This window comes from Mixophyes fleayi, chromosome 8 (genome assembly GCF_038048845.1).
Source record: "Mixophyes fleayi isolate aMixFle1 chromosome 8, aMixFle1.hap1, whole genome shotgun sequence".
Lineage (NCBI taxonomy): Eukaryota > Metazoa > Chordata > Amphibia > Anura > Limnodynastidae > Mixophyes > Mixophyes fleayi.
Window position 1 is genome coordinate 97,046,182 of NC_134409.1, and position 72,089 is coordinate 97,118,270.

Below are 72,089 nucleotides of genomic sequence, written 5' to 3' on the forward strand. Positions count from 1 at the left end.
GCATAAACTTACATATAAGCAACAATTAGAGTAAACTAAAACAGACAATAACACTAGTTTCATTGCATGTGACTGATTTGAAAAATACACAGTCTGTTATGTTTACCCATACAGCTAAGAACCTTTGATACCGGAAAAAAAAATCCATAATTATAACTGCGGTATAATATTACACAAAAAAAATACTATCTGCAGTCATATTTGTAGAGTTTTTATACAATAGTACTTTTTTTTATGGATGATATGTAACACAGTGATTTGAAACTAAGCATATTTACAGATGGTATATTTTAAATCCATTCAGTTCAGGTTGTGTTCTGTTATTTCTAATGAAAATAAAATAGGCCCCACAACATGTGAAACTCATTCAGAAAGTCTTCAAAGGAACAAATACAGGGATATAGTTTGTTTGCATATAGCAACATTTAAGTGTATAACCTTAATATCCTATATTTTAAAGTGGGCATATCCTCCACAAATACCTTTTCATACATTTCCAAAGCTATAGCCTTATTCCACTACACGACTGCAACAAACGTGTACTTTCTCTGTCTGCCTCCTCCTTGTCATATGAATAAATGGGTGAAACAGAATGTAGAACACCATTTTAATGTACGGTATTTATACAATAATTACTTTGACAAAACAAATCAATTGAATGTTGGTATTTATGTAATAATTTCTTTGACAAAACAAATCAATTGAATCTTGTGTTATTTTACTCATAATGTATTTGATAACAAATAGGGAACACATATGGGTACGTACTTCGTTTCAATCCAAGTACATCATGGCCAAGCTACTCTGATATTATATCAGGTTTCCTGTGGACCTCCATCGGTTGTGGACTACAAATCCCAGCATGACCCGTCAGACTTGTAGTGCACAGCAGGTGGCATACCACAAATCGTCTATACCGTCTTTAGTCATATTTTATTGTGTATATATACACACACACATGCTATAAAGTGGTACCGTAATACAATCTTGTTTCCGGTACTTATTAATCTATGCATTAGTTGCAGGCCTGTGTGTTAGTTCCTGTGTGTGTAACACTGTCTCAGTGTAAACTTCCTATTTCACTTTTTTCTTTTCCCTCATTGGCCAGATCCCTCACCCCTCCTCTATGCTTCCCCCCTCCCCAGCTGGTACCTCCTTCCTAGCTGGGTTAGTTTTTCCTGTCCCCTCCCAGGAAGTTTGTAAAAAAAAAAAAAATTAGAAAAAATGATATAGGAAACAGAGATAAAAAGGTTACAAAAAGAAAAGTAGAAGTTGGGAACTTTTGAGTGAACCCAGAGGAAAGGACAGGGAGGGGGGCGCCTGGTCTGGGACAGGGGTGTGATCTGCAACCCACACAAAACACGAGGCCAGATCATCTGTGACTGGAGGGCTAGGCACAGACATGACGGTGAGATTGACAGAGTGCTCAGCACTCTACCTGTGTGTCTTTTATCTGTATGTTTTGTAGATGGAGCCATGTTGTATATTCAGTCCGACTGTGCTTTTCATACGATCACCCGAGGAGTCCTCTAAACGTTATTTGTGCATTATATAGGGATAATATACATGTTCACAGAAGTGTCAGGTACATGCAGTCTAGTGTATATGGGCGTGTTTATGAAACGGCTTTACTGTATTTATTAAATACAAATGACCTGTCATTGTGTCAGTAATTTCACTGGTTATAAATATCACTATTTCAGCTCAAAACAAATCTATGCATTCAGTTACACTTCTTTATTCTGCCTAAGACTGCATACATATAAACTGTTGAGAGGACTTATTTGATTTGACTTAATCTGTTTGACCACAGTGGATGTTTTCTGCTTGTTTTCGCTGGAGAATGAGACATTTTAGTTTCTGTACCAAAACATTCTACAGATACTTTGGTCATAGTATAAGCATTGTGGGATATTTTGTACAGTGCCAAGAGGCACAGAAATCCCACATTCGTTTGAACTAAGAATTCCTGGTTATTGCCTAGATTATTGTAAGTTGAGTTTTAATTTCATTTTGCTTTGTAGTGAATCCAAAGTCTGATATTGAGTGCAGCATTGTTTTTGTGTGTTTCAGTGTTATTGAACCAAAAATTATAGGATGGGTTTAAATGTGTAATCAAAACGTTTATAGTCATTATTCATATGCAGTGGATAGTTGGAAGATATATAATTATCCACCATCCATGATGTTAGTGAAATTTAAAATTATAAAACCTTTTTTTTGTATTTATTGGGGTCATTTAACCAATGTATGCTTTGTGGCATAGTTTGTTTACTGCATTTCTGTTATTTCCTATGCTCTATGTAGCATTAGCATGTCAACACCCTTCTGATGCATCAGATGCACATGCATTAGTCAGTGATATAATATAAACCTGTCAGCTACTTCTTCATAGTTCCATTCTCTCTGTTTTTGTATGTTTTCACCCCAAATCATTCCTCATTGGAGTCTGTTTACCTTTCTTTTACTCTGATCTTTTTTTCTCTCTCTCTACAGATGGTCTTTTTGTGTTGCCTTTATACTATACCATTTTTGTTATGCATTTTTTTTGTTTAATTTTGCTGTATGCTGAGGTCATGAGACACATGTCTCTCTTTCAAATAGTTGTTATCAGTAACCCTGTCTTATGTCTTAACTCTATATGTGTTTCTTTCATTGACCAGCTGCATGTTGATGTAACTCCTCTTGCTGTCTCTTTATTGAGTGAGTGTCTTTTGTATCCATCTGTGGTGTTGGATGTCTGAAGCCCTAGGTCATGCTCTGTATGAAGCAGTCTCACTTTTCGGTAGTCTCTCGTGTGGTATTCAAAGGGTGAAACAGAATCTGCCTAATATCTCCGATGTCTCTCTGCCCCCCTTTGCCCTCCAACCAGAGGGATTCTGGCCAAGGGGTGGGAGTCACTTGCGTCCTTTCTCTTAGAGACGGCCACTCTGTAATTGGAGAAGAAAAGGGCTGAAGAGAGGGAGAGAACCAAATGTCAGATTAGACAGTGCTGGTCCTGGGGCTAAAATGTTATAGCAAATTATTAATTTAAATAGTTACAGCATAATGCATCCTTCATGTAGCTAGAATATACAGTTAGAAACTATCACAGAGTTACTGAGATGAAAGAGAAGTAGCAGGAGACAAATATATATTCAGAGACCACTGTTAGTGAAAGTGAGAGAACAGTATCCTTACGAGTTAGGTAAACCGCCCGAGAGCCATTTGACCTGTCTATACCATGACGGAGTCCTCTTACTTCAAAGGAAACTGGGAAGAGGGACAGTCGAGCATGAGAATATAAATAACCGAGACATATGTAGAAAATAAGGAGGTGAGACGTCCACATGTTGCCCAGGAAAGTGCCTTCTGCTTCCACAGAAAGAGGTGCCAGCACAGACCTGGAGGTATGAAGTGTCTGTCAGGCATGGAGACACCTGGTTAACCCAATATATACATACCTCTGTATCTCTTGTTTATGTGGTCTCTGTCATGCTCTTGTTTGTTCCTCCTGCCTCATTCCATTCTTCCTGCATTCACCTGTCCCACTCTTTGTATACAGCTGAATGTTCAGTTGCAGTCGATGTGTGTTTCCTCCTTACAGCCAGATCTGTTGAACTTCAAGAAGGGCTGGATGTCCCTGCTCGATGGCAATGGAGAGGTGAGAACCTACCTTGGTTGTTATAACACTTCTTTGTTAACTTAGCCACTGTAGTTTACATTGTGCCATAGGGATGGAGTGGGCCATAAAGGACATTAAAACACTCACTTGTATCCAGTCATTTGTTCTATATGTATCAGGTTAATGGCAAGTATTACTTTTAAGTTACATAAAAATTACATATAATTGCATTGTATTCTCAAAAGCTATATTAAGTAATAATCGAATCATCCTGGGTTAGGTTGAAATGAAGAACTTGGTAGTTAGAATTATCGTTTTTATTACCTCCAAACCAAAAGTTACTACCTGGCTACTTGATTGAGTGTACATTGTGTATATAATAGTGCTTCATTCTGGTTACTCTATAACCAAAGCCATAGTTCTCCCAAATTGGTTTACATATGATATTCTAGATACTTATCCCTGGAATAATTATTCTGTGTTAGATTAAGAAAGCTCAAACTAAGATGAACACTTTTGGAATAACCACAGCTCCAGCAGTGTAATGTGTCCGCTTTATAACTTACACTTATAACAAGTGCCTGTGATAGATGACAGCTGTAATGCAGCAGTGCTACATAAATATCAGCTGGCATGTGTAGTCCGTGTAGACGGAAGAGCAGTGTTCTTTTGCAGTTGGAAAGCCAGTTCATGAGACAGTTATTTTGGAAAATGTGTCGTGCTTGAATAAATGCTGAAGCTGATTGTGTACACCATAACATTTATGTATTCTCTCTTAGTGGAAGAAACACTGGTTTGTTCTGACAGATTCCAGCCTACGATATTATAGAGACTCCAATGCTGAAGAGGTAAGAAAACGGGTTTGTGAGCAGATATTCTGGGGGCTGTTTAGATACTTTGAATATTAAATAGTGATAGCATTGCAAACTGCTTTCTTCCTAACTTTGTACACTAGTCATATTCACTGTCTATGATGCATGAGTTTGAGCAGTCTGTCATTGACTTGTTTGTGTATAACAGTATTTAGCAAAAGTTAGCCTTAAAGAATACTTGTAGCTTTCTGAGCTTTTCACCTGTGGCCCCCAGCTTCTTCCTGCTTTATTGTCTGATTTCTTTGTTGTAGCTGGTAACACTTGTTTAAAATGCACAGATCTGTTATTACAGATAGGTGTCTTTATTTTATTAAATGTATTATTAAAACGTCTTGCTTCGATTAAGGATTAGAGGTTGTGGTGCATCAGGTTGCCTATCACTGATGTATAAGGTTGGTTATGATGAGGATGCAGAATATGTTGTCAGTGCTATTACATTTGTGGTGATATGTTGACCTGAATTAATTAATGGGGCATTTTATGGACTTGCCATGGAACTAGTGCTTAGAATTTAACCGTGCATGTATTAATATTAACTAAGATCAAGTGCTTTATATGGTTGTATAATTCTCTGGTGCTGTCTATATTTAATATCTAGCCACTCATATAAATATGGTTAAAGAGAACAAAACTGCTGTTTGGCACATCTATAATATCGCCCATTTGCAGCAGGTTGTTATGTTAGTAGGGTGGTGAATCTTTATCTAATTGAACAGATTGTAAGTGGTATTCCTGTAGATTGGTGAGTTCAGGCACAAGGGCAGGAGATGTCACCGCAGCTTATATGAGTGGAATTAATTTTTTTTTCTTTTTTGGATCCATGTCAGAAATCCTAAAGACTTCTTTGTAAAGTTTGATGTGACTTTTCCTGTTTTTTAAAGGAGGGAGACTGTAATATTCTATTAAACATTATTTTTTAATAGTTGCTTTTTCAGAGTTACCATATTCAATGTATTTTTACCTTTATACTTCATATGATATTTTTAGTTTTGGGGTTTTAAGATGACCAAGTCCGAGTGCCAGATATACAATTATCTGCTTTAAGAAAACATCTTTTTACAGATGCTGCAAAATTCTAGTGACAATAGACTGGGTTTTTTGAAAATGACAGCAGATTAGGTGAACTTTTTTTAGGTGAACTTGTATACATACTTTACTGTGGAGATAACTGATTTTAGGTGTTAATGACATTGATTTAAGATTAATGGTATTTGCTTCACTGCTGTATCATAACATGTTCCTCTCCATTACTGCAAACTCCGCTTTAATTGGCAAAGAAACAAAAAACATGCAGTCTTCTTTGTGAACAAACCTAAAACATACATTTGATTTATTAAGGGTTGATTAGCACTAGAAACACGACTTGCCAATAATTTTGCTATGCAGACATGCAGAATTTGGGATATTCTCTTTGCTGGCCTTGGCACACGGTGCATCAATAATTATATTTGAGTCATAATGTCATTGGAGAAATATATTAACATTTCATTGCATTAGCATGTTTTGAGAAGGGTATTATTAACATTTAGCATCAATCCTGAATTATGTTGGTATTTATTCCTATTAACCATCGTGGCCTTGTACCGTACTCTTTTATATATTTGAGATTTATAAATATAACGTGAATTGGGTCACTAATTTTCCTGCCTTGGTAGAACACTCGGAATTTAAAAAGCAAACAAACTGGTATACCCACGTGATATGAAGTTTGCTTGGGCCCCAAAACCATACTTGCTTACTTGTCCAGAATGTCTGGGAGACTCCCAAATTTCTGAAAGGGAGGTAAAAAATGTAGGCAACTATGTAGAAAAGCCTTTACTTCATTTTGAATGCTAAAGTAAACCTGTTATTAGCCTTACCCGACACTTCTCCTGTTTATTCAGGTGTATTAAAAGCCTGAATTATGGGAAAGTAAAGTGTAACGCCCCCTTTGGAGGGACTGCGCAAAGCCACCCACTTGGCAGCAGGTGAGCATCACAGCCAGGAGTGTGGCTAGTAGAGTGTTCAACACTGAGCCTGTCCCTGAAAAACCAGAAGTGTAGTATGATACATCGGGGGTGTAGCTAGCGGTAAGGCACAAAACTTTGTAGATATTTAGTAGTGACATGGGATCCAAGTCCTTATAAGGATTGCTAATTCCTGCCATTAAAGGTGTGAGCTAAGAGCATTTTTCAGGGTTCTTGAGGGGGTCTGGCAGCTGCATGACTACTATGAGAGTTGACTAAAGATATGCACACAAAAGTGACAGTGTCCACCCCAGAAGAGAGAGTAGGGCATTCGTTGACTTACAGCCGTTTAAAGAGAGCAACGTCTGATGGAAAAGAGACCACATGAGAGTGACAGGCAAGTGGGAGAAACAACAGGAGTTAAGCTGCAGAGTGCCTGAGAGGCAAATATCTGTGAGACTCATATTTTAAATAAGTTAACACTTCATTGTAACTGAGCTGTGCTTCAAGATATGTGCTGGAAAGAAATACGTTTGAACCCTTTATTCCAATGCAACTTATGAGCTGTGTTGCAGTGGGTAAGGATATAATTAAAGTTAATGCATTCTAAGGACGTGGTGTGGCACCCATTCATTGTCGACTGTAACTGTATTGTGCGACCTTGCTCACCGCATCGGCTCCACATTCAACTTTAAGTTGTTACTAAACCTACATGTGCAGGGGCGCCTGTATTTTTAACTACACACTGTATCCTGGGACATGCACCTATTATACCACCCCACAGACTTACAATGGGCTATATAAATTAAACTATCTTATTGAAAAAAGGGGAATGTCCTGGGGAAACTATTACATAAAGGAGCCCTAAACATATATACAGTCTTATACTTCATAAAGCAGAATAAGGATTACTTTGCCCATATTGTCACCATGTGAGTATATTTATATCTTTCTGCTTGTGGTTATGTATAAGGTGTGTGAGCGCACACTTCTTTGGCTTTTGACTAATATCAATTCTAGTACTGTCTTAAGTTAGAGTGGCAACTGGCAACCCTCAGAGTAAGACAGTCTACCTTGGTCATCTATGGCACTATATATTTTATTCATTACATTTCCACATGTTCATCTTTTTTATTTTTGTTTTCTTTCTCTGAAATGGCATTTGTGGTTCAGCCTTATGAGCTCTATGCCTTAGACCTAGTGCAATTAGTGTTGTCCTGGAGCTCCCACCTCTCTGCCCCTCTGGAGCCTCCCATTTTGAGGCGATAAAGGGGGAATTCAATTACTAGTGAAGTCTCGATGGCGCCTCGTGTGATGAGACTGCAGAATGCTACTGCACTAAAACATTGCTGATTTTTGTTTGTGTCATGTAGAGGTATGAGGAAAAATCTGCTATGCTTTTACTTACTGGTAATACCAAGAAGAGCTCCTGAGGCTCCGACAGGACTTTGCATTGAATTGAATTGCCCCCAAAAGATTTAATTAATTTTAATAAAATCCCAGCAAATGGAGGGGTTCTGAATTAATTTTTCATGGCCTAAGCTTTCTAGGACAAAAGGGCCTTTCTATGGACTGAATATGTGTATATTCAAAATATGGTGCCTCATTTAGCACTGCGTGCATATCCTGCTAGAAGGTGCTAATGCAATTGCATTACAAGGGGTGCAAATGCTATATATAATGTCCTTTGGTACAACATGGTGTCATTAGATATGTGTATGCTGTTTTAAAGTACACCTGTCATCTACAAACCGTGTAGGCAAGAATGCAACTTGTCAATTCATTAGGAATTAGTTTCAAGTATGTCAGTGGTTCCTGTAATTGTAAGGCTACTTTCTCAAGAATAGTGGTTAAGTTTATAAAATGTCCGTCTCCACTGTGTGTAGGTGACATATGCAATTTCATTTTGAAATTTGTCATTGGAAGGACAAGTCCAGGTAAATTAAACAACTTTTCAATAAGCCCCCTCTTCCTAACTATTGAAGCTATTGGGGTCCAATGGATGGCAGCTGCACATCCACAATAGTGCTGGTTGCTTCTCCAGGCATAAATTCAGCATTGGACCCCCACATTTCTACCAGTTGCGTGAATGGTGGATTTATTGTTTAAATGTTTTTATTTGCCCTGGGTTCTCTACAGCATTGTGTTTTATGGAGTGGTTTTGCTACAAAGTAACAATCTGCATTAATTTTGATGGTTTGCCAAGCCTTTTGTGTATGGATTAGGGAAGAGAACAAACTGACTACTACAGTGGTGAAGCCTAAGGCAGAAATGGAAGGTAGGAAATCCACCGTATTGTTTTGTATGACGTTGCCATCTGCCATATGGCCACTGATGGTGATCTATCAAAACCCAATAATGCAACCCTGGCTTGCCACAAGACACTGCGCCACTTGGGCAGCGCTAATATAGGTGTGATGGGTTGTATCAGTAGGAGAAGTGATTGTACTGTTTGACATGTTTTGGGCAATACTACTACCACCACACAGCTGGCATATTAGTGGAGACAACTACTAATGATACATTTTGGGGCATTACTATTATTAGTGGATTATTATAGTGGGCAGCACGGTGGCTTAGAGATTAGGACATCTGCCTCACAGCACTGGGGTCATGAGTTCAATTCCCGACCATGGCCTTAGATGTGTGGAGTTTGTATGTTCTCCCCATGTTTGTGCGGGTTTATTCCGGTTTCCTCCCACACTCCAAAAACATACTAGTATGTTAATTGGCTGCTATTAAATTGCCCTTAGCCTCTCGTGTGTGTGTGTGTGTGTGTATGTGTTTGTTAGGGAATTTAGACTGTAAGCCAATGTAGCAGGGACTAATGTGAATGAGTTCTCAGTACAGCGCTTTGGAATTAGTGGCGCTATATAAATGATGATGATGATTATTGGGCATGTCTGTATGCTGAGCACTGTAATTACTGAGTACTGCAACTACTGCTATATTATTGTCTATTACTACTAGTGGCTTATTAATGGACATTACTGTATTGTGGACATATTACTGGGCACTATTAATACTGCTTTATAGAATGTTTATATGGCATTAAGGCTTTACTACAAATATTATCACATTAATAGTTTCTTTATTGCTACTACTGTACATATTGGTAGACTACTACTGGAAGAAGTGGATCTTATTATAACTGCAGCTGCTGTATACTGATCATTTGGGATAGACAGATGCAATGAGTAATGCTGGCTTGGGTGTCTAATTTTTATTTTATTTTTTCAATTAAATTTTTGTTGAAGAAATGGTACAAACAAGATGCATAAACAAACAATTTTAAATAGTGGCATGTCTTCAGTTAAATTTTAAGTAGTATCTATAACAAAAAGTGGAGGAGAGAAATGGTAAGGTGCAGGGTAAAATCCAAAGGGCTGTGTAATATAGATTCTGGGGTTACGATGGTAGAGCTTCCTTTCAGAACTCAGAGGGTAGAGACCGCCCTAGAGGGGCTTACCTGGGTACTTCTTTGTATGAAGAGCCAGGGGGCCTAATTTTTAGAAATCTGAACTTTTGCTTCTACTACTAAATGGGAGACCAGTTTTTGTCTGTACCTGCTAACTTCCTGGGGAGGTCGAGAGTGTAGAAAACAGGGATTTTTTTTACTTTCCATTGCTCTAGCACTGGATTGTGATGGGATGCACCCTGTCCCAAAAAGGGACCATTTGTGGGCAAGTCCACCAGTTATGATCTATAGTTCCCCTTTGGCCACTGTCTTGCCAGGAATTTATACTAGCTTTTGGAAATGTTTTGGAGAGTTTATCAGGGGTATAATACTGCCTGCAGTAGATTCTATATATGCGGTCTCTTTGATGCTGTTGGAGATGGAACTTATGGCATCTTCCTCTGTCCTCCTGCCAACATAATTCCTTGGGTGGGGAACCCAAGACACACAATCTCATTCTCTCTAATGATGACACTAGGAGTTAAAGGTGACTTTGTGTAGCAGATTTTACAGGGTTGAGATCATACCTTTTCCTCAGTGGAGACTTCAGACAGATGCCCTAAATTTGGGGGCTGGGTTCCGTTGGAAACTTATTGAGCGGAGTTTCATAAGAAAATTCTCATCTGGAAAAATGAAAAAAATATAGATGTAACCTAGTGGGACTTCTGTGTATCTTCCAGGGATAACCAGAGTCTCTGGTTAGCCAGGTCATTAACAACTCTATATAAGCCCACATTCAAAGCTTAAAGTGGAAAATGTGGGTTGTCAAAGTTTAAGTGTAGGAAGAATGTTTTATAATCTAGGTGGGCACTTGTGTCATGGAAGGCAAAGGTAGCTGTTATTAAGCTCAGATGCATGGCTTTATAATATAGCTTTAAATCAAGGAATCTAAAGAATGGAAAGGGATATTTTTGGGGGTTTGTTGCTCCATATAAACAAAACTAAATACTAACTGAAGACCAGGGGTCATATTCAATTAGCCCCCAGGTTTGGGACTTTAACTGGGTGGGTTTGGAAGCGATACAATAACTTTGGAACAAAGTTAATTTTAATTGCTATGATCCTGCACAACCAAGAGATAAGCTTATTTCAGGATAGCAAATCTTAAGTTTTGTTAGTACATGGGGGAAGTTTTCGTGGTAAAGTGCTATAGGCAACATACGAAGAGGTAATGAACACCTCCAAATATATTATGTTTTGTTTCTGCTACTTAGATTGAGCCGATCGGATAGCTTTCTCAGTTTGTGATGGGACATGTAGAGGCGTGGCTTTCGCCTTAGAGAAATTAATTTTATAACTTAAATGTGCAACATATTCGGTTAGTAAGCTGTATTGGGTAGGGATAGATGTCTGGGAAAGACAGAAGAATGTCATCTGCAAAAAAATAGATTTCGAATTGGCACTGTACCGTCAACAGATGAGAAAGTCCTGATTAATGCCGCAAATGCTCTATGACTAGGCCAAAGACCTGGAGCAGGAATGGGCAACCTTGTCTAGTTTCATTAAAATTTGAAATTGAATCTTAGGGGTTGTCATTCACGATTACTTTGGCCAAGGGTTTGTATACAATGCCTGGATAGCTGCAATAAACTGTCCAGAAGTCTCAAAGTATTAAGTGTTTTCAACACAAATGTTCTAGAATTACCACTGGGGATTTTCTTATATTTATGATTTGGATACAATATATTGCCCGTCTTGTGTTGTCCCAGGCCTGTCATCCCGAGATGAACCCCACCTAATCCTAATGGAGCATATATGGGAGAACTCTATTGTGTCGATTGTCCAGCCAATGTCACAGTTGGCAAATACAGCCTTAAACATATGTAAAAGCACCTGCACTTATTGTGGGAGGAACCTGGGAAAGGGATTGGAGAAGGCTAGTTGGAAGGATTGCTTCTGGCCTAAAGTGATGACCATGGGGAAAGAGAGGTGGCACATAGGGCGTCTTGTGGTCCTTCTTGGGCAAATAGCACATAGAGAAGCATGGCGAGAGAGGTACGGGAAGTTGCTCAAAATCAGTCCTCTAAAATCCAAACAATTTAACACTAATTAGGAAACGGCCAGAAAACCGTTAAGTGGGGCACGTATTTCAAAACATTGTCCATTTAGACATACAATAATTGCTTGGTCCCAAGTATTTTAAAGGATTTGTTTAACTACTTGCATAATGTAGTACAAATATGTAATAACAAACAGGGTATATAATAATTCCTTTTAAACTGTCTCGTAAAATAAGCCAAATAGGCTGAGAACAAACCTTAAGGTTATATTAAAATAACAATTATGAGGTAGAACATCAGAATAAGTAATTTCTTAACAAAAATGGAGAAGTAAATGAAAGTGTAAGTGATGAAGTGTGAAACCTTTCGGGTCCATGGTCCTGGTTCCTCTGGGCTCCGTGGCCCACTCCTTAGTTGGTGGTCTCTGTAGTTTTGAGGGTGTAAGTCGTCTGGAATCTAGTCTTGAGTGGATCTCTTGGTAATTTACCATTAGCCCTGCATATGGGACCAGTCAGTCCATTTGTATAGGCACTGTGATGTCTGACAGTTTGTATAGCAGAGCATCAAAAGCAACTTGGTGCTCTGGTATTTTGCATGTGTCCTAGTGAAGACAGTGAGTGTTTCAGCTCCTTTATAGATTGGCAGTCCCCAATCAATTGCTTGTGACATTAATGAATATATAATGCATTCCTGTTGTCTAACTATTTTTATTGATACAAAATTTCAGTAGACTTTGCGTGCTGCCATTTGGACAAGTCAGAGCCACATTTGAGGCCCTGAAAATCTAGCAAGCTGTGCACCATTGATCTTTTAAAACTGAAACCTGTCATTTGAAATATTATCTTACATAATCTCCTCATTTAGGGAATGTAAATTTGTGGAGCTCCCTCTCATTTCAGATTCACTAGAAATCATTATTTTCCAAAATTCAGATTTCAAGTTAGATTTTAGTGGTGCAGCCTGGACAGGGCTGGAAAGGCATAATAGCCTTTGCTATTTATAGGGAAGCTCTCAGGGTTCGAAGTATGAATGGTGTGTATGATGGGGGAAATCGGGAATTCCTCATTTATCATTATCTAGGTCTGTGTATCTGATGAGGACACGTGTACAGAAAACATTTGTTATGGTCTATAGCTATGAAGGTATTTAGGAATTTTTTTGCTGGTTGATTGAGTGTTTTTTTTTTTGTTTTTTTTTTATCTCTTTGAATACATGTTCTAACTACAATTGCTAATGGCATATTACATGCTGTAGAGAAATAGGTTAGTGCTAGCAAGCTGCAAAAATCTGCATTCAGGCTCTGTCACCAGATGAAAGGTCTGTAAGTGTTCTATGGATCCATAATGGAATTTGTACATTTTTGTGAATCATGCAAGCAAATGTTTTAGCCTTTAGTAAGAGCTTACAGACCAGTTTGTGCCAAGTCCTATGTGCTCTCAAACAGTGCTTTTGTTTTTGTATTTTTCTCCTTAGGCAGATGATTTAGATGGAGAGATTGATCTCCGGACTTGCACTGACGTGCCTGAATTTAACGTACAGAGGAATTATGGCTTTCAGATTCATGTGAGTGTAATATTACACACAGGGATTATTAAGTTGATATTTTTTAAAGTTGAATTCTATGCCATTTAAAATTGCATTAATGAGTTTTCTACAGCATTGTATCTAGGCCCTGACCAGAAAACAATGATGATTTTTAATATTTTCTAGCATAAATCTTTGATCACCTCACACTACACATTAAATATTCACTGGCTTATTTCCTTATTACCCTTTTATGAATTAGTCACTTCAGTGTTGAGATTATTTATAAGTGTAACTATGTCCGTTTAGACATGCATCCTTTTGGTTGTAATTACGTATACAACTTGTTTCTGCTTTTGTTACTTTATTTGAATCTTCCTATTTCACATTTCTGTTTTATTGGCCTTTGGGTTATATATTTTGCTATACGTTCTCTCCTTTTAAGCTGCCCACCCTCTCACCTCGTTATGCGTAATTATCTGAAAGCATGATTGTTGATTACAATGAAATAGATTGGCTTATCACTTTTTCACTCATAGTTGCCATATTCCTTTCTGGAGACTGGAATATTGAAGCCATAGCAATGTTTTTGTATCAACAAATTTCCAGGAATATACAATTAATAAAGCTGGTGTAAGATTGATATGTTGATAGTTTCAGAAATTTACCCCCAATGAATAAGGAGGAATTGTTAATGTGGAAAAAAAAGCAAGCAAGCCTAATCATAATGATTTATATAGTGTGGTCCGCTCTACTCGGCTACTTGTAGTGTGACTGTGGAGATCGGCACTTAAAGTTTACTTGCAGATATTTTGGTGGTGCTTTGTGGATGTGACATTGTGGTAGTTTGCAAGAGTACTCCAATAGTGGCAGGCACTTTGCTGATATGATACGGTAAAAAGAATGCTGTTGGAATTTTTTTTTATATTTTCTTACTCCCTTCTTCCTTACAGACAAACGAAGGTGTGTTCACGCTTTCTGCTATGACTTCTGGGATACGCAGGAACTGGATTGAGGCACTGAGAAAGAATGTTCACCCAGTTTGCATACCTGATGTAACCAAGTAAGTCATGGGTGCTTGGGCAGGTGTGTTATGTAAAATGATTTCTGAAGACAATTACAGTGTAGTGAAACTCTTTACGGGAGTCTGAAAATTACTGAATAATTTTTTATTTTTTTTAAACTCTTTATTTGAAGAGGAAACAACAGGAACTGTACATACAACATTTTTAACAAGAAAAATCTTAATAATCAAGGTGTTTCCTCTAAGTTTTATACTTTTATATTGGTGGGGAGGGTGAAAAGGGAAGGGAAGGAGGGGGGTAGAAAGGCACAAATAGTGTCAACAATATAGCTAATAAATAGATAGGCACGCTAACTTGGAACATTGCTAGGAAAAGCTGGGACACATAGTTACAATGGCTTCCCGAAAGAGAAGTAGCATACAAACATTACTCACCAGCAGCGTACCATATCCAGCCTGAGGGGGTCCAGAGGCGGCCCAAAAGCTATGTTCCAACTGCCGGAGGAGGAGCCGTATTGGATAGGCAGCTACGGCTTTCTAGTAAGTACCACGGGGCCCACACCTTATCGAAATTATATGATTTATCATGGAGGTAACGTTATACTCTCCATGCTTGCGACATGTCCTATGTACGACCGTAACTCCTGCATAGAGGGAGCCCTAGGGTCTTTCCAGTGCTTTGCTATTAGGGATTTAGCGGCTGCCATAATATGGGAGATAAGCTTGTTAGAAGGCGCGCTCTCATCAGGTATAGGGCGAGAGAGAAGGAATGACCAAGGATCCCTACTTATCTGTTGTTCTGACACAGAGTTTATGAGTGTAAGAACCATGTTCCAGAAAGGAACTATACGAGGGCAGGTCCACCATATGTGTAGCATCGTACCTCTCTGGCCACATTCCCGCCAGCAGCTCGGAGTAGCCGTAGGGAACATTTGAGACAACTTAACAGGAGTATAGTACCACCTATAGTACACTTTATAAGCAGTTTCCTTAATCAAAGTAGAGATCGAGCTCTTGGCAATCCCCTCCCTGACCTCCTCCCAGCATAAGTCTACTGGGGGAGGACCCAAGTCATTTTCTCATTCCCGCTCATGTCTGCCTGGAGTATCGAAAGTATAATCTATGAGCCAATTATAGATCTGGGAGATCTGATCATCCCTTTGGTGAGAGGTGAATGTAAACACATGTACTCAAAGGAGGTCGGGGCCCGGAGAGCCTCCTGGGGGGGCAAAGACATGACGAAGTGTCGAACCTGGAAGTACTCAAAAAGGATTGGATGGAACGGTTCAAAATTATGATGAAGTTCTGACATGGAAGCCCAAGTTCGATTAACCACCAGGTCCGAGACCACCCGTAATCCCGCCTTTATCCAGAGTTTAAATTGCTGGGTTGAATTGCCAGGAGGGAAGTGTGGGTTGCCCCAAAGGGGGGAGTCAGAGGTGAAATAGAGGGAAGACAATTTATATTTGACCCGGCATGAGTCCCAGAGGGATAAGCAGAATTTAAGAGATTGAAGAGAGGAGGCCGCTGGTGGTCTATACATATTGGCCAAACCCCAGAGTGATGCCATGGTGGGGACCCCCACATAGTGGGTCTTCAGGTCCACCCAAGCTATGGACTGGTAAGGCGCAAATTACTGATTAATTTTGACAATTTTGTATGGTCTTTGCCTCTGCCCATATTGTTAAATGGGGTGGCAACATATTATAAATACTGCATAATTCAACACTTTATACAGTATAAAGTCAGTCGTCAGTAGAAGGTAGGTAAGGTTTACAAAAACTGGGGAAGGCAAACAATATGCTTTAACCCATAGCACAGATCATTTTAATTTTCTGAACTTTGTGCATAATGATACAATAACCCAAAGCAACCAAACACTGTTATTTTTCAGTTACCTGTATCATCTTTAACAATGGTATCCTGTACCACATCAAAGACACTGTTTGAATAAAATAACATGAAACGAGATATGACAATTGTAACAGTTTCTGTACCTCTCTAGACAGTGATTACATAGTGGTGTGTGGCACAGAACTTGCTGTATGGGTATATGTGATTTGTATAGTGATGCTTCTCATATATTTTAACATTTCTCCTTTTTAGGTTGTCAGAGGGCAATAAGGAGAATACATTTCTGCCTTCCCGTCACACTCAGAGGCCAGATGAACTGCGTCTGGGTACAGAAGTCAGACCGAGAAAAGGAGAGCTGACAGGCTCTCGACAAGGTTCATTTGATTATGTGGAGTTGTCACCGCTCTCCCCAGGGGAGGAACGGGATCAGAGGTCAGAAGATCGCAGGCGCTGGTTTGAAGCTGCTCATGGAGGTGACACAACTTCCACTCGTCGTATTACCCCCACTGGACTCTCTGAGGAGCAAAAACAGCGGCTTAATGAAGACATTGAGGCAAAATGGAAAGAACTGGAGCGCTTGCCGTTGCGGGAGACTAAACAGACATCTCTTACTTGTTTACTCGGGGGAAGCAGAAACAAAACTGGAGGAGAAAACTCCACAGTACTTGAAAGACAGGTAAATCTGGTGCTTGTAAGATGTTCTTTATATCGCCATTTCCGGCTACGAATGTTTATGCTAATGGCTGAGGGTCAGTAGTTCAATGAATTGCTGTATAATGCTGCAATCACTAACATTGCATACTGCACCTTTTTCAGATTCAGAGTTTAAAGATGCAGCTGGAGAAAGCAAAAAAGGAGATAGAGGCTCAGAAGGGAGAAGGTGATAGGACTGTTCCCCATGGCTTCATTTCTCAGGTGAGTTGCCTTATTACACAGAGCCTTTTGGACGCCTGTAAAATACATGGACCATATGCTGCATTGAAGAAATGCTGTCTCTTTTTACCTGCCTATTTTCCACATAATGGGGCTGGTTTAGAGCTATGTGCAGAATTTGCAGCTGAGCAATCCACATTGCACTGCAAGGGGTACAGATGCAAACATGGTTTCTCATACGTTCATTGGCGGTCACTGGAACCATGGCGAGTTAGAGATGTGTGCAGGAGCTTGGGGAAAAACTTGAAGTGTCAGCTCCTCCCCCTTGCAGACAGGAGACCAGTTTTTTCAAAGTCCCCAAATGAGCAGGGTACTTTAGTGCTTTGTGCTAACTACGACAGCACATCTTTTTAATGTTTAATTTCCATCATTAGGCTTTCACTGGTGCTGCTGACAGCCACGAGGCTGGGAGGGCTCTGAATGGAGCCTTTGCGCGATACCTGTGGGTCAGTGAGGGGCTGATTCATTAGCCCCCTTACTAGGCATGAGAACAGTATTTGAATTCTGTAAATTTCAACATTAAAACTGACAGAAATCAGGGGGGACTCCACTGTATCTCCTAGCAGGCAAGTGAGAGAGTGGGCAGTGAGCGTTTTGTGTGTGTGTATATATAATATATATCTTTATCTTTTTAGTTATTGTGTTCTACTGCCTTCCACTCTGTTTTGTTTTTTTTTTCTCCCTTTGCATTACAATATCCCACAAGGGGAATAGACCAAGTGCATCTCAGTGATTTTTTTTTTTTTTTTTTTTATGTACTAAAAATGTCACTCAAGTTGCGTGAGTAGTTAGATTGGGGCAGACACCTTGTGCCAGACTTGTGAAGCCAAGGCCCGTGCATCTTGTTCACCAGAGATGAGTAGTGTTAACCGGGTGGAATCTGCTTGGGCTAAATCTTTAGTCAAATTGATTGCTGTGCTTACTCAACTTGTTTATTGCCCCAGGGAGCAGGATGTGGAAAACCATGCCTGTGTCTTGCCTTTCAGTGTTTCATTTCCTGGAGTCGCAGGGAATCCTTAGGCTGTGTACACACTACAGAATTTTCTGACCAACGTGTTATCTACAGTGATTGATCCTATGACTGAAGTTCCGATCAGTCAGTCAATCCATGTGTACCAACTATACACGTTTTAAACCATTTTTGCACGGCTTCCCGTCCACCCAGTGATTTTTGTCAGTGATGGTGTCGTCTCAAAAGATTGTGACTCTGTACACACACTGAAACGATATATGGCCAAAGATGATGAAGGGTCACCGCCCCCCAGCCCTGAAGACTGGCGTCTGCTGTGACAATAATCCAGGACTCTGGAGCAAACAACCTGCCTACTATCAAATGGTCCCGAACCCTCCACCAGTGTCTCCTGAGATAGACGGACAGGCTGGGAGTCCAATCTGAGGTGAGACCCTGACCACTTTGTTAGAAGATCCCACTGAAACCGTCTGGAGTGGAATCTTCCGTAAGGGGTAGTGTCGAATGTTGAGACCATCTTTCCGAAGAGCAGAAAGCCCAACTCCTTGGGCATTAAATCTACACTGAGGAGCTACAGGGGAGGATTGCAGAGGGGAGGGGTCTGTCAGCAGGTCACAAGTTAACTAGTTAAGTGCCATCTCCCTCACTCCTCAACTACAACCCCATGGTAGCAGTGTCCCCCAGATGGAATCAGAAAAGGATTTATAGTGAGTAAAAAAAAAAAAATCTCATTTTTTTTTTTTCTCGTATGTCCTTGCTACAACAGCTTTGATGACTTCAGTAATTTCCAAAGGATTAATGAACCCACATTCCAGTAGCTGCTCAAACTGGTCACCCCTCTCATCCAGAAGGAGGACACCTATACAGCACAGCAATTTCACCCCAAGCTCTGGGTTTGATTATACATGAGACCAGTTGGACTATTGTGCAATTGATTGTGATTCGTACACACTGCAGGATTGGAAGGAGGTTGGAACAATATTTGTAGTTCTGCTGAACAATCAAATGAAACGACGATAGGCACTTTGGAACAACTGTTTAACGTTCAAGTATATACACTTAGGCGATATTGGCCCGAACGGTTGTTTATCCCAATAGTTGGCTGAAAAGCCTGTAGTCTGTACCAAGTCTTACTCTGGCTTCCTGCCAGATTACCTTGGAGGAACCTTCTTTGATCAAATGTCTGAATAAGGTGATATAAGGATTGTTTAAGGTTTCTTCTTCTTTGGCGAAAAGTGTTATAATCCTCATTTTCGACTAGACTGACTAAGCACCGCTCTGCCTTAACCAAGTTATGGGATATTCCAGACTCGGATGTTTCCTCTCAGGAGCAAGGTGAGTAAGAGGAAGATTCTGAGTTTAAAGGAGGAAGGAATATTCCTCCAAGACACAGGGTATTGATGATTTGGTGAGGGCAGTGTGTTGCACCCTCAATATCCAGGAAGTAGAGTACCTTGCGTTGCCTGAGGTAACTTTGTTCAAGAAAAAGAAACCATTTAATTGAGAAGAGGACGGAAAATAAAGTAACTGCTGAGTGAGGTGTGGTCTAAACTGGATAAAAAGTGGGAATCGCCACCAAAAGAGAGCGCCCCTATTGTTACTGTCAAATACCACAACCATCAATATTCTGAATGTAGCCTCTCAAGGATGGTTCAAACAGGAAATGTGAATCTATGTAGAAATCTGCATTCGTATATGCAGGTGCAACTTTTAGGTGCACCCAGGTTTCAGCCTGGGTTATTAAAGAGGTCATTACATTTTACTGAACAACTTTCTGAAGGACTTTCATCTAGTGCAGAGGACAGATTTGTCCATCCCCCCCCCCCCCCTCCCCGTGGAGCATATAAGAAGAATCTGAATATTTAAGATTTGTAGTTTTGGATGCTGGGCTTATATTAGCCCAGTGTTGGCTAACCTGTGACACTCCAGGTGTTGTGAAACTACAAGTCCCAGCATGCTTTGCCAATATATACCAGGTTATTGCTGAAAGGGTATGCTGGAACTTGTAGTTTCACAACACCTGGAGTGTCACAGGTTAGCCAACACTGCATTAGCCAGTTGCAATGGTAAATTTTGAAAAGAACTGCTCGCAGCAGTAAGTTGTTCCGAACACAAATGCATATTTCAATGCATGTCTCCTCAAGATGAGAAGCTCATCTTTGCTTATGTATGTCTATAGAACTCAAGCAGTGGGAGGTAGTTGCACCTAGTTTTCAGCTCATCATCGCTTTGCAGCTGATTTATTTTGTGTTGTAGGTTATCAGGCACATCAGCTGGTTCTGCATTGAATGGTGTAACAAAGATATTCAGTTCCATTTGTTTACTTTTCAGGTCCTTGAATCCTTCATTAAATGCCTCAATTAGTTTTGCACATTAACCAGCATATTCAAGTGTCATAGGAGGCTTTTGCCCAACGCTAGATCACACAGCCGCTTATCATCATTGAGTTCCCTGATAGGTTTTCCCTTAATCTCCATGCACTGCAATACTTCATCCCGCAGTTCGCAGTTCATGTGCATGTTTTGTGAAGCCACCACACTTCACAATGATAAACAAGATCACTGTACTCAGAGTAAAGATCATTCAGTAACTCCATAAACTGGTGGCTGTTAACGTTCTGCTTTTGACAAAATGTATGCATGACACTACTGTTGACATCAAATTGTTGAGCCGCAACGACTGTGCAGAGACTCTTGGTGTATGATGCGGTGGCATATAATTAAATCACTTGGATCAAGACTAAGACGATTCAGTTCTTTCTTGACAAATGCAGTAACCCTTTTTGCGAGCCAACCATGGCTGGTGCTCCATCTGTAGTAAGGCTAATTAACTTTTCAAATGTTGGCTCAAGATTTTTCATTGGTAAAAAAAAAGTCTCTCAAACAAGTCCTCACCTTTTGTAGTGCCATGCATGGCTTTCAGTGACAGCAGTTCCTCTCGCGTGTCAAACTCTGCAGTTATCCCACAAACGAAACTGGCCAGTTGGGCAGAATTTGTTATGTCTGTTGTCTTGTCACATGTCGGAGAGAAAAATTGGAAATCTCCTGAAGAATCCTTCAGTGTTTTTTCAGTATCTTGTGCTAAGTTAGTAATCCGATCTGAGACGGTTCTCCAAGACTAACACTCTGAAACAATTTTATTTTGTCTGGTGCTAACAACTCGGTAGCAGCCACCATGCACTCTTTCACAAACTCTCCCTCTACATGAGGCTTCAGATTCTTTGCGATAAGGTCGCTCACTTTATAACTTGCCTGAATAACGTTGTCTTTGTCACAACAACTCCAGATTGGCTTTTTCATTACTGTTAACGCATTGCCACAAACTAGGCACACAGGTTTGCCTTTGACTTCAACAAAAAAAAAAAATGTCTCCATTTCTCTTGCAAAGATCGACATTCTGTATCAACTTTTCTTTGTAGTCGCCATTTGTATGTTACAACACTTAAGTTTTAATAACTATCCAATATGTGTCGCCAGCGACGTGATTATTTTACTTTGCTCGCTGTTCTAATCCTGGATCTTCCATTTGCAACATATCCAATGTTCGTATCATTGACCTTTTGAGGTCTGTTCTGTGTACAATAATTTCCTTTATCTTCATCTGAGATTCAGTTTTTGCGAGGAAAAAATGGTCATGATAAAAGGAAGCTGAAAAGACACTGAATAAAAGTGGGTTCTGATTCATCATCATCATCATCATCATCATCATCATCATTTATTTATATAGCGCCACTAATTCCGCAGCGCTGTACAGAGAACTCATTCACATCAGTCCCTGCCCCATTGGAGCTTACAGTCTAAATTCCCTACTATAGACACACACTCAAACACAGACAGACAGAAAGAGACTAGGGTCAATTTTTTTTTTTTTTTTTTTTGATTGCAGCCAATTAACCTACCAGTATGTTTTTGGAGTGTGGGAGGAAACCGGAGCACCCGGAGGAAACCCATGCAAACACAGGGAGAACATACAAACTCCACACAGATAAGGCCATGGTCGGGAATCGAACTCATGACCCCAGTGCTGTGAGGCAGACGTGCTAACCACTACGCCACTGTGCTGCCCAATATATGACAAGCTATGCAACAGTCAACCACCCCACATTCAGGCTCCCCTCCGATAGACCCTATACAGGTGCGGTTAGATAATGAGACTGGGCAGCAAGTGTCAACACAGAACCTATAATGGCCTAATTAACAATAAAGGTGACAGCCCTTGGAGGGCACCAGATGTATTGGGGGGGGGGGGGGGCGACTGTGGTCTCCTGGATTGCAAAAGGAGTGTTGCACCCTTAACCTGTTGGGTCAGCTCCACAGGAGGTTTTCTTGCACTGCAGAGTCAGGGGTTGATCCCAGGGCAAAGGACAGAGTCTAGGGGGTAAGACCCTGTGGCTACTCCTTATACTGTTACTGGGCAGACCCAGGGATTGATTAGTGCTGCTGTCTGCTCTAGAGGTGCCCCGCTGTCCAGAGCAGCTCTAATCTGTTTCATTGACCAGCAAGGTAAAGGCAGTGCGGCAGTCAGATAGAGCCACAGGGTATACTGTAGGAGAAGTGTTATCACAGGGACTTGCCTGCTCTAGTGAGGCTCTGTGTCCAGGGTCTGAGCGTGGCTGCAGCTACCGATTGATGGGACAGATGCAGAACTGCAGCCACCCAAATGCATATAGATTTATTGAATTTCGAATCCCGTCTGCGGTTGCCTTGGTAATGCCGGACCAAATGATTTTGCGGCCCTGCTGACGTTCCCCACCCCTGCCTTAAGACATGGGAAGTCTATCTGTAATCTAAAAGAGCTCTGGAATCCCTTCCATTTTTAGGAGTTGTCCTGATTTAGAAAAAAATCATCAACCAGGCCACGGAGGGAAGGAGCACGTTCCTACCTGTCAATGCAACTAAACTTAAAGAGTAAGTTTTCGGTGATTTCGTCCTTCAGGGAGAACAAAGTGGCGTTTCCTTAAAGGACAATACGTCGCTTTCTGTTGCGCACATCAAAGACAGAGACCAACTGCAAAGCTGTCCGCAGGATGGGCATGGGGGATCTCCTGTGGTGGGTGCCTGTCGGCTTTTTTTTTTTTTTTTTGTATGTTTTATTTAACAAGGTTGGAGTTACACTACACAGATCCGAAACCAGACACGGGTGAATCAGTCCAGACGAGACACAATTTGAACATGAATGCAAACAAAATCAACGGATGAGTACAGCTCCAGCATGTAAATGGCGCTTGTTGACTTTTATTTAAGGACCAGTGGTTCAGGATCACTCAGGATTCCTAGGTGAAAGGTATTATAGGTCAGATTTTCTGAAGCTCCATTCCAAATGGTACTCCACTACAGGTCTTCATGTAAACAAGTTAAAGAAACAGGCCTTACTAGAGGCTATTTAATCTTTGATGTCTTCAGAATTGATCATCCCTGTATCGGAATAAAAGAAAGGGTTGTGATTTTAATGAAACCTTTTCCTGGAACAAAAACCAAACTGTATATTCAAACTAATTTTTAATCTGAAAGACTTGAATCTTCTCAGATTGCACAATTAAAGATGGAGTCACTGAGAACCATGGTAAACTGCATGGAGAAGAACAAAAGTATGGTTTCCACAGACCTCAAAGATGCATATCTACATATACCAATCTTAGAGGGACACTAGTGTCTTCTAAGATTTGCAGTCCTTTCTCAGCATTTCCTATTCTTGGTCTAGCAACAGCACCAAGATTTTTTTTTGCAAAAATCATAGTGGCTATTTTGGCTCTTTTGAGGGGGAGAGAGGTGTGACATAGTTGGACAACTTTCTTATCAAAGCAGATTCTTCTGCTGTTCAAAAGGATCATACTCAAAATACAACCTGGACTTTGGAATCACACGGTTGGCTCATAAACTACTCGCACTCAGCGGATGATTTTCTTAGGACTTCTATTCAGCGTGGTTCGGCACAGAGCGTTCTTGCCAGAATACAAGAATCTCCCAGCTGGCTGGTGCTGTATATGTGCAAAATAACCCATACTTGTATATTGCTTAGTTCAGCTCTAAGGGTCTGATTCAAGGCCAAACGCAACTTGCACGCAATGTGTGTGGCTTTAAAAGGAGCATGGAACTTGAGCGTTGCTCTGACTGTATTCAAATCAAAGCTTATCATAAGATACACCCAGTTTCAAATTGAAACTGAAGTATGCTGGCTAAACAGTACTTGCAATACGTAGACATACACAACAGACTGTCGTAAACATGCATGCATATGTAAAATAAAATGTCACATCAGAATGCATAAAAAGAAAAGTAATATAAAATAAAAGAACAACTCTTAACATTATAATTTATACAAGTACTTTTTTAAAAAAGTGTTTTTCTTTTTTGTTTTTTTTTTTTACATTAAGTACATAAACACGCTGTCAATGCGTTTTTTTTTTTTTTTGGGGGGGGTTTAGTAAGCATTGGTTGCATAAAGATGTTCCATGCTAGCTAGAGGCCAGCATATGTGTACTTTGTAATTCAAAGACTATGCCCTGTCAGGGTGCAAATTATATGAAACCATGCATACTTACAAGAAACCCAGGACTTGAATCTGCCGCTTCTGCGTCAGAATGCCCTTACTATATTTGCTACCTTAGTGTCATTTGTGGTTGGACATGAATTGCATGCTCATTCGCATAAAATCTGTTTTTGCTCAAGCACAGAGCTATCCCATGCAAATGGACAGACATACGACGGAACATTAAAATGACCCTCAGTGTGCATTGTATCTCTGTACACATGTCGCACACAACATTATAATTTCTTTGGCTTTTAGTCTTCCTTACAGTTTGTGTTTCACTTAGCTGAGGCCTGTATGACTGTATCATTGGCTGTAACCATATATGTCAAACTGTGTTTGTGCATTCATTTGGATTTCTGCCTATATTACAGGAAGCATGTGAGCACAGTCTCTCTCAAATGGAGAATTCACACAAGCAGCTTTTGTCTGAACTCCAGAGACACCACACGTTGGAGATTCAAAGACTGCGACAGGAGAAGGAACAGCTGTTGGCGGAGGAAACTGCAGCTACAGCATCTGGTAAGTGCTGGACTGCAAAGGGAAGTAACTATAATAATGATGAAGGAATATGCCAGCTGGGGCTTGCTCAAACTAGATCCCATGCCTTAGACTAATGAACCCCCCCCCCCCCCCTCCATCGGCATTCTCGTAGGGCCCTAAGTAGACTGGACATGGACAATGCATCCTGTCCAATTTATTTCATAAAGCTCGCTCACATCAGTCCCTGCCCCATTAGAGCTTAGTCTAAATTCCCTAACACACGCGCACACACACATGCGGGAGGAAACTTGAGCACCTGGAGGAAACCCACGCAAACACGGGGAGAATGTGCAAACTCCACACAGATAATACCATGGTCGGGACTCATGACCCCATGTGCTGTGAGGCAAAAGTGCTAACCACTAAGCCACCATGCTGCCCCACATGTGACAATAATACTGCCTGGCAGTGCTGCATTCAATTCTTCTATTGAGTCAGTTACTGACTCAAACTCTGTTAAGAGATCAGAAAGATACCGTTGGTATTTTGCTGCCACGTGCACACAGATTCAGTAACCGCTGCTAAACTAGTTAATTAGCATGCTAGTTACTACCAAAAAAGAGTGACAGATTGTCACAATGTTGGATAGATTTCACTTTATTGACTCTTCAGTTCCAACCTCTGTACAACTTTGAAATAAAACATCTTTTTTATTATAAATAGACAACAGAACAAAATTAAGTAGTGTTAACAATGCCTCTTTAGGTAGTGTCTATAGCAGACTAAGGTAATATTTAACTTGCAAACTGTTGTGTTCCAAGTTGGAACTTGTAATTTCACAATAGTCTTAGTTTGCATAACTCTTCTCTACAGGACAGGATTAGCATATCTTTATTGTTACAGGAAAACTAGCAGTATGTGTCTCAATTTTATTTAATAACGTTTTACCTATAAGCGTATTGCAAATATTTGCTTAACTATTTGTAAAGTTTTACTTTCTAAAACCCAAAAAAATAAACAAAGGTGTCTTTGTTTCAACTGCTGAACATGTTCTTTTAAGACTTATTCTTCCTTTTTTGATCGTTGAGTCCTTTCAATGGGATGTTCACATAAAATAAAATTTTCAGGTTGAAAATATTTCCAGGAGTCATGCTGTCTTACAATTACCATTTTAAAACCGTATGCCATCCAACGATGGCCTTCCTGTTGGCAGACTCTGCCATTTCTAGTCACTGAATTTGTGAGCTAAACTTGCGCTGTCAGTCACCAGCAAATGAGAGGCACACCACACTATTTTCACTTTATTGGAAGTTACAATATTCAGCATCTGAATTACAGGCTGTTAAAAAGCTCCAAAATTTCTATGCAGCTTCAAAACAACTAGATGGGGAGGGGGGTGCGCCACTGTTAGTTTATTTACAAGTTGTACTAAATAAGCGGATTGCTAATCCTAATTGTACTGCCTGGTTTGATTGTAGAAGCTTGTATTTCAGGTCAATATTCCCTGTAATGGTTTTTTGTGGGATGTACCCTCCCTTCTCTCCACAATGCTATACACTCAGCTGTGTTCATTTCTATACATTTTTTTTTTTATTTTTTTTTTATCACTTAATGGACCTCTAAACATATTTTTACGAAATAAAGTGGAATTCTTTTTCCTACGGCTTACCAAGCCTCATGCAGCCTCAGTACAGTTTTCTTTTGGCTGAAGTCACCTTGTGCAACAGACATTTGCGCTTCAAGCCACTAACTAAAGCACAGATGCTTTGGGTGTGGAGGGGTTATCTGCAGCACTAACACAGTAACCACCTTACAGTGAAGAGACGGGAGGCTGTTACTGTAATGAGGGACACTGTTTCTCTGCCAGGGTTTCCTCTTGTAGGTTTACAAAACAGTTGGAAAGGGTATTTGTATTACCCACAATTTTAGGGTGCATCACCATGATATCCACTATTATAATAACATACTAGTGTCATTGCTAGATGAATATAATAGCTTTCAGACAAAGCATGCCAGTTATAATTTTCTATCATTGGCACTGACTGAAAAGTACATTTCATCTTTATACTACTTTTTATGAAAGGTAACGTTTTTGGGTTTATTTTTCAATTGAATATACAGTGTGGGGCTTATTTACATGGTGCAGGTTGCACAAATTTGATGGATTTTATAGCTCATCAAATTCTAGCTGTGATTTTCTTATTTCTAACAAGAAAGCTAACATCTGATTGGTTGTTGTAGGTTACCACATTGCACAATGTTATTAAATAAGCACCATATGTGGTGTTGCTATCTCCAACTTCCTACCATTAAATCCTCTGGCCAAGTTTCTTATGCTTACATCTTCTACCCAACAAGTCTAACTGTTTTTTGAGTTGGTATATTGCTAATGCGTAACATAGAAGTTTTTTTTATTTATTCTGCCTCTCCTATCTTCCTCAGTGATTGAGGCAATCCGGGCTGCCCACAAGGAGGAGCTGCAAAGAGAAGTGGAGAAGGCACGAACATTCCAACATGGAGGGTCATCAGGAAATGAAATGCTCCGGCGGCAGCACCAGTATGCCCGTTTCCTACCTTACACAATTTGTCATTATGGGCTCCCACTAATATATACACTTTGATATTTTCGCTTTGCTTTTGTTGTAACTTTTAAGTCGTTTTCTTCTCTGAGCAGATCTGACATGGAAGCCCTAAGACGGGAACTGCAGACTTTATCTGAGCGTTACTCACAGAAGTGCCTAGAGATTGGATCATTGAACCAAGCTGCTGCAGAGCGGGAGAGTGAGATGCACAGGTGCCAACAGGAAGGGCAGGAACTCTTGAGACAGAATCAGGCAAGTGCAATAATACTGAGGCATATGACTGCACTGTTTATAGAGGACTATAGTCACCTTAAAGATGTGGATGTGCATGGAGAATTCCCTTACATTCAGCTTATGACTGGCAACACTTACTACTAACACACATCTAGTAAAAACAGAGCAAAGTAATTTGAGCTGCACATTCTGCTGTATGTGATCTTTAAACATACTGTAGTGGAGTTTATTATTATTTTACTTCCTTTGTAATTTCTGAAATCGTACGACTCCAAATACATTAGCATTACAAGAAAATGATTGGCTTAAAATGGATGGCCAGGCAATGAAATCACTGCAAGGGACAACATTGGCTAATCGTATCACGGGAGAGTTTTAGATAAGAATATGAATGCCGGCACACAGTGGAGGTGAAATTGGGTGTGTAATTAAATCTGACAAAGTTATCCGTCTAAAACCTAAAATAAGAATATGATTTGGGTATGTATTACACCATATTTATTAAATGCAGGATGGTGATAACTTAACCCCCTTTAAGACTGGTAGCGTTTCCTACCTCTGACAAGATGCATGGTTTCATAGTTTTGTGCTGTGTTTGTGTAGCTGAGAACGAAGAACTTAATTTAAAAATGGTATTCTATTTTAAAATGTATTGTGGTGTAACTATTGATTCTTATGTCCATTAGCTGGGGAAAACAAATCTTAAAATATATTTGTATGTAATTTTTACCATGTTCACTTTCTTGGATTGCTTAAAGTATGTAAAAGTAAATATGAAATGTATTCGTTTAAGTATCCTAAATATATGGATACCAAATATACACGCTTTTTTAGCAATCTATTAAGGAGGAGAATAATCTGGTATACTTTTTTTTTTTTTTTTTTTTTTTTTCTTTTTTCTTCAATATATTGTTTATATGCATAGCGTCGCTTTATTCCACATCAGTCCCCACTGTAGCTTAAATCACATGTTTGTTTTGTCAATTAACACATTATTATTTTGGGCTGTATTGTGTGTGTTTGTGTGTGTGTATTGTCAGCCATCAGAGACTCAAACAAGTCTCTTTTTTTATTTTTTTAATTACTAATAGATACAATGCTATTTGTACATATGTTAGTATTGTATTAGATTGTCAGTGTGCTTGTACTAGTAATTCTTCATTAGGGACAGCTGATTGCGCTATCCCGTACAAGATACACACCTGCCCACAAAGAGGATATCCCTTATGATGTCAGTGGGATTTCCTGTGACTATGTGTAAGCACACTGGTGCTTTTACAAACAATGTTCAGTTTTGAACCTTGTTTGTAGGCACCAAAATGATTCCTGGCTCCATTACTGAATTATGTGTCTGAGACCCTGTGCATTTCCCAAGGAACTCACCTCTGCCCTCTCTGGTTAAAGTAGTATCAACCATTTGAATGAATACAATACTGCTTGCAAAGGTGTCAGTTGTTTTTATGGCTGTGTCTGAACCATGGTGACTGTTCATCTGTGTAATTGAAAACAAAACAAATTAATGTCTGAAATCTATGCAAATCAAGATGCTTGCTGTAATCATAGTTACATAGATGGTAAGGTTGAAAATAGCAAAACTACATGAAGTTCAATCTATTTTACTTTTATAAGCTATGTATACAGAGAGGCAAGCAAAATAACAATGCAGTTTCTAGATTATACTCATGATGCACAAACTTTTTCTTGACTCTACCAACGGCAATCTGATCAATTATGTGGCTCAATCACCACAATAATAAATCTGATAGTTATAGCTCAAGATTGCATTTCATCATCAACATTTACTTTTATAGCGCCACCAATTTTGCAGCGCTCTATGGAGATTATTTGTCACTCACATCAGTCCCTGCCACATCGGAGCTTACCATCTAAATTCCTAACACAACCACAGGCTAGGGTTAATTTTGCTAGCAGCCAATTAACCTACTAATATGTTTTTGGAGTGTAGGAGAAAACCCACGCAAACACAGGGAGAACATACAAACTCCACACAGGTAAGGCACTGTTCGGGAATTGAACACATGACCCTAGTGCTGTGAGGCAGAAATGCTAACTACTGAGTCACTATAGTCACTTGTCAATATATTTAATGTGCGCCAGACTTTAGGCTGCACCAACCCAGAGGTATCCTGGGAAACTGTTTTTTAAAAGACAGATGAAACAACTTACTTCCTTTCCTCCTTCGGCTCAATTAATGGAAATTATTTCAGACGCCTGGAAAAAGCCTGATCTGCGTTTTTCCAGGCCAGCGAAGTTTAAAACTCTCTACCTCTACCCTTCCAGCTGAAGATTGTGACAAATGGGAAGCTCTTCCATGGGTGGACCATCCCATAGCCAGGTTGACTAAAACAACCACTTGCCAGTTGAGGGTGTTATTTTCCTCAAAGATGCCACAGACAAAAAAAAGTGTTGTTTTTTTTTTGCTCAGGTCGGCTTATGAAGCAGCTGGTAGTGTTTTCAGGCCAGTCATGTCCATGGCCTGGGTCAATAAGGCTATTCAAGCATGAACAGAGCAGTTGTCAAAGGGTCTCTGGGGTGGAGCCCCTAGTGATGAAATAATGGTGCTCTCTGATCATATTAGAGAGGCTTCAGAGTTTGTAGGGCAGGCTTCATTGGATGTTAATTCTCTCGCTGCTAAGCTCTCAACATTAGTTATAGCGGCAAGACATTCTTTATGGTTGTGTTCTTGGTCCGTGGACACGAATTCCAAACGCAGCTTGGAAGCGGTTCCTTTTGATAGCGCCTCTCTCGTTAGAGCTACATTACACCAGCTCATTTCGGAGGCTACGGGAGGCAAGAGCCCTTTCTTGCCTGTCTCTCAGACCAGGCCTAGACAGCCTAGGTTTCGGTCCATTTGGCCCGTCCAGAGACCCCAAGGATCCCTTGCTAGGGGGGCAGTTGAATGCCCCCGCTAAGAGCAGGTTTCCTAGGGGCCAGGGTCCCTCACGTAAGGAACAGCCTTGGCCTACAGAGTCAGCTTTAGCATGATGTGACCCTCCTACACAGAGCTGTGGTGGGGGCACATCTTCTGCTTTTTTGGGACATATGGCTGGAATCCTCATTAGACCCATGGATTAGGGGCATTGTCACAAGAGGGTGTGTCATAGACTTACTGCAGTTTCCTCGTTACCAGTTTTTCACTACAGGGCTTTCAGCCTGAGGTATTCGGTGCAAGGCCCTGCAGATAGCAATCCAGAACTTCCTGGACGTGGGTGTCATTATTCCAGTTCTGCCATCGGAAAGAAGTTGGGGGTTTTACTCAAACCTTTCCCTAGTCCCAAAGCTAAACGGCTTTTTCAGACCAATTTTAAATTTAAAGTCTCTGAACTTACAAGTCAGAATCAGAGGACTCAAGATGGAATCTCTCCAGGCAGTGATTGCGGTTATGGAACAGGGAGAGTTTTTAGCTTCCCTAGATATAAAGGATGCTTACCTGTACATTCTCATTTGGCAGGACCATCGGTGCTTACTTTGCTTTGCAATAAGGGAAAATCATTTCCAATTCAGGGCGACCGTCCCGAGGATATTTACAAATGTGATGGCCGTTATGGTGGCCCTTCTCCACTTTCAGGGGGTTACAGTAATTCCTTACTTGGATGACCTTCTGTTGCAGGGTCCATCGACTCTGGTACTGTCCCAACACATTCAGTTGACCAGATCCTTCCTAGAGGAGCATGGTTGGATAACCAACCTGCTGAAGTCATCCCTGATCCCATCGCAGAGGTTGCGGTTTCTAGGATTAGATTTCGACTCCAGGTGTCAGAGAGTGCTCCTCCCGGAAGCCAAGATTATTTCTCTCCAGTCCAGGATCAGAGACCTCTTAGCCATGCGTCAGGTGTCCCTGCTGCTGTGCATTAGGTGGCTAGGGACAATGGTGCTAGTCTTCGTAGCAGTGCCTTACGCGCAATTCCATTAGTGGGCTCTGCAGTGGGATATCCTGCGCAAGTGGTCAGGTTTTCACTTACATCTGGACAGGCAGGTGATCATTCCATCATCTCAGGTCTGCCTGTCCCTCACTTGGTGGCTGATCAGGTCACATCTGTCCTGGGGACGATCTCTTCAGACCTGGAATTGGACCATTGTCACTACAGACGCAAGTCTGTCTGGTTGGGGTGGTCTAACGGCAACCCTCAGATTCCAGGGTCAGTGGGACTCGCTGGAGTCAGCTCTTCCCATAAATGTGTTGGAGCTATGAGCTATATACAGGGTGCTGGTTCATGCTCAGGTGTTCCTGCACGGAAAGCGGATCAGGGTCCAGTCAGACAATGCAAAAGCAGTAGCATATCTCAATCAGGGAGGTCCGTGCAGTACCAGGGCTATGAGCGAAGTGACCAGGATAATGCTGTGGGCAGAGAAACACATTCCAATTATATTGGCAATATTCATTCCAGGTGTAGACAACTTCTAGGCCGATTATCTCAACCCAAAACAGAATTCATCCGGAAGAATGGTCCCTTCATCTGGAGGTCTTCGATCTCCTGGTTCAAAGCTGGGGTTGTCCAGAAGTAGATCTGATGGCCACGTGGTTGAACTTCAAGGTTCCTCTCTTTTGCTCAAAGACCAGGGACCCCGCTGCAGGATTCATGGATGCTCTCGTCATCCCTTGGCGTTTTCACTTAGTTTATCCATTTCCTCCCCTTTCTATGATCACGAAGGTTCTCGAGAAACTGAAGAGGGAACGGGTAAATGCCATCTTAGTGGCTCTGGTACCCGGACCTGCTAGGAACGGTAATAGAACCTCCGTTCAGACTGCCTCTCAGGCCAGACTTGGTCACTCAGGGTCCCCTTCAGTGCCACTCATTAGGTTGGCTGACTTTAACAGCGTGGCTATTGAGACCTTGATTCTGAAGGCCAGGGGTTTTTCTACTAAAGAAGTTAAGATCAAGGCCAGGAAGCCTTCATCAGCTGCTAATTGTTACAGGTCTTGGAAGACTTTGAAACGGGAATTGTGAAAATAATTTGATTCACACCATAAAACACAAAGTCTCTAGGTTGCTGGCCTTTCTTCAAGCTGGCTTGGACAAGGGGTTGCGCTTAGCCTCGTTGAAATCGCAAGTTTCAGCGTTGTCCATTTATTTTCAGCGTAAAAAATTCATACTTTCTTACAGGGGGCGCTTCATATTTTACCTCCATTTGTTTATCCTGTCGAGCCATGGGACTTTGATTTGGTTCTGCAGGCTTTGATTAAGGATCTTTTTGAGCCTTTACAGTTTGTGGAACTTCATTTCCTTACTTGGAAGGTGGCTTTTCTTTTGGCTGTCTTCAGCATGCTGAGTTTCTGAGTTGGGGGCTTTATCCTGTACCCCCCTTTTTGATTTTTTAGAAAGACAGGGCGGTGCTTTGCACCAAGCCCTCTTTTGTCCCTAATGTTGAATCCCATTTTAATTTAAATCAGGAAATTGTTATTTCTGTCTTTCCTCAAAGTACTAGGTCACGGGATCAGTCTTTGTTGTTTTTGGATGTAGTCAGGGCTCTTAGGTGCTGTGTGGACCACACAAGTAGTTGCGCAAAACCACAGATCCTCTTGTGCTTTATGACGCAAAGAAGAGAGGTTGTCCTGCTTCGAAGGTCTCTCTAGCTCTATGGATTACCTCTTTACTCCCAAATTCATTTAAATTCTTCTGTAGCAACATACTGTCCTCTCTTGTGTTGGTAACCCTACATACTTTAGAGACATAGGGACCAATACTAAGCACTGTGGTGCAGCACAGTGCCTCCACCAAGTCTCCTTTAGTCTGGGTATATATGGACATGGATGTAATAACCACCAGAAACGACTTGAGGAGCCCCTGTAACCACACACTTGCAAAACTGACACATGATAAGATTGTTCTTTTATATAGAAATATTTACTTTGAAAATATGTATTTTAAATAGATGTACAATTTAGGTAAAAAAAAGTTAATCAACTTCATAAAAGGGTTTGTGATTTTATTAGACTCACTATAGATATATTAATACATTTGGATGTTATAGTTTCTATGTAATTTTGATAATATACTAACTATTTCTAATGGACTACAAAATTCCCTTTATAAACTAATCCTAACTCGCTATAAAATATCAGTATGTCTAACGGCTAAATATAGACACACAGATCACACTATATAACTTTATAATAGCCTAAAAGCAATACTAAATTACAGTCATTGCTTAAAATAAATATTAATTAATATTATAACACACTTAAAATTCACAGTATTGATTCTTGCAATATCCCTCACTTCCGGGGCAGACTATCGACTTCTCACTTAGGGATATGGTATTCAAATAGATATCTGGAGAAAATACAACTAACAATGCATATGATATAATGAATTGAATGAATTGATATGTCTCTGAAATAAGTATTTCTAATGAATATATATATATATATATTGGAGGAGGAGGAGGAGGAGGCGCACAATAGTGTGTATATTGGGATCACACAAGAACCCACAGTAGGACCGGAAACACCAGCGGAGAAGAAACCAGGAAACAAAAACTGTAATATAACATCCAATGTGTAGGTGTAGAATACAAGTTACAGCTTATTCTCAAACAAAGTCACAGTGGCTGAACTCGCAGTATTTCCATATGATATATGTGAAACACCCAGGACACACTTGTGCAGATGTATGCGTACCAGATAACAAAACTTTTAAGCTTTGTGTACGTAGATATCCTTCAGCTGGTCACAAACGGGTCACATGACTGGATACATAACTGTCTACTCCCAGTACTCCTAATGTGGGCTAAGACTGGAGCACGGTTATAGCGGAGAGACGTCTCCGGGTACACTCTTAGCTGGATAGCACAGGTCAGGTAGATAGCTTAGGTTAGCCCTAATATAGTGTGACACTTGTGAACACAGGAGGATCGTCTTGTCCGTGGTCTCCCGGTCACACTCTCGGCCACAGACAAGACGATCCTCCTGTGTTCACAAGTGTCACACTATATTGGGGCTAACCTAAGCTATCTACCTGACCTGTGCTATCCAGCTAAGAGTGTACCCGGAGACGTCTCTCCGCTATAACCGTGCTCCAGTCTTTACTCCCAGTACTCCTAATATGGGCTGACAGTTATGTATCCAGTCATGTGACCTGTTTGTGACCAGCTGAAGGATATCTACGTACACAAAGCTTAAAAGTTTTGTTATCTGGTACGCATACATCTGCACAAGTGTGTCCTGGGTGTTTCACATATATCGTATGGAAATACTGCGAGTTCAGCCACTGTGACTTTGTTTGAGAATAAGCTGTAACTTGTATTCTACACCTACTTATTGGATGTTCTATTACAGTTTTTGTTTCCTGGTTTCTTCTCCACTGGTGTTTCCGGTCCTACTGTGGGTTCTTGTGTGATCCTCATATTATACCAATATACTACACTATTGTGCGCCTCCTCCTCCATTTTTCTTTTATAGGTTATTTCCATGCTACACCGCTTGGTAAAGAGGATTGGCAGCCGCCTGCACATGGGGAGTGTCTATTGAGAAGAATATAGACTTTATACTGGACTATTGGTGATTTGTTACAAGCGCCAATTGTTGTATCTTGTAATTTTTAAAAAATTATATATATATATATATATATATATATATATATATATATATATATATATATATATATACACACACACACACACACTGTGTGTCTCTCTGATCTCCAGAAATAGTCTTTTCTGGAGATTAGTATTCTCCTTTTCACATAGGTCTGTCTCCTCTCTCCCTCACCCTGGTGTCCAGTAAAACCATTGTCCCTCCCCTCTAAACTGTAACTGATACACTCCCTTGTCAGTTCTGGTGTGATTGTGCAATATCTTTCCGGCTGCTGGGGACTTTGGGATATGTAGTCCCAGCCAGCGCCGCATTCTAAATTTATTTTTTAATATCTGCTTGGGGGCAGGTGTTGCATATACATTGTTTTGACCTCAGTCCTGGTTTTCTCATCTTATTTACTTGTGTATTTGGAACAATATGGAATTGTTTACAAAAGTATAAATAGATCACATCCACTTGCCTCATAAGCTTCAGTTTGAAATAGAGATGAGCGCACTCGGATTTCCTGAATCCGAGCCCACCTGAACGTGTCGGATCCGAGACCGATCCGGGTATTGGCGCCAAATGAAAACTTTAAAGCGAGGCTCAGAGTCTTAATCCCGTTGTCGGATCTCGCGATACTCTGATCCTATAAATTCCCCGCTAGTCGCGGCCATCTTCACTCGGGCATTGATCAGGGTAGAGGGAGGGTGTGTTAGGTGGTCCTCTCTTCTGGTAGATCTCGTGCTGTGCTGTGCTGTGCTGTGCTGTGCTGTGCTGTGCTGTGCCAGTCCAGTGGTGCTGTGCTCTGTCAATTTTGAGTTCAGTGGTGCTGCTGGGTCCTGTGTGCTGTGTCCTGTTCAGTCCAGTGGTCCTGTGTCCCGTGCTCTGTGCTTCTAAGGGCATAGTTATTTCCCCAATATTCCCAAGTGTTTAAAAAATTAAAAAAAAGTTAATAAAAAAAATATATAAAAAACTAATTAAAAAATTTAATTACAACAAACTTTGCCAAACCAATCCTGCAGTATAAGCCCATTGGTACTGCAATATTACCAAGTTCACACATTCTGCAGTATCTTGTGCTACATATAATGGAGAGCAAAAATTTGGAGGATAAAGTAGGGAAAGATCAAGACCCACTTCCTCCTAATGCTGAAGCTGCTGCCACTAGTCATGACATAGACGATGAAATGCCATCAACGTCGTCTTCCAAGCCCGATGCCCAATCTCCTAGTACAGGGCATGTAAAATCCAAAAAGCCCAAGTTCTCAAAAAAAAAGCAAAAAGAGAAACTTAAAATCATCTGAGGAGAAACGTAAAGTTGGCAATATGCCATTTACGACACGTAGTGGCAAGGAACGGCTTAGGCCCTGGCCCGTGTTCATGACTAGTGGTCCATCTTCACCCAAGGATCTTAGCCCCCCTCCTCCTCCTCCTCCCCCCCCCCCCCCCTACAAAAAATTTAAGATAGTTATGCTGTCAGCAACAAAACGGCAAACAACTCTGCCTTCTAAAGAGAAATTATCACAAATCCCCAAGGCGAGTCCAAGGGTGTTGGTGGTTGTCAAGCCTGACCTTCCCATCACTGTACGGGAAGAGGTGGCTCGGGAGGAGGCTATTGATGATGTAGCTGGCGCTGTGGAGGAACTTGATGATGAGGATGGTGATGTGGTTATTGTAAATGAGGCACCAGGGGGGGGAAACAGTTGTTGTCCATGGGATGAAAAAGCCCATTGTCATGCCTGGTCAGAAGACCAAAAAATGCACCTCTTCGGTCTGGAGTTATTTTTATCCAAATCCGGACAACCAATGTATGGCCATATGTAGCTTATGTAAAGCTCAAATAAGCAGGGGTAAGGATCTTGCCCACCTAGGGACATCCTCCCTTATACCTCACCTGAATAACCTTCATAGTTCAGTGGTTAGTTCAGGAACTGGGGCTAGGACCGTCATCCGTACAGGGACACCTAAATGCCGTGGTCCAGTTGAATACATACCAGCAACACCCTCCTCGTCAACTTCCTCCACGATCTCCATCAGATTGAGTCATGCAGCCCAAGTCAGCAGCCAGACTGAGTCCTCTCCAATACGGGATTCATCCGAGGAATCCTGCAGCGGTACGCCTACTACTGCCACTGCTGCTGTTGCTGCTGTTAGTCGGTCATCTTCCCAGAGGGGAAGTCGTAAGAACGCTACGTCTTTCACCAAACAGTTGACCGTCCAACAGTCGTTTGCCATGACCACGAAATACGATAGTAGTCACCCTATTGCAAAGCGTATAACTGCGGCTGTAACTGCAATGTTGGTGTTAGACGTGCGCCCGGTGTCCGCCATCAGTGGAGTGGGATTTAGAGGGTTGATGGAGGTATTGTGTCCCCGGTACCAAATCCCGTCGAGATTCCACTTCACTAGGCAGGCGATACCAAAAATGTACAGAGAAGTACGATCAAGTGTCCTCAGTGCTCTGAAAAATGCGGTTGTACTCACTGTCCACTTAACCACGGACATGTGGACAAGTGGTACTGGGCAAACAAAGGACTATATGACTGTGACAGTCCACTGAGTAGATGCATCGCCTTCCGCAGCAACAGCTGCATCAGTAGCAGCATCTACTATCATATATTGTGGTGACCACTCCTCTACGCAGTCCAGATACATTTATTGGTGCGAATCATACAAGTTCAGGGTTTTTAAATTATATTGTGGTGACCACTCCTCTACGCAGTCCAGATACATTTATTGGTGCGAATCATACAAGTTCAGGGTTTTTAAATTATATTGTGGGGACCACTCCACTACGCAGTCCAGAAAGATACCTCGTTGCAACGTTTTGGACTAATAACTATATTGTGAGGTGTTCAGAATACACTGTAAATTAGTGGAAATGCTTGTTATTGAATGTTATTGAGGTTAATAATAGCGTAGGAGTGAAAATAAGCCCAAAAACTTGATTTTTGAACTTTTTATGCTTTTTTTTTTAAAAAAAAAAATCCGAATCCAAAACCTTAAATCCGAACCAAAACCTTTCGGCAGGTGTTTTGCGAAACAAATCCGAACCCAAAACATCACGAAAATCCGAATCCAAAACACGAGACACCAAAAGTCGCCGGTGCACATCCCTAGTTTGAAATCTTCCCTCTGAATATATCCTTAATAAACATTTTGACCGATGTCATGGTTTTGAGCCAGTATGTTTTGTAAATCTGTTTATTAAGTGAATATTGAATCTGCCTACACTGCAGATCGTAAGTGCATACACACTTTCAAACACACTTTCAATGAAAAGAATACAATGTGCTTTGGAACGATAAAACATGATCATGGGAGCGTACACACTCTTGCAATATCTGACCAAACAGTTGTTTATCATGTGATCTGCACAATATTTGCATCTGTGTGTACCCAGCTTTAGAGAATGAAATCATGTGTCTGGATGTTGTTTTGGTGTAAATTTTGCAAATAAGTGGGGTATTCAATTGTCGGCAGAAACGCCAAAAATCTCGCGCTCCGCGCACTGTTACTGTTATTACGGTAATAGTGCATGGAAAAACCGTTACTACGGTAACTTTCACGCTGGATTTCAGCTCGCAGCTCCCTGAAATCCAGCTAACTAATAACGGTAGTAGTTTTTACGCGGTGGGATTTCCGAACAATTGAATACCCCCCTAAATGTAGTGTTAGTTTTTTGTTTTTTATTCTAGAGCTCATTTACTAACTTCATTGGACTTTCTTTTTCTAGGAATTAAATGGCAGACTGTCAGAAGAGATTTCAAAACTCCGCTCGTTCATGGCGGGTAATGGCCCCAACGAGGGACAGTTACAAGGAGGGGAGAAAAGCAGCACTGAGATGGAGGTAACTGCTACACTGTAATAGGGTTCAGCTACCCAATTAGTTGCATCTGATAATGTTATGTGCTTAAATATCTACTTTGTGCACTACAATTGTGTTTACTGAAACATTTTCACTTGCAATGCACAGAGAAGAAGTATATAGTTCACATCGAATGTACAGATTAATTGTATTTTTATGGTTTAGTTGGTGATTACTTCCAAAAAGGTACATAACCAGACACAGACCTTTAAAACTTGGCACTGCCACTGGAAATTGGGTAATTATGTATGTATGTATTTCTCTATTTTATCGGTCTTTACCTTAGATTAGGTGCAGTTGCAGCAGCTGCTACTTACTGAGGCTGTGTGGGAAACACATTTCCTCACAGGACCTCGGCTGCTTCATTGCCAGAGCACGGACAGCTCTGGTACTACAGATCACTAACAGAAGTGACGAGGGTGACCGGCGCTGCTAGTGAGCAGAGACCGCTGCGATCTCGATGCAGGACACCATTTTTAGGATAGCACCAAGTTCCCTGGTAAAGGGAGAGGGAGATTTGGACCTCACACTCTCACGGATGGACTAAAGGACGCTCTGGGCTTGTATATAGAAGCCAGCGCATCTGCCAGAGCCAAAGAGGCAAGGGATACTGTTAGACTGCTTGATAATAAAACAAGCACGCCATAACGGACATTGGAGGAACAAGGAGCAACATGAAGAGAGGACACCCCTACAGAAAGTGGTGACTTGGTGTGTCCCTGAAAAGTGCAGGAAAATGGCAGCTTCCTGTTATCATCCACTGAGACTGCTCTACATTGCCAATGCTGCACACAGACCTCTTTCCTCTCCTCCTCACGATACTCAGATGGTCCTTGGCCATCTAGGAATGCTAATTACCTTTCTCATCCTAAAAGATCCTAAAAGATGTATGTGCTGCTAGATTACAGTAGTTGATAAACACTATATATAGGTTGCACAAATACTGTATCCTAAAGTTACTTAAGCAGAGTATATGCTGGGATGCTCTTCTTAATGCCACCTGGCTACATGTATTTATTACACATACTGTGAGGCAAGAGCGTTGGGAGATACTGTTTGGGATACTAGCCAGGGACAAATCAGTATTCTCCTTTACTGCCCTATTCTGACATAATATTGTTTGACTGTTTCTTCCTGCCTACATTTTATGTTCCTGGTAAAATCCAGGGTGTACAAAGTTTGACAATCATCGCCCCCCTTAAAAAAAACAACACAGATGGGCGCTGCGGCTTAACAAATAGAAGCCAGCACATCCGCCTGGGAAGTGAGGACATGACAGAGTGATTTGCGAATGCAGACAAGCAGCCATTTGCCATTTCTCCGGACTTAAGCTGATTTGGGATGGCATACACCACTACAGATGTGGTGGTCAGTGGTATCTCTCAGGAGCAGGAGAAATGGCAGCTGTACGGGTAGCAGAAACCTGAGACAAGCTGTAAATTCCACAGGCTGCAGACAAACTACTTTCCTCATCTTCCTCACGCTGTTTAAGAGGGTTCTTGGCTACTTAGGAGGGCTATATACCATTTTATATAATTTTTTTTGGTGTTTTGCCAGATAGAGATATATATATATATATTACACGCAAAAGGCGCTTAGTGCATTAATATGAAAAAAAAAAAAGTGACAATACTTATGCGTATATGTGTACCTCATACACAATAAGAATATAAAAAACATACAAATTTACGAAGCAGGCAGCTCCTCAAAAAAAGCACTCATTTGCAAGTGCCCAAATAATTCTAAAAGACAAAAGGAGAGAGAAGCGCCACGCATAGTGTATTAAATGACCAACAATCAGTCTTCTCAGTGTGACAAACAAGTGAATTGGCCTCGTACCAAAAAACGAATAATAAACAGCTTATCTGTAATAAGATTCCCGACATCCTATATAGTAAGAATCCTTGATGTCCAGTCCTTATGGCTCCAGATATTCAGATCGCTATGGACTCAGAACAAAACTATTATGGTGTAGTATGCCAAATAAGGCTACCAACAATTCCTCAAAAGTGGGTACCAACATAAGCTCATATCAAATTGATCCATAAAAAAAATTTTTTAATTACAAAGGTAAAATAATTTTATATATATAAAATGCGCCCGTACATAATATATAACATATATCGGCTTATCTGCAATCTTTCCTGATGGTAGTCACGGATCTCTCAAAACCACCTGGCCGAGGTAGATATGGTAATCCACGGAAAGAATCAAGACAACGCCTTATCCCCCTCAACGCGTTTCGTCACTCGACTTTTTCAAGAGGATTCCGGGTATGTAGTGTGTGTGTGTGTGTGTATATATATATATATATATATATATATATATATATATATATATATATATATATATATATATATATATATATATATATATATATATATATATATACACACAAAATAGATACATGTGCTGTTTAAACCATGTAGTAAACATAGTTTACAGTTTCTCACTCTCATGATTCAGCCAAGCTCTTCATGTATATATGTGCATATACTTTGGATTGTGTACAATGCTAAATCTAAAGTCTCATCCATTTCTGTCCCATTCTGGGAACCGTGTGATTATTTTTTTTGCCTCTATTTTAATTCTTGGTAAAATCCAGGGGATTTTCAGGGGAGGCGTTCCCAAAACTAACAAAAATGTCAGACAAGGGAAAATCTCATCACGTCTTTTACTTGCTCCAAGTGTGGCCCAAAACTTCCCAGTGGCCAGCAGGACCTGGAGATGGTTTGTGCAGGCTGTGAGTTGGGAACCCGAGGAATACAGTCCCAGGGTAGCACTACACCCCAGATTAAGGAACGGGCAATGACAAGTATGCATGGGTCATATGTCAGGTCTTGAGGGGCAGAGAGAAAGAGGTTCTATTTCAATCTCTTCCTAGTGCCGAAAACAGATGGGTCCTTCCGTCCAATTCTGAACCTAAAGACTCTAAATCTACACCTTTTGGATGGACAAATTCATCAGTGATCAATGGATTGGAACCACTGGAGTTCCCGGCATCCATCGATATTCGGGATGCTTATTTACAAGTACCCATTTGGGAAGGCCATCAATCCCTGCTCAGGTTCACGGTGGAGGACTCCCGTTATCAATTCGGGCTCTTCCCTTTAGCCTCTCCACAGCTGCGCCCCACGGAGTTCAGTATACTTTCTTATCTGGACGATCTGCTGATCATAGCAGCTTCGAACCAGCTACTGAAATAATATATCTTACCACTCGAGTTCTGGAACAGCATGAGTGGATAATAAATTTTCCAAAATCCCAACTGACTCCCTGTCAGCAGATGGTCTTCCTGGGTTTAATCTTGGATACCAGGTTGCAAAAGATTATTCTTCCGGGTACCAAAATACGCTGTATTCAGAACTCTGTGCAAAGGGTTCTGGCCCTTCCTCGGCTCTCCATGCTAGTATGCATGAAACTTCTGGGCCAGATGGTCTCCACATTTGAGACCGTTCCCTTTGGGGGATTCCATTCACTCACCTTTCAGTGGGACCTGTTGAAAAAATGGATGGGCTTCTCCATTCACTTGAATTCTCAGTTGATCCAGTTGTCTCCTGTCTGTCTCTTTGCTGATGGCTAATGAAGGATCTTCTGTCCATGGGTAGTTCCTTTCCCACATGGTCTTGGACCATTGTTACAATGGACACATGCGTCCTAGGATAGGGTGCTTGGTGTTACACTAGGTCCTTTGGGACCTGGTCGCTTCGGGAAACCTTGCTTCTGATAAATGTCTTGGAATTGAAGGTCATGTTGCTAGCTCTGCAGGAGGCACAGCAAAGTCTGAATGGTACTCCGGTACAACTCCAGTTGGACAATGGCCATGGCGTATGTAAATCGTCAGGGATGTACCAGAAGTGTAGGAGGCATGCATGTGGCAGCTCAGATTCTGGCTTGAGTGAAAAGTTTGTTTCAGCCATATCGACAGTGTTCATTCCTGGGAGGCTGACTGTGAAGATACCGGGTTTCCTGGCCCAATTCTATTCACTTCACGCTGGATGACCACCCAGGGGTGCCTTACTATGCCAGGGAAGCCTACCCAGTACCTTCTAGAGTTTGTATAGGGCAAATGCAGTTAGAAAAGTACAACAGTACATTTATTGTAATAAAAACACTAGAATATTATATAAAAATGGTAAATAAATGCCAAGCAGGTTTACCACATCATCTGTCCACTAGCTTAAGGAGTTAGTCACCTGTCTGTCCTGACTTGATGATCCATGGATTTGCCCATGTATTGCACTGGTAGAGAACGGCAACTCAAATACTAGCCACTCTGCAGCTTCCACCCATCCATTCTCAGAATAAATCCCCCCCCCCTCGAGTGGTTCCTTATATGCAGGGTCAAATTTCCACAGTGCTTTCCCCTCCCTGGGCAAACTCCTGGCTCTCTCCCTCTTAAACATTGGTGGGCGCTGTATCAGTGGCTTGGAGGGGGAAGTGGAGATGAGCTGTGCTTCCACAGAAGCCCCCTGCTGGATTGTAGACAAAATGTCTGGAGTAGTCCTATAGAGAACAATGGATACTAATTGGCCTCCTCCACCTCCAAAGATAGGGTGACAGTTAGCCCCACCCTAAAATTAACCCCTTACATTACTTTGTGATGATACGGGGTCCCCATGCTTCCTCTAGAGAAAGGAGGGGAACAATGAATGCAGCTCCAGCCACTCATTGACCAATGACCATGCGCTGGGAGTTCCAGCTGGGATATCTGTTCCTCCCATTCCAATGCTGGCCCGAGAACAAGGAGGACTGCCCGTGATCCTGGTGGCTCCACATTGTCCACGTTTGGTCTGGTTTGCACGCATTCCTCGACTGGCAAGTGAGCAAGGACAACGTCTACCAATTCGCAATGAACTGTTACTACAGGACCTTCATCCGCTGGCTTTAAGGGCGTGGCTATTGACGCCAGTCTCTGACAGGCTAAAGGTTTATTCACCAGAGGACACTGTATTGTGATCTAGGAAGTCTTCTTCTGCCCACATTTATCAGAGTATCACTACATCAGGTAGTGCAAGCATCTCTCTTGCCACACAGGGCTTTTCAACTTTCTAGACACTTGGCCTTTCTCCAAGATGGTTTGTCCATGGGTCTTAGACTCAGCTCTCTGAGAGTCCATGTATCTGCCCTCTCTATTTCCATAAGAAAACTGTGGAGTTGCCGGAAGGGAGGATCTTTCTTCAGGGGATATTGCATATCCAGCTTCCTTACGTTCTGCCCACAGCTCCATGGGATCTGAACTTGGTGCTAGCTATGCTTCAAAGCGTACCCTTTGAACCATTGAGCACGGTCGTGTTCAGGTTCCTCACATGGAAAGTAGTTTTCCTCTTGGCCATAGCATCTGCATGTATATTGTCAGAACTTGGAACGCTTTCTTGCCACTCTCCCATGATAGGGCTGTTCTGCGGATGGTTCCTTCTTTTCAACCTAAGCTGGTTTCAAGTTTCACCTGAATCAGGAGATCGTAGTCCTGGCTTTCTGGGTGCGGGATGGAATTTTTGGGCTTACAATCCGAGGAATCCTTGGATGTTTGTGCCCTTCGCATATATGTCAAATAAACTTTGGACATTTGCAAGATAGACACCCTCTTTGTGCTATTGCAGGTTTATAAGAGGGGACAGTCAGCTACTAAGCAGATCATCGCCAGGTGGATCACATCCACCATTAGGCAGGCCTATGTCATGCCTAGCCATACTGCTGCCCATTCAGCGGAGCAGCTTTGCGGAGTGGTCACCTGGACTTCTGTCCGTACCTTTACTTAGCATAACGTTTTTGCCTCTTCAGACCCCAGTTTTGGCTGCAGTGTTTTGCGTGCAGGGCTGTCAGAGTGGTCTCTCCCTTTAGGGGGCTACTTTAGAACGTCCCCATGGTAGCAGTGTCTCCCAGATAGGATGAAAGAGGAAGATTTTTAATCCTTTTCTCTGAGTCCATCTGGAGAACACTGCGTTCCCTCCGTTATGCTTTTTTCTCTGTTGTCTTACTCTTCATTGGGGTTTTATAAATACATTGTGGATGCAGGGGGGAGGAGTTTGTCTGTAGGATAAATAAATGTTTGAGTGCCAACTCCTAGCTCTCCTCATACAACCCATGGTAGCAATATCCCTCAGATGGATTCAGAGAAAGGGATTTATCGTAAGTATAAATATCCTCCTTTCTTGTCCAGTGTTAACTTTTGCTATTTCCATACAGTTTTTCTGACTTTGTGTTTCTTAACGTAGTTTCTTTCTCTCCATCAGGTGTTACTACGAGTAAAAGAAACAGAATTACAATATTTACGAAAAGAGGTCTCCTGTCTACGTGAGGATCTACAAAACATGCAGAAGGTAGGAATCGTAAGTTAATATTCGCACAATGGTGTTTTAGTAAGAGTAGTAGATGCCTGAAACAAACCTCCATCAGATGTACATTCAGATATAAAAAGGAAAAGACATGTAAACATGCCTGGTTTAACTTAAGTTACTTCTACGAAATAAAGAATAACTCCGCTCAAAACTGAATTGCAATTTTGTAAGGTGCTAGATGATATAAATTTTAGAATACTGAATGGTACTTCAGTATTATAGCATATATTAAAGCATTTTTCCCTTCGCTGCACTACCCAATGTCTGTAAAGATCCAGCAATCCTTGCTTTTATAGCGGTGGGCCTTTTTCAAACTAGAAACGGTGCTGTTGATGCCCCTTCCCAGTGAATTCCCCATTTACTTAAATGAGAAGTATCTGGATGAGAAGCATTGACAACTGAACAGGCACGAAGATCAAAGAAATGCAAATAGAGAAGCCATCGATTTGTAGGGAAAACGAAAACCACCGGTTTGGCAGCGCTTACCCAGGAATCGCAGCACCCAGTCTGAAGGATCCAGAGGCGGCTCAGGACCTAATCTGCATGGAAGGCTGCCACTCACAGAACGTGGCTAGGAGCAGATAAGCAACTGCAACTTTCCCTAAGATACCAGGGGGTCCAAATATGGTCAGACTTGTGCGATTTGTAGTAAGTGATGCCTTCCAGACGTAGTTCCAAAGAGCCAACATGAATGGAGGGCTAGGGTTCTTCCAGTGATTAGCTCTCAGGGATTTCGCAGCAGCTAGAATATGAGAGATTCATTTATTAAAAGATGCGCTCTCATCAGGGGGCGAGAAAGAAGGAGAGTCCAGGGATCCTTAGACGGTTGTTAGTCAGAGATTGAGTTAATGACAGAGAGGACCATGTTCCAAAAGAGGACAGTGCGAGGGCATGTCGACCAAATAGGAAGAAGCATGTCCCTCTGACCACAGTTCCGTCAGGATTCCGGAGTGGATGTAGGAAACATCTTAAAGTGCCTATCAAACGTATAGTACCACCTGTCGTATAATTTGGAAAATGTTTCCTTGATCTGTGTGGAAACCGAGCTTTTCTCTTGCCTTTTTTTTTTTGCCATCAACCTGTTCATGCTTATTCTGAACTGATAATATGCTACCTTTCATTTTGATTTGCTTTCTTTTTATGTATGTTTGCATCCTTATTCCATATGAAAAACTCTTAACAAGAGATTTTGTATAGGGATAAATGATATTCTTTTAATATCATTTGTATCTTTTTTTTTTTTTTTTCTTTCTTTTTTTTTCTTCTTCAAGGATAAGCGGTATGCCTCAGAAAAATACAAAGATATCTACGTGGAACTCAATAATATAAAGTCTCGCTCAGAGCGTGAGATTGACCAGCTGAAGGAACATCTGCGGCTTGCTATGGCAGCTCTGCATGAAGAGGCTGTTTTGCGCAACAGTGTAGGAGAGTAATGGTGAGAATTGTTCATACCTTCTGTTCCAACTATGTAAGTGTCTCACTAAAAGTGAAACACACACAATTAAGGGGCAAAAGGTCAAATTACCAAGTTATAGTATGAGTTGCCCAAGTGCACCACTGACATTTTCTTATTTTTATCCTGTACACAGATTCATTTGCTGCCTCTGATATCAAGAAGATGGATCGTACACATACAGACACTGTGACATCTCCAAGGTTCCACCTGCACCACAAAAACCGCTTTTTATATGTGAATCACAGAATTTTATACAGTTCATTATTATTATTTTTATTAAACAGGGATTCTCTTCCACATGCCTGGAACAATGGCACAAGGTTATATAGCCAAAAATAGGTGTCACCAGGTTTAGGGAATTCTAGCATACCTTATTTTCACTGTTACGTATGGGAAAATGATTGTATTTAAAGTTCAGCTGTGTATGTGGATATGTGAGCAGGCGGTTTAAATGCACTGGGGGTAATGATGGGAAAATGTGGTAGAGCACTGGCTGTGGTGGAGCAGAGTAGACATAAGTGCACTGAGAGCAGTGTCTGTAAGCTATTGGGGGAAGTAGTTTAAACACCGTAGCAGGGTAGGAGTAAGAACACTGATTGTATATTGATGGAAGCTGCAACATCATTGGGAGTGCAGTGTAGATCTGTAAAATGCCTTATTAAATAAAAAGCTGGGTAAGGATGTACAGCGAGAGACTGGAAAATGGTGTGTTGTTGATGGATGCAGTGTTGTGCCCAGTATGTGTGCCCTTTGTGTTGTAATTGATTATTGCTGGATGTTTAAACAGAAACCAATGCTGGGTTTGTGGGTCAGCAATGTGAATGGTTGAAACATAAAATGTTTGTACACAACTACATATTTACTAGTGTGGACATCTACAAAGAGCATTACAATGCAACTGCAGTTAGCATTAAATAATATTGTATACTGGAAGTGAATTGTTTAAAGGTCATTGAGCTGGTCACCTCTATTGTGTACATGTAGTCCAGTACCAGCAAATGCATGTGTTGTTAATCTGATTAGTATTTTACAATAGGATGTTAGGTTGTTCACACAGAGTGATCTGTTCAGTGCTCAGATTGGTCAGAGAACTGGTGACTGGTGCTTCCTGACAATCTATAACTGAACACACAAGACAATTAGGTTATAGGCTGAAAGGATTTTCCATCCTGAATGCTCCGATTATTGTCAGTAAAGACTATCCAACAAAAGTAAACCAACTTTCAATCCAATTCTAGTTTTATATAACTGCTTTACTAGCCTACACACAGTACATATGAGAGAGACTTATTGAGGTGTTTAATATGTGCCTGCATTGTTATACAGTAAGTTGTTTTGTGTTTTTTTCAATTCGGTTACAATTTTTTTTCTTTTTTTTAAATACCAATTACCACAGTAATATGTCTTACCCAGCTGTTTTGTAAAAATGACCGGTCCATTTTAAAGTAGTATAAACAATTGATCCAGTTAGTTCTGCACAGTATTATTTACTTTAATACTGGTAACACAGCAGAAGAAGACATTTTATGAGCTGAACCAATGTTGTTGGGAAGGCAGCCTTATCAAGGCTAGCTGCTCATTATAAGCAGGGAACTCATTGGCCACAATCAACTGGTTTGTTATTACAAACCGTTGCCAAGGCAGTTTGCAACAGTCCTGTATGTGACTGTATAGAGTAGCAGCCAACAAGTATAGGTAACCTGAACCTTAAAAAAGGATTGCTAAAAAAATCATCATTTTTATTTTATCATTTTATGGGGTTTTTTATTTTAATTTTACAATTAAGTACTCTTAAATATTAACTGCTTTATAAAGATTACACATTATTTAACTCAGTCACTGACTTTACATTAATTTTAGTCAATAAAGAATTATTTTTTGAATATTTTAAATAATATACATCTGGCCAGCTAATTCAAATAAAGTGAAAAGATAAATGGCTGCATATTACAAACTTATTTTAGGGCTTAATCTGAGATTGCAATTTTTATTTTATTTTTTAGTATTCCCTTCCAGTACAAACCCCATTATGCCTCGCGTCCTGTGAAAGCGCGTCACTACATAATGTTTGGCTTGGTCAATAATTACAACCAAATTGCACCAAAGCTGCACAGCTTCAGCAAACGTATGAACCCACTTATTTGTAATCACAATATATTGTCCTCCTGTGTATTATACATCATGATTTTTGTATTACTCTAAATGTCATATTTTTTAAAGTTGTGTGTGGTTTTTTTTTTTTGTCTTTTTTTTTTTATATATATATATATATATATATATATATATATATATATATATATATATATATATATATATATATATATATATATATATATATATATATATATATATATATATATATATATATGCACTGTCTCTTGTAAATCAGCCAGGAAACCTCTGTCATTCTTATTAGTATTGTTAATATGTTTTACCCGCTTCTGGACTTGTCTGCCGCTTCCAAGATTGCACTGGATTAGGAATAGGACATTTTTTTATTTGCTTTACTCTTAAACATGGATGGCTTTATCACCATTGTGCCTTAATAAAAGGGTGGGAGATTGTCTTTTTAGCTTGTGATATTCCAGGATTGATAGTCATAAAGGCACCCCACCTCTATCTACCACTCCTACATCCCCAAATGTTTAACCCTTGTCACTCACTTTTAATAAAAGTCTTATCTATTTGGTGTTTGTTGTTTTTCAGTACATGTTAACTGTCAAACTGATCCACATGAAAGCATTTGCTTGCTACTATGTAACTGGTGACTTCAGTGAGTGATACTACCCAGGAACTAATTATATGTAAAATACATTATCTTACAGATGTTTGTTTTTTACCAAGAGGAACTACGTTACCCCACAATTCTGTAGTGATAGACTGCACAAGATACAAGGTCACATGCTTCATACAGATCTTAAATAGATGACCTTCTTAACTGTATAATCCTTCACTAACTGATTGTTGTGGTCCTCTGCCCTTACTACCTAATCTATTTAAAACATTGCCACATTCCAGTTCAGAAAATAATTATACTGTTACTAATGTAAAATAAAAATTATTACCAGCTATTTTATGTTTGTTTTTTGTTTTTCTATTTTTTACATCTGTGTCTGATATGTGCAAGTTTACTTTTGAGGGATTTCTGTACATTTGACAATATACTATTTATATAGTGCTAATCATATTACGCATTGCTGTACAGAGAATATGTAATCACAATAATAGCAGTTACTTGGATTGATGCTGAATGAGTTTAACTTACGCTAGTTTTCACATGCCCCCAAGAGAGTGCATGCATATGCGCTCATACAGAGTTGTGCGCATCTGACACTTCTGCCTCCTTATAACTGGAGAGATGGAATGTGGGAGAGATATGGCGATCTAACTTGGGCCAAGTACACACTGTTGTAGGCAGAGTACAATAAGAGCCTAGTCAATTGCAACTGAAGCAGACCAGGGTGAATATAAGTCAGCAAAATTCGTGTCAAGCAAACATTTCTACTTAGGACATTACAACTATGTTTGCTATTTTTTACTTATTGTAAACCTGGTGCAGAGCTGGATGTTATCTTGAGGTGTGTATGGCTCAGCATGTGGGCAAGTATACTTAAATACATTCCACTAAAGTCCATTTCCAGTATCCAAATAGAAATATAAAATGTCTTGAAAGTCATCTTAAATGGTCCACAACAATCCTCTTTTATACACTGAAGTGTTGCTTCTCATAGACGATAATGATAAACCAAATTCTAAGAAAATCAAGATAGGGAGATAAGTATTGGGTATTCAGTGTTTAAATTTAAAGTAGTAAAATGTAGAAATGTCAGAAACACTATTAACAACCGCTTGTAAGGACAAATACATGAGACCCTATGAATGTAAGTCCGTTTCACAGAAATGATGCATAAGAAAGTAATATCCAAAGTAACTTTGCAATCCTAGGGACAGATCCCAATTGTAAAGTAAAGTCTATGGAATATTTCACAAACCTATTGGACTTGGTTTCCATCACAGCTAAAAGGTATTTAACCTGGAGTGCCTGGATAATAGTTAATGCTAGTGATAATATGCCCAGCTTCCCCCCAACTACATAGACAACTGTTGTATTGGTTCTGGACAAAGAATAATACCTTTGGCAAAGGACTATTTGCATTTATTGATTTGTCTGTATGTATTAGACAAGGCTAACTCAACTGTCATCCTTCAGGCTGTGTATAGAATATTTTTCTTATGTGGGATTATCACTCAGGAAAATAGATTTATTAATCTGCAATATATATCCCTTTCTCTTCAGAATTAGACAGTCCTGTGCATTTAATTAGCATAGGAGCACTTATTGGATATTTTTTCCACAAATGGTTGTAGAAGTACACATGCTGTGAGAAGTGGGTGTGACTAGAACAACTTGTAGACAATCGGAGCATTAGAATGTTAACAGACACAGCATGTCAGTAGTTGAATGATGACCTGGGTGTTGTAGGAGGCAGTGACCTGTCCCTTTGTGGTTGTGTACTCTCAGAGAGGATTGTAATCACCATATATGGAAGGCAGGGGCTTGACTGAAACCACCTCGTTGGTTGAGAGGGGAGTGTCTTGGATGCAGTATCAGTGGTGGCTGATATTTTTTTGACCATGTTAGAAGGTATAGGTGATGGCATTAGACTCCAATTAATAAGACATATCATAAGTTCTTCTGTAAAAATAAAAACTGGGTTATGTTTCTTTAGTATAAATCACTCTTGTTAATTGCAAAAAGACACTGTTTTTCTTTTTTATTTGAGTTGTGATTCAAGCTGCTTTTTACAATTTACAATTTGTTCAATGTCATGTAATTACCATGGCAACAACAGTTACATGACATATGTAGGGAATAAAATGGCTTTGGCACTTTGTAAAACCTATTTCAATAGACATGCCACCCCCTCCTTTCTCTACCATCACATGATCACTGTGGAGGCCCATGACTGAGGGGCTAGATCCAGTTACATAATCCTGTGAAAAAGCAGAAACCAATTCTTCAATATGAGAGGTTTTTTGCATCTAAATCAACCACACAGATTTATTTTGTAAATGGACAATTGAGTTCTAGGAAAATCCTGCACAAATGGATCTGCTTAATGTTAAACGGGTACAAAATTTATTGTTTACAAAACACACCTATTTGGGATTGTACCTTTAAATAATACACATTAAGACACATTGAATACATGAGAGAGTGTTGAAACATAAAGACCTGTTATGACAAAATACTACTGGACTAACTTTAAATATAATTTGTTTATAATTCTCTATAAATGTGAATATCTCCAAATGGGTGTTTGTTCTATTGTAAGAGGAAGGAAAAGGTATGAATAATTCTGTAAACGCACTTTCTGTACCTTATGATTTTCGCCCTCAACTCCCCATTCCTAACTTTCAAAATCAAAACAATCTCTACAACATTATCCAATACCTCCATTGTAAAATGTCGCTGGAAGAAAACAGACTGTTGGGCTTGTACTTATTGGTGATAATTATGTGTTTCACTAGTGGTTTTAATGTTCATAAAATCATGTAATTGGGTATGACACTAGAAACTATTGTACTTAGTGTCAAGATACCCATTACCACTTTTACTAGCATTACGTCAGCGGTTCATTCTGTTCTGGTGAATATGCATTTACCACGGCTAAAGACATTGTGGAGGTCTACAGTCCGCTCCAAATGCTAGTAAAACTGTTGGTAAGACGTTTGGATCTGACAGGCTTTTTCCCCACATGTTTTCACCATTATCAAAAAACGCTATTTCAATGACGAGATATGACCCTAGAAGCCATTTTTTTTTTTTTTTTTTTTTTTTTATAGCGTCCCATACTTATGGAACAATATTATGGTCAATATTTTCCTTTTAGCTCATGTAAACAGCAGAAACTACATTGAGCTCTAAAATGCAAGAACAAAATGCTGATAAACCATGTTTGCGTTTGATCTAGATTTTTACTAGCTATTAACATCATTAGAAAAATGCCAGGGAATATGGTGCCTAAAAAGGCCTTACTGTACTAAAAATGTGCCATACAAGATGATTACACTTCTGTAATGAAATAATACTTTGCTCTTCTAGTATCCTTTCAATTGTGGGACTACTTTAAAAAAAAAAAAAATTGATGAAACTGGGCATTTTATAGTACAACATCCACAAACTGTTCAATATTCTACCATTCCAACACCACCACCCACTCCTTCACCATATTTACAATGGAAATGATCTCCTTCCCAAATACCATTTTACTACAGGTTTGGCTGGTTCCATTACTTCCCATCTCCTTCCTCCTATTTTATCTAGTTTTTCCTGATGTTAATATTTCTTTTTTATTTGTATGTTTATACTGGCAAATTTCCATTATTCTTTAAACATGCTGTTATCAAAGCTGTCATAAAACCCTCCTATGTGAACCCTATATTGCTTTAGTTATGTCCTGGCCTTTATCCTTCCCTTCTCTTACAGGCTACTTGAGCATCATATGCATGCAAAGGATTTTACTTTAGCTTTCCTCACTTTCAATATTAGAGTCTTTAAAATCTGCATTTCACCAATGATCTACTTACAGACGAAAGCAAAGGACAACGCTCTGCTCATTTTGTTCGACCCATCTGTAGCTTTTATCACCGTTTTGTACTCTTGATTGTTATTCTGACTGATTCTTGTGTGTCTCCCTTATTTTATCCTCCTTCTTAGGGGCATGTTTATTAAATCTAATTTTCATGTCCATTCCCTGAAAACTACTGTTTTCGGTGAATAGACACCAATTGAAGTATTTGCCTCATCTATCAACAGTGCATTGCAGCAGATATCATAGATATTTGCTGCTTTGCACTTTTTTTTCGTAATACATAGCAGTCCCCATAGATGTCTGGGGACTGCTATGTACCGCAATTTAACAATGAATGTAAATGTTTTTATACATACAGTGATGTACGCCAGCTCAAGCTGACACACATTACCGTTTCTGCTATTTTTCAGCACTGTTCAGCTCTGCTCCGAAAAGCAGAGCTTTACAGCGCATGTGTGGGCAGCACGGTGGCTAAGTGGTTAGCACTTCTGCCGCACAGCGCTGGGGTCATGAGTTCAATTCCCAACCATGGCCTTATCTGTGTGGAGTTTGTATGTTCGCCCTGTGTTTGCGTGGGTTTCCTCCGGGTGCTCCGGTTTCCTCCCGTTTCCTCCCGCACTCCAAAAAACCTACTGGTAGGTTAATTGGCTGCTATAAAAAAAAAATTGACCCTTGTCTGTGTGTCTGTGTCTGTGTGTCTGTCTGTGTGTGTGTGTGTGTATGTTAGGGAATTTAGACTGTAAGCCCCAATGGGGCAGGGACTGATGTGAATGAGTTCTCTGTACAGCGCTGCGGAATCAGTGGCGCTATATAAATAAATGGTGGTGGTGGTGTGGAGGGATCACATGATCCCTCCCTGTCACACTCCGCTCTCCGCAACAGTGAAGTGTAGAGAAGTTTACAGACGGAGCATGCGCACAAGGCTTTTGTGGATCGCACAGCAGCATCGGGAATGAAGAGGCAGTGTAAAGGTAAGTCTTTAACTTCACAGGAACAGCAGTTTTTTGTGACTGCTGCTCCTGTGGAGATTGTTTAATAAATATGAGAAATAGTTCAATCCTTATCAATGCGATAAGGATTGAAAACTATTTTTCATTTTATGTGGCTGTTGATAAGTGTGCCCCTTACTGTCTGCCATGAATCAAAACATCTGTTTGAGAGGTGGCCCTCACTCAAATGAGTGAGGCCACCTTAGCTTGGCCGTAGTTACCACAGGGCCATCTTAACAGCATTATAGGCCACTGGGCAAAGAAGTACAGGGGGTACTACCTAGACAACCGCTCACAGGAATAAAAATGTAAATTATAGATAAACACATTTTTGCGTCAAAGGGTGCAGAACAGAGTCAAAGAAAACCAAAACGAAGCCACTATCTATTCATAGCCTTTAAACTTCATTGTCCTCTGTTTCATTATTGACATGTAATTGGTAGCAGGGGGAGGCAACTGACATGAACTGTTAAAAATATTAGAACTTTATTATAGCTTTACAGTTTCAAAAAAATTATGTGTTGATTTCGTCTTGCTTATGTACAATTGGTACGTGTATGTTGTTTTCGTCAATGTCAAGATATGTATTTGCAGCAGCAAGATCACATGTACAGATAACAGCTGTTACTGAGGTGATTAGACCACCTAAACATTTTAATAAAGATGGTTTGAAGGTTCTGAATAAATCTTCCGAAATAACTTACTGAAAAATTGAAAGGCTTATGGGGCCCCTATGCTTGTGGGGCAACTGCCTAGCATATGCAAAATTTGATTGTGATACCACCAACATCACGACTAAAATGGGAAAAAAAATATTACCCCCGAAATGTCTTACATTGAACATGTAAATACTTATGGATCATTTACAGTTGAGTACAAAAATGACACATTTTGAGTAGCAAGGTATTTGAAACTCAAAATAGGATCTTAAATGCATCTACATTAAGATATACGTTTAAATTGCTAGGGTCTGTAGTGTCACATAGGAAAATACTGTAAAAAAGCAAAAACCAGACATTGTAGAAAAAAAATCCTTTTTTTTTAAATAAATACTCCTCCACTCTCTCGTTCAACACTTTATTAAATGTTTAGTTCCAACTAGCTTTTCTTCCTTTCTAAAGAAAAAAAAAAAATCAGACATTGAACTTCTCCTTGAGGAACCCCAACATGAAAGACAGGCCAGGACACCTTCCGCAATTAACCAATCCAGAGCAGTTTCACTCTGATAGGTCAGAGCATTAGAAAGCCACTCGGATTGGTTAGTTGTAGATAGATTCCAGATGAAAATATCACTGCTCTAGAACGACAACTGCCATTAGGAATATACAGTACAAGCAAATATGGTAAAAGTCATTACAATGCTACAGAAATTAGATACAAATATTTATTATGCAACTCGATACAGAGTGACACAAACAGATGTACAGAATTGCTTATTAGGATCTTCAATAAATGCAGTTTAACACATAACGCATAACAAGCATATATAAAAGTGTAATAAAAGTTGATCACTCAGCAAGCTCATGCTACAAATGGTTCTGAATAGATGAACTGGTAGTTTAACAGTCGAATTGTACTGAACACTATTGGGACATCAAACACACACACACACACACACACCCACCCACACACCCCCCCCCCCCCTTCCCCCTCTTGCCCTGCTCGAGTTCTCATTCACGCATGTGGACAGGACAGATAAGCTGTTTTTAACTATTCTTATGTACGAGCATATTGTACTTGAGTTGCAGTGTGAGGCATTTTGTGCCTCTTTTTTTTATTAAAAGCTTTCTATTATATTTATCTGTCAACCTGTGTTTGATGGCATTACACTATTGTGGTCACTTTTGAGTTCTAGTACACTCCGGGGCTGTGATACATGTGGTTCAGTGATTCTTCATAGACAGTATCTGAGTGGATTCATCAGCATTTATTTCACGCTGCTATCACGAGAATCTCTGGTACGGGAATTATACATATGTGGAATACACTTGTGATGTCATACATTTAATGCACTATGTTTGGCGCCCCTTCTCTTTTGTATTTGTATCTATCAGGTTGACACTTGAAGACCAGTGTTGAATGTTTTGGGAGCTGCCATCCTGTTTACTAAGTATACATTTCATCCTTGCACATTTGCACTTATAAGCGCCTGTCTGCTTAAATTTGTTGGGAGGGATATATATATATATATATATATATATATATATATATATATAATGTATGTATCTATATATCAATATTATATGTATGTATCTATATATCAATAATGATAATAGTATATTGAAAAGTCAGTGAATAATATATTAATTTGTGGCACTGTTCCCAACAAGCCCTGGCAACTATAAGCCACTTGCATGCCCTGACATTCAGGATCTGCTGGGACCTGTAGTGCACATATTAGAGTAAATTGGATTGCCATAGAAGAAAGAAGAACAACTGTAAGGATTTAGGAGCACAATAAAGTAGAGATTGGGGGAGTATTTATTTAAATGAAATGAATTTTAATATGGTAAGTGTGTTGTTTTTTTGTACTTTACTTTGTGGCACTACATTCACACACCAAAGGGTACAGTAATTGCATGAAAAGAAACCATATTTTTCTCTATATTTTCTTGGAGAGTACACTTAAAAAAAGACCCCAATGTCGTGATAAAGTAAAGACCTATCTCTTGTGATTAAGAATTTAATCTCCAGGTTTTGTGTCCTGCATCTAACAGGTAAACCTTTAAAGAGCTTAAATATTTTTGAGATGAAGTCTAAAATGATGGATAATAGCATGCAGTGATGTACATACAGTAACAGTCACATCCAATGTCCAACATATTCAATCTTGCCATGGTATAAGAATTTACATATTTAACCCATTCAGAACTCCTCTGATGGCAGTGAATTTTCTCTCTGTCATTATTCCACAGTCAAGACCTGATTAAGGTTTCCAGCCGGCCTATGCAAATACACCGGTAGCCACCACCACCAATCTTCAAATCAATTATTGATTGCTGATACAAAATGTATTTTGAAGACAGTAGAATTAGCGCTAAGGCATGCCATTGTATAAATATATATTGTTTTATATTTAAATAAATAGACACAAATCCTTCATTCCTGCTGTTTGGAGAAGCCTTGCATATTCCTCAATTAACTATACAAAAGAAACCACTAAAAAGAACAGCGCTGAGAATACTTACTATATACTCACTGATTCACTATAAATACATATATAATGTGCAGTGGTAGAATCTTGTTTACAATTTTATAACATTTAATACATAAAACACATTTCATTCTACAAACATTAAAATATCATACTGTACATAGGGAGCTACATGTTGCCGGAACTCATTACATTCAGCATTCAAATTTAGACAAATTGTGCTGTTCTCTCTTACCTGATCTTGCAGCATAGATTACCTGATGTTCTCTTTTGCTTGTTTTTGGCGCGTTGTTGTCAGTTGGCTTCTGGATATTTGGAGTCCTGTATTAAAAATGTTCAAAAACTGTATTATGATTCAAAAAGTTAACAAACCCTGACTGATTAGGCTGTTCAAACACAACACTCCATTATAGCCAAATAAAACAACCCCCTACTACAGGCATATATACCCAATAAAATATATGACAATGATTTATAATCATATAAATACATCTACCAGCCTCATCAGTTCTGTATTTAGAATTCTAGTGACCACTGAAATCACAGAGAGCATCCTCGTGAATGCCACACAATACAGATATCACGCCCCACAACAGCCAGTTCATCACACCCCCAGCAGCAAATTTATGATTCCCCCAGCAAATTCATTACCCATCCCAACAGCCAATTAATTCCCCCTCAGCCATTTTTATCAACCACAGAAGCCAATTTATGCACCTCAGCCAATTTATCACCCCCCCTCACCTATAAAAAAAAAAAAAAAACTGGTCAATTTGTGACCCTCCCACCAGCCATTTCATCATCACCTCTCCTCCACTTATCAAGCACCCTCCCCAGACAATTTATCACCTCCTCCTCTCCCCTGATATTTTAGCAGTAGATTTAATTTACCTTCCTCTCTTCTGGCCCTGCTTCTCTTCTTTTTCACGCTCCAACACTGCACTGCAGAAATATTTGTTTCTTCTTGACAGGCAGCCTGGTAGCATATGCGCTTACTGTTAGCCTGCCTGTCAGTACTGTGTGAACTGTGTTTAGTTTGGACTCAACAGATGTGGTAATCTCATGAGACCAAACTAAGACAACCGCAGCCACACTGACAGAGCAGCTAACAGCATCGGATTTGCTGTTATTCACCTGGCTGCATAGTGACAGTTGGGGCCACGATCTTCATACCAGGGGCGACCTGATGACCCACTAGCAACCACCAACAAACAAAAAAGCACTTGGTAAAATTATGTAAATTCTGCCGCTGCACCCCCGGGAACCCAGCTCCCCAGGCTGCAGCCTGCCCTGTTCACAGTGGTGTTTTCTCCGTGCTCTACGATGTATGTCACAACAAACTAAACATTCCAACCAGAGTCTTTATAACAGCCTGATGTCACTTTTTTTTCTACAAGACCATCAATTTACCCTATGAAAAAAAGAAATATGTACATATTTAACAACATATGTCTACAAAACAGGCCCATCTTTAGTAGAGATGAGTAAAATTTTAATTCATTACAGTTTTCAGTGCAAAATTTTGCACTTTTTGCCGGCGTAAAATGGCTAAAGGATTCCCAGCCCTACCACAACCTTTGCAAAATAGCCTATTCCACAGCAATCCTATCACACAAAATTTCACTCCTCTCTAATTTTTAGTCTATGCACTCCCCCTTTTTCTTTTAGTACCTAATGTGGGATCAAGCCAACCAATGCTGTACAGAATCTTCTCTTTCTCCTCTTCACCCTGCTGTCAACATAAGGAAAGGATCCAGTGCAGTGTTGACGAGTGTGGGCACTACTTGGACGGGCTGGGCCGGGGGGCCGTCCCCCATCCCCCGGTGGATATATGCGGTGCCGTCAGCATACACTGAGTATTACCCAGCGCACAGGCGGCCGCATCACATGACACTCGAGTGTCGTGATGAGGGCCGCCTGTGCGCTGGGTAACACTTAGTGTATGCGGACGGCACCGCATGTATCCATGAGCGGGAGAGAGGGGGGGGGGGAGCTGCAACGCAGCGCAGACTCTCTTGGCCGGGTGGATGGCAGCCCACTCATCCACAGCCAGGGGGCGGGGGGGATGCCCAACCGCATGACACATGGGTAGTATTCTGTGTATACTACCCATGTACAGGGCAAAACATAAAACATTAATACAAATGAAAAAAGAATATATATATATATATATATATATATATATATATATATATATATATATATATATAATAGATATACATATGCGCTCAATATCAGACTAGGTGACACACTTGCAGCAGCGGGGGAACCAAGGAATCACTCCTTGTAGATACAGTACAAATAAATATGTTCCAACTGCGCTCGCGAAGTGTTAGTGAAGAAAAAGGGTGAATATTGTAGCAGAATAAATAAAACACATCATATACAATGGCTGGATATAACAAAAATAAAGGTGGTGTATCAATGCATACCATAGAGTGAACTGCAAAATGATCTGAATAGAGAAAAAACAAAAAAAACAAAAAAGAGCATAAAATCCTTGGCTCTATGAGTCTACAAAAAAAACACACAATGTCTCTGAAGAACACTAGTAGGATATGGAAGTTGCTGTCAATGGAGTGTAAACCAAATAGGGATCAATCCGGAAATCCACACATGTCCACGTTTGTTAGGATATACCTCAAAAAAAAGAAGGAAAAGAAAGGGAAGGAGGGAGGGGGGGGGGGGGGAAAGAAAATTGGAGAGTGAAAAGGAGAAAAGAAGAAAAAAAGAAAAGAAGAAAAAAGAGGGTAATATCAGCTGGTGATATGTGTTATGATTGATACACAGTGATATTGTAGTAAGGAATACAACTTGCTGACTGAACAAACTCATGTGACCAGGGGGGGTTAACTAAAAGCAGTTTAATAAGACCCAATATTGGCCATAACGATCAACTACAGTGAATCATGCACAGCATGAAACGCTAACTGAAATATAAACAGAAAAAACATGTGAGCAATAAAAATTGGAAGATGAAGTGATGACCGGAGTGTGCACCACCAAACTCACGCTAGTGTTGGTAAAACGGCGTGGAAGCGTTGCTGGAGTAAGGAGAATCAAGGTCCAATGATCTCCTTCAGGATGGAACTCCAGAACAGGCAGGCTGGTTGCAAACGTCGGATCGTGTACGCCGGAATCCGCGGGTGAGATGCGTTCCACAGTGGAGCGCAGAGTCACTTCCTATCTACGGATGCCGGAATGAGTCAAAAAGGTGTCCCAACGCGTTTCATCTCAAACGGAGACTTCTTCAAGGATCCGGCATCCGTAGATAGGAAGTGACTCTGCGCTCCACTGTGGAACGCATCTCACCCGCGGATTCCGGCGTACACGATCCGACGTTTGCAACCAGCCTGCCTGTTCTGGAGTTCCATCCTGAAGGAGATCATTGGACCTTGATTCTCCTTCATCCAGCAACGCTTCCACGCCGTTTTACCAACACTAGCGTGAGTTTGGTGGTGCACACTCCGGTCATCACTTCATCTTCCAATTTTTATTGCTCACATGTTTTTTCTGTTTATATTTCAGTTAGCGTTTCATGCTGTGCATGATTCACTGTAGTTGATCGTTATGGCCAATATTGGGTCTTATTAAACTGCTTTTAGTTAACCCCCCCTGGTCACATGAGTTTGTTCAGTCAGCAAGTTGTATTCCTTACTACAATATCACTGTGTATCAATCATAACACATATCACCAGCTGATATTACCCTCTTTTTTCTTCTTTTCTTCTTTTCTTTTTTTCTTCTTTTCTCCTTTTCACTCTCCAATTTTCTTTCCCCCCCCCCCCCTCCCTCCTTCCCTTTCTTTTCCTTCTTCTTTTTGAGGTATATCCTAACAAACGTGGACATGTGTGGATTTCCGGATTGATCCCTATTTGGTTTACACTCCATTGACAGCAACTTCCATATCCTACTAGTGTTCTTCAGAGACATTGTGTGTTTTTTTGTGGACTCATAGAGCCAAGGATTTTATGCTCTTTTTTGGTTTTTTTTTTTTTTCTCTATTCAGATCATTTTGCAGTTCACTCTATGGTATGCATTGATACACCACCTTTATTTTTGTTATATCCAGCCATTGTATATGATGTGTTTTATTTATTCTGCTACAATATTCACCCTTTTTCTTCACTAACACTTCGCGAGCGCAGTTGGAACATATTTATTTATATATATATATATATATATATATATATATATTGATATACTGGTGGCTTGACCACCAATACAATGGGAGCTTACAATGGGAAATTACAATCACTTTTATTCAGGTAAGTGTATGTTTAGTTTTTTAATATTATATTTTTAATCTTTATTGTAAAAAAAAATAGCATTTTTTTTGGTGTATGTGGGCGAATAGATAATCATACAAATAGTGTAGTGCTATTTGTATGATGATCTATTAATAGTGCTTGATAAATAGGTTCCCCCAACAGGCGTTATCGCCAGCGATAACCCCATTAGTAAAAACATCAGGTTTTTTTAAAGCAAAATGGCTTCTTGCACTTTGATAAATCAGCCCCTGGGTTCAGTACTGTAGTAGAACATTATTATATAATTTATTGCTAAAACCCCCTCCCACCTTCACTGACGAGCCGGCAAAAGCATGTAAACATGCTAAACCCGTTGTACAACACCGTGCGACAACTGTATAAACTATCACTGGCGAAATGGAGCAGCAGCTTCTCCCAGGTATAGCCAGACAGTGGAAATGGTCACTGCCGCCCTGCGGCTGAACGGTGAGTCCCAATAATACTGGGCGTTCAGCTAATTATATATAAAAATATAGGATAAATATTCTTTATTTAAATATACTATATTTTTTACTTCAATTGTATTTTACAGTTACTGGGTACTATATAAACTGAAAGTTAGCTAGATGGCATAGGATTGTTTTTATAGGTTGAAGTAGCATTGTATTTTGAATGTGTTTTGATGTGCGGTATCATTGCTAGTTTTAATTTGCAGCATCAGTGCTAGTTTTAATGTGCGGTATCAATGGTATTTTGAAAAACAATTTGACTAGACTAAAAAAGTGTATGTTGAAGGCTTATTGTGTTGGTTTTTTTTTTGGGAGTAGTCCTGAATTCAAACATTTGGACCCCCCCTGTTATATATATGCGTTTGCATATATATAAATCTATATATCTATCTATATATATATATCTATATATATATATACAAGTTAACCCGTGCATGATACTCATGCATTCTAGTCAAATCAAGCTACTTAAGATCTTAAAAAGGTTCTTGTCATGCATTTGGGCCTAGCCCAGGCCTCCTCAGGGGAAGAGCGTTACTTCCCGACGCAAGCGCCCTTTTTAATGTGTGTTCATGAGGTAAAATTACCTCACGAAAATGAGTTTGAGCCCTCAACTCGTAAATTTAGCCTTTACTACTCCTCCCACGGGGGGAAGGGGGGATGATGGAAGTTAACTGACTTCACTATTCTAATTTTTTGTCAAATAATGTCAGTATACCAAATTTCAGGTCAATTAGATGGGCCCTTTCTGAGAAAATTGTTTTTTCCCACACACACTAACACACGCCGCTAGGCTTTTACTTTTATATATTAGATAATGCTAAGAATTTAGTAGGTCAGTGTATAACTCCACCCAGCAGGTGGCGCTGCAGCTTGTTTTTTTTTTCCACACACTGACTAACACACGCCGCTAGGCTTTTATATTATAGATATATATATACTAAGGGCTAGATTTACTAAGCTGCGGGTTTGAAAAAGTGGGGATGTTGCCCATAGCAAGCAATCAGATTCTAGCTGTCCTTTTGTAGAAAGCACTAAATAAATGAAAGCTAGAATCTGATTGGTTGCTATAGGCAACATCCCCATTTTTTTCAAACCCGCAGCTTAGTAAATCTAGCCCTTTGTGTGTGGGCCGCTATTTATGGACCAGTGCTATGTGCTTGCCCCCCGGGCTAAAAGTTGCCAGCCCTCCCCTGGCACTACTGACCATTGGGGTCCTAAGACATAACACCCCCATAACTGAGAAAGGTGGATTGGTGACTATAAAACACGATTTTTATACTTACGTTAAATTTCCAATTTGGAAATACTGGTTTCGCTCTTTCTTCCTCTATAACCCCATTCTGCAAGGACCTCAGTTATTTTTCTAACCAAGGCCCACAGGACAGAACCAAAGAGAAACACAAGAGAAAGAAATAACGAATATAAAAACTTTTAACTTTGCTAAACTTTAAACAGAAGAACTAAAGAGTAAAATAGGGTGGACAGCTAATGTCTCCCAATGGAATTAATGTAAGAATACAAATCACATCTCCTCATTCAGCTCATTTGGAGACACTGGTACCATGGGGACATTCCAAAGCTGCTCCTTCAGGATGGTATGCTCATAAAGTCGCAGTGCACAGCACCGTCCGCCAAGTCTGGTGATTCATCTGGCTACGTAGACCTTCAATGCCTGAATGACATCCAAGTAATGAAGAGATCCCTCCACCTCTTTAGACAGACTCTGAGATAGTACTAGAATTACAGTGTTTTGGTTTAAATGGAACTGGGAAACTCCCTTAGGTAGAAAAGATAGTTTGTACAAGGCTGTGGAAGTAGCCTAGATAAAAACTGTTTTCTCTGTGAAAAGCTTTAACTTCACTGGATCGAATGGTTCAAAATGAGATTGTTGTAAAGCCTTCAAGTCCCAAAGAAACTAGTGGAGTGCCGGATGGTGATCACACGTGTCCACACCCTGCAAAAACATCTGCACTTCTGTTATAAGTGCTACACTCTTCTGAAAGAAAACAGAGTGGGAAGAAAGCTGGACCTTTAAGGAACTCAAATTTAACCCTTTATCTATACCATCCTGCAAAAACAGGAGCAAGCCAGCTAATTGGAAAGAAGTACTTGGAAAACTCTCTCTCAAACAAATTAACATGTCTTCCAGTTTCTCTGAAAATTTTACAGCAACAAAGGTTATTCTGCCTCTGATCATTGGTCCAACCACTATGTTGGAGAACCCCTTTTTCTTAAGGATCCTGACTTCAACAGCCACACCATTAAAGCCAATCATACTAAGCCCTGATGGTAAAATGGTCCATCTTTGTGGAAGAAGCTACAACAGACCTACAAACATCCTGAGAATGTCCCTTTACCATGACTGTCAAAAACAGCACCCAACCCCCTTCTCATTTTATTGATTTTGAGTATGCTCAGAAACACTGCTACCAGAGGAAATGGAAATTTTAAAAAAATCTATGGGACCATCACAGCACTGACAAGGAAAGCCCATGGATCCCTGATCCTTGAGCAGGAGCGCTCCAACTTGTTGTTCAACTGAGAAGCAATTATGTCGACATGTGATTTGCCCCATCTCTCCACAATCAGTTGAAAGATTGCAGCGTTGAGGACCTGCTCACAAGGATGCAGGATATGCCTGCTGAGGTAATAGGACTAGAGTGTTTAGCACTTCTCGTAATTCTAGAACATTTATTTGAAGCTTTGCTTCCGCTGGAGACTACAGACACTGAAGAAGAGGAAACATTAATGAGACCCCACCCTCTTAGCCAGGCCCATCTATTGACATTGCTGAGGGGTGGGTGAGCCATAGAATGGGTTAACTCACTGCAGAATAAGTTGTGGCAGAGAGATGGTTCAAGTCACCTAGTGCCAGGAAACGCGCTGCAATATATCCTGAGCTAGGGATTTAGCCAAGGCTGGTTCTGCCATATTAGTGGAAAAAAACAGGCATGTACGACAGTAGCATGTCAAACTTGCAGTTGAGCGTAAGGCATCCAGCAGCTTAGAATGACATTTAAAACAAGTATAAAAAGTCACCAAAGAAGCCCCCAGTCTTAGACCTTGAACTACTCCCCTTACCAGGTATCATAAAGCAGTAGGAAAAAGGCAGATAATGCACACAATCAAAGAGAAAGTGTACCTGAAATTACAGAGACACAGCAATAACAGTGTAAAAAACACACTGAGGCTACCACCCTTCTGCCAACTGGTGCCTAGTGTTGAGCTGCTTGCCTTCGGCTGCCCACACCTAAACCCCGAAGCAAAGGAACCACTAGGATCTGTTCTCGGTGTAGGCCCTAGGCTCCTTAGGCTGACCATAACTGTTTTGGATCCACACTTCACCAGTGCCAGTAGGGGGGAGCCACTTACCTGACCGCCGCTTATCCGTTGCGTGGTCTTGCGCTGCAGTTTGACACCATACTGTTAACAATTAGAAAGTTGACAAGTTCATTATGTTGCCACTGTTAAAATGTCGACATTGTGATTGTCAGCAGGTTGTAATGTTTTGTGGACATGGTGGTTTATTTTTTCAAAGCTCTAAGTACTTGGATATATTTTGATTTATTGCTTTAGACAAGCATGGATAATTGGAAATATTACATCTGAAGACCCTGGATGTAGGTGAATACTACATTGGGTGTTTTTATTTATTTCAAATAATTTTTAAAATGGGTGTGTGCATTTTATTTACATTTAGTCTTGCTGGGTGTCAGGGCATGCTGGCACTTGTGGTTCCCCAAGTGCCAGCATGCCCTGGCAGCCAATGGGTATTCTGGTGTTTTTATTACTAAAAGCACCAGCTACCAAAACAGTTACGCATTTGTGTTTTATAATAGTGATTTCCTTTTTATTGATTTTCTTTTACTGTATTTTGCTGACGGTAATGCTGACGGAGACAGCATTGCCGCTTTACATTTTATGCTTTCTGTTGACATTGCGACTATTGACATTATAACCTTATAAACATTTTAACTGTGGCAACATCATGCATATGTCGACATTCTGATTGCCAACAGTATGGTATCAACATTCTGAATGTCGCCATTTCAACAACTTCCCAGTACAATGGCCACAGCGGTAACCATAAAAAATAAAATCAATGAAATAAGTCAATAAATAAAATCAAGCTGATGTAGCAGCTAAAAAAGACACCCAAGTTCTGTCGCACTGTAAAAAAAAAACTGAGATCACTACAGGATGGGCCTAAAGAGGAGGAAGTAGCAAAGTCCTGGGGATCCTCTAAACCCCATAGTACCAGTGTCCCCCAATTGGATGAATGAAAAATCTACTTTTTTAGTGGATATATCCTTTAAATATATATAGAGAGGTTTGTTTTGTATATTTAGTCCACCAAATGCTTTTTGTAATATATTTTTTATTGAAGCTCTGTGCATTTAAAGAATATAAATAGCAACAATTCATAAATTGTTTGGTCTTCATTATCAGATATACACTTAATTAAGTCACAGGAAACAGCCCAAAGTAACATGTATGTCAGATTGAAACAGGGTGTTTATCAGAGTTACCTAACAAGGTTCTTATTGCTAATAACAACCAACCTTTCAGTAGTCAATATTTAACAGCTGCATTATTTGCTATACAATTGTTCTTATTCATTTGGAAGGGGAGAAGTGAAGAGAAGGACCGCACAGGAAACCCTTCCCTCCTGCGACAAGTATGATAAAGAAATATATTAATTCAAGAGTGAATGGTGGTATCCCCAGCAATATTACAAAGTTCAAACCAGGATGTGTGCTGCAGACATTGCTGAATTTGATTCTTGCAGAGCTGGGTAGGGTATTGATATAGCTCTCCCTCATGTCAAACAACTGCTTGGTCTGCTCTTCGATTTCTAATATTGTCTCACCTAATCCATGTGGAAAACATTAGTTTGTCTTTAATGAGTCTATTAATTAAAGTGTGATCAGCCATTAAAACGGAGAAAACAACAGTTTTCTACATAAAATGGCGATTGAAAAATTTATGAAGGGTTTATGGCAGGAGAAATCAAAGATTTCTATTGCCATAAACCATTTAGGGTCTGATATAGAGTTGGACTTTGGGTGCAAAAATCAGTTTTGGACAAGGATCCTTCTCAGTTTAAACTCAGACTGAGACGGATCTCCCCCATGCACCTCTCTGAGCTTAGATAGGTGGAACATGGAAGATAGTGGGCGAGCCTAGCAATTTAGAGTTCACGCGCTTTACAGGTTATGCTAAGTTGAAATCAGCCGCAGATAGGTCTCTAGGAGATGTATGTTTTGCAGGTGCTTTCTCCTGGTGCACCAGACTTTGCTGTATTAAAAAAGGAAATAAAAAAAGTAATTACATTTTTAAAAAAGCTGTGTACCCCGTCCCAATCAGCCTAACTAACTAAACCTTGTGCTGCTTAGGGGGGAGAAACAGGATTGTTTTTTAACTATAATTTATTTTGTTATTTATCTGCTTTGTAGGACCTCTGTGTTGCACACTTTTCCAGTGTCGGACTCGGGCATGAAGGGCCCACAAGGGGACTGCAAGGCTAGGGGCCCACCAGAGGGGGTGTGGCCAGCCATCATAGAGGCGAGACCAGACACTAGAGGGGGAGTGATCAGCCAACGAAGGACAGCTAGCATCATAGTGTAGTATATAAAGAATGCAATGTGTGTATAAAGAGTACACAGTCTTGACTTGCCTCTTAGATTAGGCAGAACAGTCACCAAAAATCGGGATTGTTCCACTAGGCCAGGCTTGGCTAACCTGTGGCACTCCAGGTATTGTGAAACTACAAGCCCCAGCATGCTCTGCCAATATATTGCAGCTTATTGCTGGAAGTGTATGCTGGGACTTGTAGTTTCACAACACCTGGAGTGCCACAGGTTAGCCAAGCCTGCACTAGACTCAGAACATTTGACAGACTGTCCTACCTGTTTTTGTCACTTTTACCACCTGTGGCTGCTGGTTTCTTTAGTTGCGGCTTGTCTGGATCCTGGAATGTTGGGGGCCCTATTTGGAAAAAATAATGTGTACATTTAGAAAATTCCAACCAGCCCTGGCGTTAAATAAATAGGACCCACAATTAATACTTAACCACCATCTACCACACACACATTACATTTCTACAAGCCCGCTGTGCCATCACACACACTACTGTGCCCCTTAATCACCATGCTGTGCCTCCTTATGATCACACTACACCCTCCATGCTGCTTTTGCTCCTCCCTTCTCCTTGCCCCCTTTCATCACCCTGTGCCATGCTGCTTTGACCACTCATCACACTCTGCCATGCTGACTTGGCCCCCCTGCACACTCTGCCATGCTGACTTGGCCCACCCTGCACACTCTGCCATGCTGACTTGGCTCCCCTTCACACTCTGCCATGCTGACCTGGCCCCCCTTCACACTCTGCCATGCTGATCTGGCCCCCCTTCACACTCTGCCATGCTCCTTTCTGTTTTAAAAAAAAAAATAGGCTGGCTGGCTTGGGAGCGCATTCACTTACCTGTGAGTAACTGTGAAAAGCATCGGCATCCTGCTCCTCTGGGCGGCTGCGGCTTGTAATACCAGGAAGACAGCAGGAACTCCTCCTCCCCTGCTGAAGTGAAAAACACACTACTGCTCAGGTGCAGAGAGCCGTGCGGTAGTGTATTTGTTACGGAAGAGGCCCCGCCGCCGACATCTGAACTCAGGTGTTCCCCGTAAGCTCCGCCCTAACAGTGGAGGAGGCGGAGCTTCAAGCCTGCCGGGCCTACCGGTGGATAGCCCGGCAGGCCAGTCCGAGGCTGCACTGTCCCATAAGGCAGATAAAGAGACGTGTTTGGGCAATTTGCATAGTATTCTAAGTCGCACGGATCTAAAGATACATGAGACTTGGAATCTCCTGTGTAAATTACGGGATGCAATTACGATTTCAGTGAAAATTACATACAACTCTATATCAGGACCCATATATTAATATAGGAACTGCGAGTTCTGCAATTCATTACACTGTGAAAAGCTCTGCTTTTCGCAGCCAGGTAACTGTCATTTTAAATGGGATCCAACTGAAGTCTCTCCGGCTTTGTTCAATCCGTTACCGTGGAAGTGCTATGCGCATTGCACTTCCACTATTCAGCGTCAGCGCAAGGCTGCTTATAAATAGTAAAAACAGTTTGTGCTGGAGGAATGACTTCACAGCCCTGGCATGTTAAATCACAGCAGTGCTTCATTATGAATGGCTGCAATTTGCAGCCATGCATGATGATTGTCACTGCATTGTTTTAATAAATAGACCCCTGTATACAGTCATGGGCAAAAGTTTTGAGAATTACACAAATATTGGTTTTCACAAAGTTTGTTGCTTCAGTGTTTTTAGACCTTTTGGCAGATGTTGTTATGGTATACTGAAGTAAAATTGCAAACATTTCATAAGTGTCAAAGGCTTTTATTTACAATTACAAGTTTATGCAAAGAGTCAATATTTGCAGTGCTGACCCTTCTTTTTGAAGACCTCTGTAATTCGCCCTGGCATGCTGTCAATCAACATCTGGGCCACATACTGACTGATGGCCACCCATTCTTGCCTAATCAATGCTTGGAAATTGACGGAATTTGTGCGTTTTTGTTTGTCCACCCGCCTCTTGAGGATTGACTACAAGTTCTCAATGGAATTAAGGTCTGGGGAGTTTCCTGGCCATGGACCCAACATTTTGATGTTTTGATCCCTGAACCACTTAGTTAGCCTTTTGCCGTATGGCAAGGTGCTCCATCATGCTGGTAAAGGCATTGTGAGTAGTCTTGATCTGTTTGACTTGCTGTGTGCTCAGGGTTATGGACAGTAGTCGGATATTCTTGATTATGGGTAGCAGGTGGGTAGTCAAGGTTGATATGTGGTGTTTATTGGAGTACCTGAGTTAGGGGAGAACATTTGTTGGCCTCTGTTATATACGAGGTAAATCGCCTCTACGTGGTATGCCGGTTGTGCATGTCCCTGCATTTTTGGCAGGAGTCGATCCAGGTAATCCATCATATATTCACGGAGAATACACTCTTGCATACCCATGATTTGGGTTATAAAGGATTCCTAGAGCTCATGCTCATTGTCCATGAATCTTTGGAGACGTGCATCCTCTTGGGCAACCATAGCCAAATCCATTTTCTTTAGGTGGTCTAACATCACTGTGGTCATGGTTTTGGTAGTTATTTCCATCTTATTTGGTCTCTTCCTTTTTTTAGGAACATTGTAAACTAAAATGGGAAAAAGAAAGGAAAACATTAGGATCATTGAGGATGACAGAATATTGCTGCAAAATTAAATAGCAGTGTTGTAAGCAGATATGTGCATGAGGCCTCCTGCGCAATAGCTCCATGCTGCAACATATACCTGTTCATGTATTAATATGTTTGCATGTTTCATTTAGGAGTCTAGTAGTTGTAGTTTTGTAGATGTAGTTGTAGGTTTGTAGATGTAGGTTTGTAGATATAGTTGTTCTGAACATGTAGTTGTTGTATAGATGTAGTTGTGTAGTTTTATAGTTGTTGTTGTGCCTAGTTTTTAGTTTATTTACACTTTCATTAATTTCATTATATTTACAAATTAAGAAACTTACTGTTTGAATGTAACGTTGTGCTCTGCATGATTGCAAAGGTTGGCTTGCTGACAACGGTTGTGTTTCTTGCATGGACTGCGTATCTACTGCAGGCTGTGCTGATGCTAATGGTTGCGAATCTTGAAATTCATCTGTGGACAGATTGATTGTGTCTTCTGCACTGTTTGGACCCCAAATCAGCATGTTCCTCTACGGACTCGTCGCTAGTCACCATTGCGGGCTGGCTAGACTGACTGCTTTCTGGTGGAGGAGTAGGAGCATCCCGACAATTAGATGAAGATAGTCTGCTTTTCTGCTTTTTGGTGTTCATCTGCATAAGAGTTGAATGCAGTAAGTACTCACCATTGGACCACCTCCTTAATTGCAACTTTCCCTTTATTTCTCATAAAATTCTGCTTGTTGGAGCCTCATTTATGTCTTAAATAATGCAGGACAGGAGGGAGTTGTACCCACTGCTGTTTATTACATGAATTTGATTAGTGTGTTTAACGCTAGTAAATGGGAAGGACACTAGAAAATATTTTTTCAAATGTTACCATGCCCACTGTCGCTGTTACTAGCGTTGATGTAGCATTTTGTTTTCATCTCGGTTCTCTGAAAGCGCCATGTTCTATTTTTTGCGTTTACCAGTGTGAACACATTGGGGAATCCTACAGTGAGCTCCAACACACGAGTAACAAATGTGTGTCAAAAGGGGTTGATGTATTTTTACTAGCATTAAAACACCCAAATGCAAAAGCAGGGGATATGTGCAGTGTCGGACTGGGGCATGAAGGGCCCACCGGGGGACTGCAACACTAGG

General features: G+C 40.5%; 1 protein-coding gene across 5 annotated transcripts; it reads left to right on the forward strand.

Annotated features, from left to right (window-relative positions):
• The first annotated feature begins 1,183 nt into the window (after positions 1–1,183).
• TRIOBP (TRIO and F-actin binding protein) lies at positions 1,184–49,488 on the forward strand. 5 transcript variants are annotated; one of them, XM_075182933.1, is made up of 15 exons: positions 1,184–1,408; positions 2,497–3,389; positions 3,545–3,643; positions 4,384–4,452; positions 13,353–13,442; positions 14,357–14,466; positions 16,534–16,957; positions 17,098–17,196; positions 25,087–25,234; positions 27,638–27,752; positions 27,870–28,029; positions 39,288–39,401; positions 45,656–45,742; positions 47,032–47,195; positions 47,350–49,488. In XM_075182933.1, the coding sequence occupies exons 2-14, from the start codon at positions 3,330–3,332 to the stop codon at positions 47,191–47,193; spliced, it is 1,737 nt and encodes a 578-aa protein (XP_075039034.1). In that variant the 5' UTR covers positions 1,184–1,408; positions 2,497–3,329; the 3' UTR covers positions 47,194–47,195; positions 47,350–49,488. The 5 variants fall into 5 exon arrangements, with proteins under 5 accessions (XP_075039034.1, XP_075039035.1, XP_075039036.1 ...); XM_075182934.1 differs by having other exon boundaries at positions 3,587–3,643; XM_075182935.1 differs by lacking the exon at positions 2,497–3,389 and having other exon boundaries at positions 47,350–49,487.
• The last annotated feature ends 22,601 nt before the right edge of the window (positions 49,489–72,089 follow it).

Coding starts and splice junctions, on each gene's coding strand:
- TRIOBP (XM_075182933.1), top strand. CDS start 3,330: ATGTTGCCCAGGAAAGTGCCTTCTGCTTCCACAGAAAGAGGTGCCAGC. Junction 4,453..13,352: donor GAGACTCCAATGCTGAAGAG/GTAAGAAAACGG, acceptor TTTTCTCCTTAG/GCAGATGATTTAGATGGAGA. Junction 27,753..27,869: donor ATGCTCCGGCGGCAGCACCA/GTATGCCCGTTT, acceptor TTCTCTGAGCAG/ATCTGACATGGAAGCCCTAA.